Source organism: Amia ocellicauda, unplaced genomic scaffold, assembly GCF_036373705.1.
Source record: "Amia ocellicauda isolate fAmiCal2 unplaced genomic scaffold, fAmiCal2.hap1 HAP1_SCAFFOLD_84, whole genome shotgun sequence".
NCBI classification, from domain to species: domain Eukaryota; kingdom Metazoa; phylum Chordata; class Actinopteri; order Amiiformes; family Amiidae; genus Amia; species Amia ocellicauda.
Window position 1 is genome coordinate 94,050 of NW_027103010.1, and position 72,089 is coordinate 166,138.

At 42.3% G+C, this 72,089-nt stretch overlaps 7 non-coding genes across 7 annotated transcripts; all 7 read right to left on the reverse strand.

The window, feature by feature from the left end:
• Window positions 1–1,201: 1,201 nt before the first annotated feature.
• On the reverse strand, window positions 1,202–1,273 carry trnag-ucc (transfer RNA glycine (anticodon UCC)). Its single transcript has one exon. It is a non-coding gene; the product is annotated as a tRNA-Gly (tRNA).
• A 23,416-nt stretch (window positions 1,274–24,689) lies between these two features.
• trnag-ucc (transfer RNA glycine (anticodon UCC)) lies at window positions 24,690–24,761 on the reverse strand. The gene has a single exon. It is a non-coding gene; the product is annotated as a tRNA-Gly (tRNA).
• Window positions 24,762–27,142: 2,381 nt separating this feature from the next.
• trnaw-cca (transfer RNA tryptophan (anticodon CCA)) lies at window positions 27,143–27,214 on the reverse strand. Its single transcript has one exon. It is a non-coding gene; the product is annotated as a tRNA-Trp (tRNA).
• An 8,224-nt stretch (window positions 27,215–35,438) lies between these two features.
• trnag-ucc (transfer RNA glycine (anticodon UCC)) lies at window positions 35,439–35,510 on the reverse strand. The gene has a single exon. It is a non-coding gene; the product is annotated as a tRNA-Gly (tRNA).
• Window positions 35,511–37,878: 2,368 nt separating this feature from the next.
• trnaw-cca (transfer RNA tryptophan (anticodon CCA)) lies at window positions 37,879–37,950 on the reverse strand. The gene has a single exon. It is a non-coding gene; the product is annotated as a tRNA-Trp (tRNA).
• Window positions 37,951–46,832: 8,882 nt separating this feature from the next.
• trnag-ucc (transfer RNA glycine (anticodon UCC)) lies at window positions 46,833–46,904 on the reverse strand. The gene has a single exon. It is a non-coding gene; the product is annotated as a tRNA-Gly (tRNA).
• Window positions 46,905–70,122: 23,218 nt separating this feature from the next.
• trnag-ucc (transfer RNA glycine (anticodon UCC)) lies at window positions 70,123–70,194 on the reverse strand. The gene has a single exon. It is a non-coding gene; the product is annotated as a tRNA-Gly (tRNA).
• Between the last annotated feature and the right edge of the window lie 1,895 nt (window positions 70,195–72,089).

Here is a 72,089-nt window from a genome sequence, read left to right on the forward strand (position 1 = left end):
GCATTGTCTTCTCGCAGGGAGCGAATTGGGGAAATGTTGGATTTACGGCATCATGTAGAAAGACTGAATGGTTTAGTTACAGAAAAAGATAAAAAAAAGATAGTGACCTTTCTTACTAGCTGAACTAACCTGCATAAAATTAAGAAGATACAGACATTTTCATGCAATTATTTCAAGTTACAGTCTGCTGCTCAGACACAGTTTGGCGCACAGATGCAACTATCATCAACTCAATTATAAACATATATCTAGAGAGACAGAGAGACAGACATGGACTACATATCGTGCACATTGTATGAAATCATGCTGGTATATGTAGGCTTGTAGATGATTGTTAAGAGGCCTATTTGGAAACATACGAAATGAGATATTACCATAATGAAGTCATGATACATGAAGGAAATGTTTTTCATGTTGGCAAAAGTACCCTGTCAAAATGAAAATGAATGAGAGAAGACTAAAACAAAGGGCTCGTCCGGGATTTGAACCCTTTGAATCATACCCCTAGACCAACGAGCCACATAGCACAGGTTTCTGTGAAAACTAGTTAACATCGGTGCCACGTAGAGAGTTGTGCGCTCCTCTATTTGAACACTTTCTCCTTCAAACATTGCATGAGTGTCTGACTGCCGCCATGACTGATGGCTCGGGTATCTTGGATGTTGTTAAATGACATAACTGTCCGCCCAAGACACTGATGACCAAGGGTCATAGTTTTCCCTTGTAATAATAACAACAATAGTAATTGGAGTGAATGGAAGTGGCATTTCTATTTCTCCTTACTTTAGCCGTCATCGTCGCCAACATTGTTGTTGGTGAGCATGGAGAGGAGTGTATTAGCTTTTAAAGTATATTCAAGCAATGAACACGTCAAATAAATGTAATACCGAATACTTTTGCACGCAAGTGCACATGTATGTTACAGCGCTTCTGGGAGCACGGCCCACGTCAAGCAAGAGGGCGCAGTAAAGGTCTGCGAGTCAAGTGTGATGTGGGTATCCTGCAGCAGGCAGAGGAACCTTTGTTTTTCTACAGACGAAGCTGGTGCTGTGGGATACTAGTGTAAGGCCATTTATTCGTCATCTGTTCATGCGCAACGGTTCACCAGAAGTGTGTTAGTGAAAACAGCAATAAGTGCAGGCTTAGTAGGGTCGCAATAGCTTGAATGATGGCTATTGGCGGAAGCCTAGAAAGAAAACGTTGCGTTGGCCGGGAATCGAACCCGGGTCAACTGCTTGGAAGGCAGCTATGCTCACCACTATACCACCAACGCCCAGAAAGTCTCTCATTCCATGACTTTTGATGCATTTCAGATCATTCATCTGACTAGATACATGCGAATAATCACAGCCTACAGTGTAAAGCTTCTGATTACAGACAGGGCGTGTTGAGTGTGCTAAGTAACTTGCTAAATTCACTAACAAACAGTCGCTGCTCTTACTACAAAACAGGTGCAAGATATATCATTCTTAGCTAAACAAACCACGTAAACAATCAATGTGACTCTTAACTAAACTAGGAAACGCGAGAGAAAAAGGCGATACTTAGCTGCGGCGACTTGAGCGACTTCTCAGCTGGCTTGCCCGAGTGTCCAGATGCATATGTGGAAATACTTCTATACAAACCATGAACATAGATTCTCGATAGATGAATACTGTTTATTTAAAGGTCAGTTTTTATTTAGCGCATAGTTTATTGAATTTACCCCCCGAGGTGGAACACGGACAAACAAAAATCAAACCTGCTCAGTGTCAGGTTAACTTGAAGTTAGATGGCTAAATAAATTATACAGATTATTTATTTGAGCGTTACAGGTTCGGTCGGAAAGGAATGATTTACGTAGCCGATTAATTAGGACCGCACATCAGTAGATAGTAGGGTTTTTTGGGCGCGGCCTATTTTGTTATGACGTATGCCCTAAGCTTATTAATATTCCTACGTCATAATTGGGGGGCGTGATTTTAGAGTTATTTCCTTAATTATTCCTACGTCATATCCGTCAGAAAGTGTACACCCCTAAAACCCTGAACAACAAGGCCACCCATAAAGACCCCCCCCCCCCTCTGAAGGCAACGCCCCGAAACTCTCCTCTCTATTTAAGACCCCGCGCTGCTTTTAGGCAATACCTCTTTAATTCTCAGCATCTGAAACATCCCGCTTCTTCAACATGTCCAGCGACATCAACATGAAACCCCGCAAGAAACAATCCCGGGCAAGGGTTCCTGTACTCACCAATTTGAAGATTGAACGCTCCTGGGTGTTGTTCTGGGGGGGTCGACGGGGTTACCGCTTTAAAAGGGATCCCAGCTATGTTGGAGTGGAGCTTTTTGCTTTGGGAGAGAAGGAGGGTACGTTGGAACCTTTTGAGACGGTGATTGAATACTCTTTTGAGGACTGGTTGAAGGTGATGGCATGGAGAGACCTGGGGCTTGTGGATAAGACTCTAGAAGGCTTGCAAGAGGGTCCAAGAGAAGGCGAAACGGAGTCTCCGACTCAGAGTTTTGAAAGGTGTGAATGGGAAAGCTTGCAGAACTACGGTACAGTGGTGAAGAGTCTATCTCTAACTACTGATCGTAAGGTTTTGTTTAGCAGTACCCTGATTACAAACCCTATTGAAGGGGTTGTGGAGGATCCAGAAAAACAGGTTACTGAAATTATGTTTGACGCCGTGGACTGGCCGTTCTTGAAAGAGGTCATAAACTGTATAAATGATGGTTTTGACATCTTGACCAAATGTTCACAACTGGATTCTGTTAGAAGGAGAATATGCTGGATTATGGATTATATATCCCCCTTGAATGACGACGACGATGATAAAACAGACGACCTGTGGGGGGTTGGAGGGGGGTCTGACGGCTCAGGGTCTACTCTCTTCTAAGAGGGCGGTGTGTCGTGACGTAGTGAAGAGATAGGATAAAAGGCGCAACAATTCATTCATGGTTTAAAATTAAAGAGAATGTCTTACCCGAAAGCTGCGGACGTCGACAGGCTCTACAGGCCTCTTCAAACCCGGGATCACCCCTGGTTCTATTCCCCAGATTTTGTATACACTCCGGAACCCTCTGACTGCGGTTACCCTCCAAGACCTCAGACCCCGGTCCCTCAGGACGAAACAACATGCGGAGCGATGGATGTCCAAATGAGTCTCGGGGATCCCCAGCCTCTGGAGCTCATGGAGGGCCTCGATTTTGCCGAACTGTCTACCGTCTGTGCGTCTCAGGAGGGGGTCAGTCCAATGGATGTAGAAACACCCCACAAACCACCAGGCGACCCAATGAGCATCGGACTGTCTCGGGGGCGTGATGAAGACGCAGGATTTATGCCCGGGGTAGGTGTCCAAGTAAGCAGAGTGGTTAAAAGCACCCTGGTGTATATTCTGAGTGCTCTCATCGACCGAGCTCTGAAAGAAGTCTGTCGGGGGTGTGAAGTGAATCACCCCAGTCAGTTGAGACACAGTTGTTTGTTTGAACCAGACCGTTACTATTTCCTGTTCTATTTCAACGTGTTTTACAGAAGACTGAACAAACCGTGGCTGAAACCGGCACTAATCAAGGCTCTGTCTTACTCCCACATACATGTCACTGCTGGACAAGTCCAGAAAATCATAGATGAGATTTTGCTGGAGCTGAAAAAGGAGCCGTTTATAATAGAGAAACTTGGGCAGCTGCTCAATGACCTGGATGAGCCAAGTAGAAAAACCGCTGGCAAGCTAAAAGCTTATTTCTTCCGTAAAGAAGTTAAAGCTGGGGGCAGCGACGAAGAATTCGACATCTACGCCACTGATTCAGACTCTGACCTGAACTAAGGGACTTTGAACATGGGGAATGTTCTGGACTGCTGCTGCAACTGGTTCTGTCATCAACACTCTGCAGCTAACCTGAGAGCGCTATTACACCATGTGCTTGACAGAAAAGTAGCCAACGCGAGCCTTTTCTCTACAGATTTAACCATCGATGAGGATCAACTTTCAAACCTGGAAAAGTTCATGGCTGCTGTAACAAAGACCGGGGGGTACGAACACTGGGATGAAGCGCTCAAGGGGGCCAAGAATGATATTAGGCCATTTCATCAACATCTGTATGACCTTTTACTGAGCATGTTTAATACCCCTCTGTTTACTTTTAAAATAGGTCATATTGTTGTTTTATTTACATATGTAACTGAGGTGTGTGCCTACAAGATAAAGAAACAGGTATTTGTTGATATAGATCAAGTAACCAATCATCTGATTTCTTTTTGTCTGGACCGTAGAAAAAATTGTTGTGTATGTTATACTTTTCTCAAATGTCTAAAAAGGGGTATCTGCTCTCCTGAAGTTGAATAAAAAACCTTGTATAAAAACTTTGCGCATAGTGTGGGTCTGTGTGTTTATTTGGCAGAATGACTCGGCAAGCTCCCCAAATGCATGAACTATACTACAACCCAGCCAAGATTGGGGGTTTGGCGGGTAAGAAGGGTTTTCAAAGGGGACTCGCTGAGGCCGGTGTGAAGGTTAATGATGTGGTTGTTTCAGAATGGTTACGGGAACAAGACGCCTATACCTTACATAAACCTCTCAGGATTAACTTTAAAAGAAACCGTGTATATGCAACTGACATAGACTCACAATGGCAAATGGATCTAGTCGATATGTCAAATTTATCAAAACATAACAATGGTCACAAATTTATGTTGATGTGTATCGATGTGTTATCAAAATATGCCTGGGCTCGCATTCTACATAATAAAACAGGTCGGGCGGTGACAAGGGCCTTTGAGGATATATTGTCCCAGGGACGATGTCCTAAAAAACTGCAGACTGATAAAGGAAAAGAGTTTCTCAACAGAGAATTTCAGAATCTACTGAAGAGACACAAAATACATCATTTCACCACCGGTAATGAGCTTAAGGCATCGGTGGTGGAGAGGTTTAACCGCACCATAAAGACCAAAATGTGGAGATATTTTACAGCGGTCAACACGTTCAAGTATTTTGATAAAGTTCAGGATTTTATCGATGCTTACAACCAAGGGTATCACGCCAGTATTAAAATGAAGCCTATAGATGTTGATCAAAGTAATTCTTTTAAGGTCTATAAAAAATTATACGGCCCATTTATTAAGAAGGGGAAAACTACTTATAAGTTCAACATCGGCGATGTGGTTCGCGTTTCAAAGCTAAGGAGTACTTTTGCCAAAGATTATGAACAAACATTTTCTGACGAATATTTTACAGTTACCGAACAGGTGGCTAGAGACCCCCCCGTGTACCGGTTAAAAGACTATGACGGGGAGGATATAGAAGGAACGTTTTACGAAGCCGAGTTACAAAAAATTATTGTGGGTAAAGACATTGTATACAGAGTTGAAAAGATATTAGCTGAGAAAACCCAGAACCGGAAAAAATATGTGTTGGTGAAATGGCTTGGATGGCCTGAAAAGTTCAATAGTTGGGTCCCTGAACAACAGGTTTGTGATATTCAAGCCTTATAACAACATGCCCGCCGGTGTGAGGGGGTCATTACATTCGATACTCAAGATGGAATCAGGAGGCTTCTACGTGACTCTACCCAGTAACGCCTCTCTCGATATATACCCTAAAAATGAAATATCCAGTTACACGGTACAATTTGGAAAATCTATAGATCTAAGGGGGTCGTGGGAAGTGGGGTTGGCGGAAATACAGTATCCTTACACTTGGGCTGTTTTACAAGATAAGGATGCCACCTTCGCCATTTTTGACGATGTTAAAAAGAGTCAATGGACATTCACGATGCAAGGAGGTTATTATGACAATGTGGATACAATATTAGATGAGATGCATAAACAGTTCTCAGAAGGCACCCCCAACATCAAGCTATATTACAACCCTATTAAAAACAGAGTGTACAAGGTGTCAAAACCTGGTATTAGCATTCAAACCAAAGGACAACTGGGGCGTATATTAGGGTTCTATTCTGACACAGAGAGCAGGTTCTCAGAAGTGGTGGCCCCCTTCCCGGCTGACATCAGGGGCGGCTTTTACACTCTTTATGTGTATACGGATATCATAACACACCAGAGGGTCGGGGATAGCTATGTCCCCCTTTTGAGAAATGTACTTATTAAAGGTAAAAGCAATGACATGGTCACAATTACTTATGACAAGCCACACTACGTACCAGTCTCAAAGACCCACTTTGACAACATCACGATCGAAGTAAAATCGGATCAGAATATCAACGTACCCTTCCGCTTCGGTAAAGTTATTGTCAAACTACATTTTCGACCCCTGAAACAGTGTGTACATTATTAAAATGGCTACCTCGAGGGGTTATGTAGATCCTAGCGCCTATGTGGATTATTACAAGATGCAAGCCGGGAACGGCTTGCCCGGTTTTGTAGGAGCCCCCACAATGTATGGAGCCGGTCTAGGAGGACTCTTTCGTGGTCTCTTTAGAATGGCCGTACCCCTGCTTAAGAGAGGCTTTGCTATAGCCAGACCCCACTTGAAATCAGCGGCTAAAAATATTGTTAGTGACGTGTTCACCAATGTTATGAACCGGGCAGCTAGCCATGAGCAGCAGGAGGGTTCGGGTCTCATGGTAATGGCGAGGAGGGGGGGTAAAAGAAGAAACAGTATGTGTCCACCAGGGCGACGAAGATCCGTGGCTAACAAAAAACGAAGAAGCTCTCATTCTCCAACATATCGTGGAAACACTCGGAGAAGGAAGCAGCACAAGAAAAAACCTGCAAAAAGAAAATCTCAAAGAAAGACAAATAGAGCCTCAGGATACATCTTTTAAAAATGTCTTTTGTCCACAGTCTATCGGAAGAATGCGTCAAATCAGAACTGGATCTGTTTACAGTTCCATACACTCAAACGAGTATAGATAAGAGCATATATGTAGAGATACCCCCTCTTTCCGCAATTTCAGATACGGCCCCTCTGGAGTTTTTTATAGCTGGCAATGGCGAGGATTATATTGATTTGAATAACACATTTATTTTAATGAACTGTAAAGTGACTGATGAGGATGGCGATGCAATCGAGAAGACGGCCAACGCTGGGGTCATCAATTACCCGGTGGCCACCATGTTTTCACAGGTGGATGTGACCCTGGGAGATCGGCTCATTAGTCAAAGCAGCAATACTTACCCCTATAGGGCCATGATGGAGTGTATCCTTAATTATAGTGAGGAGACCCTAAGCAAACAGTTCAGCCCCGGCCTTTTCTTCAAAGACACCCCGGAAGCTATGGACGACCAGGATCCAGAGGGACTCAATAAGGGTTTGCAAAAAAGAACGGCCTTTTCAACAGAAGGGAGGACCTTTGAGCTAATGGGACATATTCATGCAGACATATTTTTCCAAGAAAAACTCATGCTCAACGGGGTAGACATTAAAATTAAAATGATCCGTAGCTTTTTGTCTGATGACCCCTGATACTGAAAAATATAAACTGACCATATTATCGGCCTCGCTGTTTGTGAAAAAAGTATCCGTCTCCCCGGCGGTTAAACTAGGACATGCGCAGGCTTTAATGACGGCAAACGCCAAGTACCCGATCGAAAGAGTCTATATGAAAGTCCACAGTATCCCCGCAGGGACACGGGTGATGAACCAGGAAAATCTGTTTCTAGGCCAGCTCCCAAAACAGGTTATTATAGGTCTCGTGGATAATGATGCATTTACCGGGGTTTACAACAAGAACCCCTTTAACTTTAAACATTATAACGCGGAATTTATAGCACTGTACGTCGATGGTGTGCAGGTTCCATCCAGACCTTTTCAACCTGACTTTGAAAACGGCAACGCGGTTCGTGAATATTACAGTCTAGTACTGGCTACGGGTCGCCATCTCAAGGATCAACCTCTGCTGATCGATCGCCGGGAATACTGCAGCGGTTACACCCTGTACGGTTTCAACCTGACCCCTGACGAAGAGTGTGGACAACATTTTTCACTGATGAAGACGGGCAATATGCGTTTGGAGATGCGTTTCAAGCAGCCTCTACCACGCACTGTAAATATGGTCGTGTATGCTGTGTTTGACAACATTATTGAGGTGAATCAGAGGAGAAACGTTCTGTATGATTATTATTAAAATGAACACCAGAGAGCTCAACCACATCATGAATGCCCTGGACGGCTCACGGAAAGTGTTTCAAGGAGTCTACGCCTGCGACCAGCAGCCTAAATTTAAGATCAAGAATTTACCTGCAATGTACATAATCAACACACACCCTAAAAATATGCCCGGAGAACATTGGCTGGCTATTTATCTAAGGGAGGACCGCCGTGGGGAATTTTTTGATTCCTATGGAAACCCCCCGGATTTCAGACCTTTCCCTCGGAAGATCAATAACTTTCTGCTCAACAACTGTCAAGAAACCATTTACAGCGGTCGTCAAGTACAAAGTCTTCAGACCTTCACTTGTGGTCAACACTGTGTGTTTTTCTTATATCATAGATCTAAAGGAAGGTCATACCCCGATATTATGTCCTTGTACAGTGAGGATTTAGGCCAAAATGATAAAAAAGTGGCAGAGTTTGTCAGGACACTGTGGACCCCCCCTTATAACACAATTACTTACGACCCTAGCCAGCCATGTATACAGATGGGGTGTTCTTGTGAGGATTTTAAAAGATGTCATGCGTGTTAAAGTGAAAAAATAATGAAAACAGCCTTTGAATCATTAGTTTTGTTTTTATTCAGCACAAATCTTATACAAAGCAGGGTTATGTTATAAATAAATGTACAACATTTGAAAATAAAAAAAAAAAAAAAAAAAATGGTTTGTCGGTTCCTTATTTACAGGGGAGACAAATAAAAACATGAGATTAATAAGCTTCCCAACGATGGATAGATCCTGAGGAGGGTTGCTCAACACGGTCAGAGTAATGAGATATCGGCGTCAGATCAGTCACCACCTCTTTACACAGACGGATTTTTTGTCGCGTTTCCTGGTTAGGGACTGTTGATTGGGGTATGTTCAGACAGGCCATCGCCTGTAGGAAAGCATTCCAGCCTACAGGTCGGCGACTATCGGGTACCTTATTAGTGCTAGTGACACTCTTCAACAAATCAAACATGTGTGAACCTTTGAGCAGTTGTCCTTTAAAAACAAATTCACCCTGTTCATTCCAAGTCGTTACCCGCGGTTTCTGAACCATTTTGTGCAGAATATATTCTGCATGTCTTTTGCTTCTGGCCGGCATGTTTCTCAAAACATCCGTTACAACATCTCCCTCTGAACTCTCAACAGGTTCGGGCACCGCAACATCTTTATCAACCGTACCCCCCGCATCAGTCCCAGAACCATTTTCTTGAGAGGCCATGGTTAAAGTTAAAATGTTTTGATCTTTTTCACCCTGTCTAACCAGACGGAGGTAGAGCTGTAACGTGTTGCTATACATCTGGGCTTTGGAATACTGATTTAAATCGGCCCTGGCCAGTATAGCTTTCATTTCAGAGTCCAGGTTGTTTTCGGCCGTTTGTCTAATGGGCTCTGGCCCGACAACATTTTTTCTCAGTTTCTCAAGCTGCTCCTGAGGGATCAAAAACATTTTCTGAGCATATTCCATTATTAACCCACTCTGGAAGCTAGAAGACTGGTTAGGAAAGGCACGGCTATGCTCAACAGCGGTCCTATAAAACCTCCGGTTTGATTAATCTTCTTTCTTTTTCTTTTAATAGAATACTTCTTATTAGCGATGATCTTGATAACCGCTTTTTGTTTTTTGAGTTTAGAATGTTGAGAAGGGGTTAGGGGTATATTACCGCGTAAGATGTTAAAAGCTATTTCACACAGGGTCTCGATCAAATCCGAGGGGGCCCCTGCCAGCACAGCTTTCCTATGGCACGGGCTCCCCTCAAATAACATTTGCAAAAGCGGCAGATTTCTTTTAATCCGAACAGACATTCTTATTTATTTCCTTTTCTTTAGCACATACACTGCCGGCCAATCGGGCGGGCACAAACCTGTTCTGAGGCGAAAGTCTTCTGGGGTTTGTGCTTTTAAGTCCACAATCAAGTACCCGTAGGGTTTTTTGGTGGCATCCTCAAATGCCTCCAAAAAGAATTTGGTCTGGTTAGGGTACATTTGACGAGCCAAGACGGTGACCTGTAGTTTATCTCTGGGGTTTTTAAAAAGAATTATATAATTGGCATTTAAATTAATAGTGCGGCTTTTTTTACCTTGAAAAAATAGATTTTGAACTAAATAAATAATACTTAAATTCCTATGATGAGTGTACTTTTGTAAAGCTTTTTCCACTTCACTGTTGTCACCGGCCTGCTCCATCAGGTCATCAAGGATCACTAGATTAGTTTGTCCGGGCGGGAACAGGTCATCGTCACACAACGAGGCGGGGAGACCTTGCACAAATTTCAGATTATTTTTTTTTGATGCCAAATCATCGTAGAGAGGTTGCCAGCAAGAGTAACACCACACTATGTTGTCAAGAGCTTGGGACACGGTTGCGTCCACATCTTCTATGATGTTCTTTATAAGATAGCTCTTACCCGAATTGGAGGGACCGGCTATAATACAGGAGAAAGGGTGTTGAAGTCTGTTATCAAAACCACCGCTAATATCCATAAGGCAGAGTGGTATAATCAGTCTTCAACACTCTTTTATTGTACACCACCCTGAACCGTTTGTTTAGTGATCTATTTTCCAATGTGTACCCCTTTTTATTGCGATAGATCTGATTTCCGGCTGTAATAATCTCGCGAGGAGGCGCGTCTTTCTCGGTTACAAAACTTTGTACCAGGGTCGTCAGAGACTTGATGTTAATGAGCTTGTTGTTACAATGGTTCAGAGTGAAACCCTTAACTTTCATACAGGTCTTACCCGCAGCCGTTCTGTATGCGTAAGTCTTAGGACCCCCTGAAACAAACTCAACTATGTGGTCCTGAGGATCTAGCTCACTCGTTAACTCCCCAAGGTAGTCCCCGAGGGGAGGGACCCAATCCCCTGGCCTGGTGACAAAGATTACAGAGTCAGTATCATGATAGAGCGTGCGTTCCTGCAGCTGATCCATTAAGTTGTACAGTTCAAGCCGGGCGTAAGCCGTGGTAAAAACCGCTATGAAAACATTAACGTTTCCCTGTTTGGTGGGGAAATCTTTAGGGGCCCTCCACTGGACCTGTGCCACGTGGTCATTTAAGAATTGAAAGTGTGATACTGCATGTTGTTTGGAAAACATAAATTCTATAAACTGTTCAGGGGTTTTAATCAAGGTTGTGTTTAGACGGTTATTTCTTTCCCCAAACTTACCCCACAGACTGTTTAAAATCAGTTTGGACATTTGTCTCTTGGCGGGGTTTACAGTTATGTTCCCCGGCTCTAGACGGATCCCTTCCTTTTCAAAATATTGCTGAACGTACCGCTCTTTGGCAGCGGAGTCAACACACCATGAGGGATAGCCCGATGCCTCCTGTTTCCCTTTCAGATGGGTCATAATGTACTCAGCAAAAAGAGTATCAGATTTTTCAGAAAAATGCCAAACCTCATACACCTTACCGACTCTGTAACCTTTCTCCACCGCCTTGTCAAGCTCAATGCTACACCAGACACCCGTCAGCGCTCTCTCGTCATCACTGTGCAGACAAGAGGTATTTTGATTTTCAGTTTCCACACACGTTCTACACAGAGGGAACATCAATTTTCCCGAACACCTGTAAGGCAACACGGGTAAGAACAGCTCGCGAGGAGGGTACATGCTGACTTTGATCAAACCAAAGTACTGTCCGATTTCGAGAAAGTCACGATAAACAATGGTTGGATGCCCCACCGGGTACATTTTGGTCTTGTTGACATAAGGGTACAGACTGGTGAAATCATAGTAATCTACTCTCTCACCCTCCTTTACCTCATAATGTAAACAGAGGGCGTTGGTACGACCCCCAAATAACGCATCCCTGGGCTCTAGACGTTCAGGAAAGTCCAAGGTTTCCATAAACCGTTGTACCCCCACATCCTGTTGCTTCAGGGTCGTCCACGCGTGTTCCCAAATCACCAGTACATTCAAACCATAGGTGTTTTTTAAAGTTTCAATTCGTTCCTGGAAATCATAGTACATATCACCGCAGAGTTTTTGTGTTACGGGGTTAAAGGTGTTTGGGTCGAAGCACTGAGGACAGCCCTGGTAAATACAACCAGCAAACTCATAAGCGGTACGCCGCCCGGACACGTCGCTAAAACCGTCTAAGTAGTAAGGACCCATTTTGACTTCCCCTTGATTTAAAGCATGTCTGATGAAGATGTTATCCCGGGCACTCCGATATTCCAGCCACTGTATGGAGACAGTCGAAAAGTTCTTTTGTCTAGCACGATAGTTGTCAGAAGTGGTGACCGCTATAGTGTTTTTCTGCAAGAAATTGGATCGATACATTTTCATGCAGAGAGACGCTATGGTCACACTTTGCAAAGGGTCGAGACCCGACGTGTTGATAACCTCGGCGCGGAAACGCAAACAGGCTTCTTTAAGGATCACCACATCATTTTTACAATAAGCGGCCATCTCTTCTCGGAAATCAAAAACACCTCCCTTAACCGTATTGTACCATTTAAAGAATTCCTCCCTCTCATGAGACATCATAGTATCAACCCCATAATAAGAGGCGGGCGGGTAGGACCCTCGATAATTTTGAGTGTCCTTAGTATTAAAAAAATGGCAGAACCAACCTTTCTTCTGAGCCTCAAAACCCAGAGCTTTAGGCAAAGCGCTCAATTTCATGGGGAGGAAATTTAACGAGTCTATGTAACGTTGGTTGAAAGCCTCGTCGGTGAAACACATGATCTTGCTACCCTGAGCTATTATTTTTGGGGTCACCCCATTTTCCACCAGATACTTCATCAATATGTAAGAATCATAACCCTTAGCATTGTGGGCAATAAATGTGTAATTGAGGTATTTTGGACTAGCTAGCTGACCACTCACAATCCAACATGTCAATACAGTGTATATAATTAGCAACATGGACCCCGTTTTCTTGCCGGCATTCAAAATCAAAAAAGACATACCGGTTGTGCGGCGGCTCCTTTTTAACCGGCTGAATAAAGCACTGGTGTTCAGACCCCGGGGTTAAATCCGCATTACAGATCCTACATCTCGGTTCCAGACATTTGTGTGGTTTAACCTCATGAAAACGGTACTGGAGGCAACACTGCGGGCAATATTTAGTTTGATCACAATAACTCCGTTTTTTAACCCCCTCAGCAGCGGCCCTCTGCACCTTATGTTCGGAAAAACAGAACGCGGAGAGACAAATCCTTAAGCAATCTTTACATCGAATGGTAGGGGCCAAACCCTTACGACATTGCGGATTGAAACAGACGTTACAGTAACCGTCACAGCGGTGCTTAAGCTTATCATTGAAGGCCTTATAACACCAATGACAAACATACGAACAACCCAAAAAAGCCGTCAAACTCTTTATTCCAAAGTAATGACTATCACTTAGGAAGAGAAACAGTGTCTGTGTATGGGTTTCAGGATGTGTCTGAAATTTCACAAATACTTCCTTTACCTCACAACGGTACCACACAACAATTTTTAAAGACAACAACTCCTCAAACATGGCAATGTCTGAAAAGGCAACCATCTGTTGAGAGTTTAAGCCGGCCCTCTGATGAAGCATTAAAGCCTCTTGCATAGCTTGGGGTTCAGGCATGTCGGGGGTGAGTAGTTTTATTATACTGTAAGCAAAACAGAGCTTATTGTCACCATTGGAACTCACCACTAATTGCCTGAGCTTGTTCCTAATTATGTCGTTCTTCAAGCATTTCGACAGTCTTCTAAGCGCCCCACCCTCAGGGTTACGAACCACATTCATTACCAGAGACAGACTTTCATCAGCTAAGATGGATGCGTTACTTTGCAATAACGCTTCGATTTTAGCCAGAAATTCATCAACATCTAAATTATCTCCACTCAGCATTACAGATAGGTTGCTAAACAAATCATCCCCTCTGAGTTCTAACTGTACAACATCTCGAGGTCTGACCCTTTCAGCAACCTGTTCAAGCATGTTTTGCAAGGCCTCGTGTATGTTGACAAATATTTCTGCATAATTGTCACAATTTAAAAGTTCTGCAAAATTAAAACGCTGAATCATTTCAAAATTGTTATAGGCCGGTCTATCTATAATCACGGGATCACTGGTACTCTTGGACACATCATCATTTTGAACAAAGCCTTCAACCCCTACATTCTCACAGAGCATGTCATCCACAGCCTTATCAGTCTCAGAACCCTCCACATTCCGAACACCCCCACCGCTGACATCTACAAAACCCCCTTTTTGAGGAGGCTCATTTAAAGCCTGTAAAAGTCCTTCAAAGATATCCACCCGGTTAATGTCAAGACCCTCCTCTATAGTGACGGCTGCTTCTGCCACCGTACTGTGTTCTAATGGTCTCAAATCATTTATAATAGGGGCAGAATTTGGTCGGGGTAGCGTCTCCAAAGCCTCCACCATTTCAAACAAATCGGGGTGAACTAGGGGTTGAACCTCTATAAGCGCTAACGTTGGGAGGTGGTTATTTAGATCATTGACCATCTGTAACAGGTCGGGGTTCACCGGTAAGTCTGGTAATTCACATTCTATCGGTGGTGATTGGGGGTTATTTAAATCATTTATCATTTGTAATAGTTCCTGGTTCATTGGGACATCAGAGGAGTTCACAACAGGGCCGGGGGTGTTCTCTCGGGAAGGTCTTTTTGGGGCCCTAACTTGTTCATAATCCTTTAGTTTGTGAGTTCTTTTACCAAGTCCGGACATTTTTTTTTATTTTTTATTTTTCCAACAACCCACAATAGTAAGGCGTTTTGTATCTATTAAAACATTAAATACGGTACAATTCGTTAGTAAGGGTATTAATAAGGGTGTTTTGACTCTCTATCACAAGGTTTTGCCCCACTAACACAAGTCTTTGATTTAGTAACAAGGTATGTAGCAACTCATGCCGACCTTCAGGAAGTAGCTCCGGGGGATGGTGTCCTGGCTCAGCTGCAAAGGATGGTCGCTCCGGTAAATCTCGGTCGAAGGAGGCAGGGAGCGAGCGTATACTCACGGACGGAGACCAAGAAGGCCTTTGCGGTGACACCCTGGCCAATCGCGGTGTACTGTTCAGCGTTTCTGTAGCCAAGAAACGGGGCTGGGGGGACGATGTTGAAACCAGTCCGTCGTTGGGTGGTGTGTCAACCCTGACTGACGGCGACCCCTGAGGTTGTTGGTTGCCTGTATTTGTTCCGCCCGACAATGCGGCGGGCTGAATCTGGATTGTTGAATTACCCCCAGAAGGCTGTGGCCTGAGTAGATGTTGGGGGGTCTCCAAGACCACCGTGGGGGATCCTCTCGGTGATCTCTCCGGGGAAGATGTTTGATCCCACTTAGACGGGGTAATTGTCCTCAATAGCTCATCCACAGAATGACTATCCCAAGAGTCTTGGGAAGAATAAAAATATACATTACATTTACATCTTTAAACGGCGACAGAAATCAAACTTAAAACAACATGTCCAGGACCTTCAAAACCTTTAGCTTTTTTAGACCTTTGAAAATAGGCTTAGACATTCACTACAACGCCTTATTATTTACAGACAATATATTTATTAGGACTTGATAATAAATGTAAAACAGAGAAGCCTCTGTAAATAAACTGTTTCTTAAATGTAATATTGTTAATAAAACACTTTTTATACACACACACACCACATTTCATTTTTAAACGAACCTTCCAAGTGTAAACGCTTCCTGATCCCGGGACTTCCTGTTTCACAAACTTTTTCACGATCTGTTTAAATATTAAATACAATGAACACCTTCAAGCCTTTTCCTACAGCCACTTTAAAACAGAAGTATAATTGCGGGAGATAAGCCAAACAACTTACTAAAACCTTTCGGACAGCTTTACTTCCTAACCAGACGGTCGGGCAATCGGTCATTTCTAAACACATGCCCCAGAAACAAGCCTAGACCTGTCCGGACTTCTAAAGATCTTTCCCAGAACCCCCAAGACCTACAGGAAATGGACACCCCTCGCTTAAATATTAGCCCTCAACGGGCAAACAAAACCCTTTTAAAAACATTAAAGTTTGAAAGATCTTACTTACCTCCAAAGAATAATCGTTTCTTATGTTTTTCAGCTGATTTAGCTTTTTGCACTTCTGTGAAGGTAAGAGACATGTTTAACCTTTAACCACCCCTCTTTATAAAAAGCTTTAACCTCTTACAAGCGGCAGATATATACTCACCGCTATCAGATACAGGGGCTGACGGCCTTTCAGATTCTTGAAAGGTTACGGTTCTCGAAGGTAAAACGAAACAATCCCTCGATGTGGAAGGCCTTTCGTTGTCTCGAACCACGTTTCTTAATACTGTTAGAAAGGATATTTTTTTAAATTAACAAAACGGGCCTCAAACATCTTACCGAAACGTTATACAAACAAACAGGGGTTTAGTTCTTACCCGGTCGGCAGACAGCCTGTCTAGGGACAACCACTTCTCTTGGTTGATCCTCGGAGACATTAATCACAGGCCTTTCGATAGTTTCTGTGTAATTAAAGAGACCGCCATTAATATATATTAAAACGTTTTCATAACTCTAATGAGCCGCTTCAAAACACAACCACACACCCATACATAAGAACCCTTGAGCGCAAACACAAAAATCTTACCGTCGTTGTTCCAGATGATCTCCTCAGCGTTGGGAATTAACTCCTGTTGACTGGCTGAAAAATAATTTTACAGAACTTAAAACAGATGTTATAACCTTATTTACAATACATGCCCACGCTCTGAGTCAATGAAAATAATCTGAAGACTTACCTAAAAACTCGTTTAAATCGAAGTCGTTGATGTTGTTTCCGGACATTGTTGATCTTTAGGCTTAAATCGAAAGGTCAGTATGAGTCTGTCGAGCTGAAGACCAGACCTTCATACTTATACTGATGGCCGGATGCCGGATCTGCTTGTAAGGCATTGTTCTGGGCTGGCCTTTGTGCCGTCCTGTTATCAATTAACATATCAAAACCAACCAATAAAATGACCCTGCATCAATTTCAAATAGAAACCAAGATGGCGACGATCTCTCTCCTCTCTACTCTAAACTTTTATTAGAACCTTTTGGTCTCTCAAAAAAACATTTTTAAGCATCAAGACCTATAGTCAATAAACACTAAGAATATTTCAGGCCTTTATACGCGCTAAAAAACAACCTGAGCCAAGAAAATAACTATAAAGATCTAAAATAAGTAGCGCTTTTACAGTGATTTTTTTTTTTTTTTTTTTTTTTTTTAATAGCGATGCTTTGTTTGGTATTAAACAAGTCACAAACTACTCAGAACAGCGTTTATCCCCACAAAAGAGATATTTGGGTTTATTTTACAAAGCTTATAAATTATATAGTTTAAAAGTATTCTGAATGTTTTGAGACCACACGCCATGCCTACGTTTGTCTGAGCCCACCCCCGTCCCCCGTGGTGTGAGTGATTTAGCCTTGAGTGTTGTGATCTATTTAGCATTGAGTGATCAGTTGTTTTTATTTTTTAAATGATTCCTTATCATCAGGGATTGAGCCTGCTAAAATACCTTAAAAACATATCCTTATCTTAAGTCTAACTCTTATGAGCTTTAAGACCCTAGAATGTATTTAAGTAAAACGAATGAACACATTATGTGTGAGATAAAATATAACCACAGCTTTTTTTTTTTTTTTTTTTTTTTTTACAAATACAATTAACCTATACCCACAAACACCCACACACACACACACCCTCTTTTTTTTAATTTTATTTTTAATTAAATTTGAGGGGAGAGACAGAGCCATATACATTGGGGTTAACATAAGTACCCTATGCATAACAGGAATTGTTAGGACCTGTGACCATTACAGACAACAGAACTTGTTGATCTTATAAAATGATTGGGCGAGAGAGAGAGATATAGAGACAGACAGAGACAGAGCCAGTGTGAATATGATAAACGCACTATTCAAAATGGCATTGTTAAGACCTGGGACCATTACAGACAACAGAACTTGTTGATCTTATAAAATGCTTGGGCGAGAGAGACAGAGAGAGAGAGACAGACAGAGACAGAGACAGAGACAGTGTGAATATGATAAACGCACTATTCAAAATGGCATTGTTAAGACCTGGGCCCCTTACATGTATATTTAAAAAAGACCCCCAACCGCTACAGGAAGAGCCGACCCATTCACACTCTACAGTTGACCAACAAGAACAACAAGAACAACCGGTTATGGGGGGCCTTGTTGTTCAGGGTTTTAGGGGTGTACACTTTCTGACGGATATGACGTAGGAATAATTAAGGAAATAACTCTAAAATCACGCCCCCCGATTATGACGTAGGAATATTAATAAGCTTAGGGCATACGTCATAACAAAATAGGCCGCGCCCAAAAAAACCTACTATCTACTCACATCAGTCATTCCGCCCTGGGCCGGCCCTGACCAATTTGATGCCCTAGGCAAGATTTTAGCTGGTCCCCTTGCATCGCAGCCAATTCCACCACCGATCATTGTGTTCATACACTTACACAGAAACTGCATAGCTTCATGTCTTAGATTTTCTTTATGTTTGAAACAAGAAAAAAACACACAAAATAAAAACAGTATGCAAGAAACAAGTGACAAAACGAATTATGAATACAATATAAATAAGTATTGCACGAAAAAACTATATTACCGACACCATAGTGCAAGATGCATAATGTAGCAGTGTTCTACAGCCTTACCGCCTTGCCTTTCTTGCAGCAAACAAGTGACATAAAACGAATTATAAATAAGTGGATGTTTCCTGCAGCACACTTGAAAGAAAAGGTATATTTCTCAGAATTATGTTATAGGTAATGGAGGTTGATGAAAGAGTTAAATAGCTGATCGATCAAAAGGTGTGATCGTTGTGGGGCATCGGTAAGAATGCACAATTCTCATTCATTCCAAACAGTGTCCCTTTACTGCATCACTAGCAATGGGCGTTAGCCTATTTTGGTATTTGTTTTGTGTGTTTTTGATTGCTTTTTGTTTTGTTTTATTAATTCACTTTAAACCTCTTATATTATCACATTATTCCCATTAAAATCACGTTTGTTTACTTTGAATGTCCCGCCCCACTTCACGGAAATGCACGAGTTTTATTTACGATTGATTGATTTAAATATACACATGGCTAATCACGCATTCATGAGAGTACCCGCTTATTCGCCAGGTTCTACGAAATTCAATAATTGACCATGAGGAGCACCTGTTAGGCTGGAGATAAAATGCTCCCGGGGTGGAGCTGGGGGGGACGGGATTGCAGAGCAACGGGAACGAAACGTGGAGCCAAAGGCGAACGAAGGACTTGATGGACAAGTAACGGAAAGGGCTAAGAGACCCAGAGGAGAGCTGAGGCGACCTCTGCAACGCTAGCGAGAGTATCCAGAGAAGGGATAGCGTACAGGCTTTTTGAACTACAGTAGTGTTTCAAAGGATAACAACAAACAACCTGTTTTTTTTTTTTTTTACTCGGCCATTGTTTTCTTGGACTGTACATGGACATTGTAATTTCTTTGTATTGCCAAACCCGGACCAGAGCAGAAGCTGAATTTTTGTCGGAGCCCCTCATTACTTTGTACTAGGACACGTGGACTATTGCCTGCCCCATTCCAGCTCCTGGTGCTGCCGGAGGAGACCAACAGAACCCTCCACGAATGCATTTTTTAGTTTGAACTTTTTTGTCTTTTTAACATAAAGAGGAAGTCTGATGGATTTTATATTAGAGATTTGTAATCCAGTTAATTGTATACCTGTCTTGTGTGGTCTGTGGTGTGCTCCTGGCTTGAGATTCCCCAATTTAAATAACCTAAATCGAAGGGAGAATTGAGGTAGTAAATGCAAAATGGGCATATTTGGGCAATCGACAACCTCCCAATGGGTCCTAGCGGCTGTAGACAACCGCTAGGTGGTGTAGTCGTGCTTCCATAAGTTTTACCCCCCAGTGGTACTGTATAACTTCCACTCTGTGACACATCCTAGATTTTAATAGCGACAAGATGTGAAGTCATAGTGAAGAGCTTGGGAAGGTGCGGTCACGCCTGCTTCATCAATGACGGGAGCTTTGGGGAGACGGGAGGCAGTCACATTACCTTCCTGTGAGCAGTAACTGCCGAACCAACACACATTACTTGTGTGTGCCAAATACTTCTGTTTTATTAGTACCTAATTTTTCAGCACCAGTATTTAACTTTTCAGATTGTTGGAAAAAAACTGTACAGGTATTCCCTGCTAACACACAACATTGCCAATAACATTGTAGCAATATAATTTATATTGCTACAGCATTGAGGCAATGTGCTAGCAGGGTTGTTGTACTTTGGAATCGATTCATGCTTCACGATTGGTTAATTGCCTATTTTTTTTTTGCCTTCATAAACAATTCGTGGATCGACCTTGCTCCCTTTTTCTTGGGATTGTGCGTCTTGTAGGCAGTCCATAGGTTGTCCCTATATTAATTTATTCATGAAATTCCAACCGAAATAGCGACAGTTCTACAGCTATTTCAAACCGGAAGTTTGAATCGCTCCTGATTTCAGGAAAAAGTTCTTCATTTACACCGTCTCGTTCTGTCCGTCCCTCCCCTCCTCAGCCTTGGATCTCTTCTGTTCTCCGCTCAACCTGATCCAGTCTGCGCACCACTGAGCACAAGTGGAAGAGATCCAAACTCCCAGCGACCCTCGCACTCTACCACTCTCTACTGCCCACATTCCCCTCCTCGCTCACCTCAGTCTTACTTCCAGTCATTCTTTGAATCCACTGTCCACAACCCCTGCAAGCTTTACTCCACCTTCTCTCTCATCTCCCCCCTCCTCCCTCATCTCATCTCACCTCATCATTTTGCCTCATTCTTCTACAAGATCACAGACATCCACAAGCTCTTCAACAGTCTCCTCTCCACTCCCACCCTGCCCAAGTCTCCCACCGATCAAGCTTCCATTTCTTCATTCTCTCCTCTCTCAGACTCTGAACTTTCCTCTCTCCTCCTAGGTCACAAACCCATAATATGTCCCCTGGACCCTCTCTCTACTCGCCTCCTGCAAGCGTCTGCTCCATTTCAACTCCCCTTCTTCTCCTCCCTCCTCAACTCCTCACTCCTCTCTGGCTGTTTCCCCTCTTGCATTTAAACAAGCTGCGGTCATCCCACTCCTCAAGAAACCTACCCTTGACCCCACCTCTCCTCAGAGGCACCTGTCTCTGCCCTGTCGCCCTACTCCCCTTCCTCTCAAAGACCCTCGAGCGTGCGGTCCACTGTCAGCTCTCTGCATTCCTTTCCCATCTCTCACTTCTTGATCCTCTGCAATCCGCCTTCCAAACACTGCTCACACCACTGAGACTGCTGTCCTGGCAGTCACTGACTCCCTCAACTGTGCTCGGGCAGCCTCCCTCTCCTCAATCCTCATCCTCCTTGGTCTCTCCGCAACATTTGACACCGTCGATCACTCCATCCTACTCTCCTGCCTCGCTGACCTTGGAATCTCTGGGACTGCTCTCACTTGTTTCTCCTCCTACCTCAACGACCGGACCTATCAAGTGGCGAGCTTCCTCATCCACCCCTCAACCTCTCCTCACAGGCATAACCCCCGGGTTTAGCTATCCTCCCGATGGGTCACATTTCGGTAACTACCTTTTTTACTTTCATGGGGCCCTGAAATCCTCGCTGCGCCCCTGGTCATGAAAGCTGTAATGTCTGGTATCAAAATACATTACTGGCTTTCGGCTTACACACGTCATTTCAACCCACTTGCTCAAGCAGACCGAGTAAACGTTTACTCGAGGTATACGGTCACACAGAAGGAGCATCCCAAGAACACCAGTAAATGGCGTAGAAATTTTGAAAACATGCACAATTTTCCACGATCTAAGCCCACAGTTTACGTGCAAAATCTAATGTCTGAGATGATGGTATCCATGTAACATTCCCGAAATGGACGCATTTTAAAAGTGCAAGGTAACGGTCTGGTCCATTTATTGTGGGTTTCAAGGTAAAGTACATTGCTGATGGACGTTTCATGGTTAATGCGGATCAGTGGTTTCCTTTATCATTATGCTCTCTAAATTGTTGTGGGTCTGTTGTACACTGTTCAGTACTGTACATCGTGTTTTAATCCTAACTTGATAAAACACTTCGATTCATGGCTTTGTAGCCCCACCAGTGACGTAAAAAACCACTCGGTAAGATCATTAAAACAAAGTATTAAACAAGGCGCAATGCACAAGACAGTCCTTTGCCCTGTGCAGTGCTGCGGGTAAACAACTCGTCTCTAGTGCAATAAACTATAAACATGTAAGCCCGAGAGGGAGAGGGGCATTTAATCTGTGACTCGAGCATATTGTCTCCAGTGAGGTCAATACACGCCTCAGGGATATGTATGCTAAATGTAATGTAAATATGATGGATATAATGTATATTGTGGTGGAGTTTATAAAGATAATGTCAGGGGAACTTTAGTGATGTTCTGTGTTTTCTAAATTCCAAGCAGTGGGACTTTAAGTCATAACTTTGTGAGGAATTTACATGTCTTTATAAATTATATATCATTATAAAGTAATAATCCAGCTCACTTTGCTAGCTAGCCTACTGCCAGTTGCCATCCAAATGATGATAATGATCAGCTAGTAGTTAAGTACTGCAGTAGTTTGCCAGTTGTCAGCTAATGATTTTTGATAGTATTGTATTATTTAAATTCAGTTTTTTGTGCACTATAGTATTTTCAGTATTGAGTATTTTTGGTGTGGATGTTATTTTACCTAAACAGTTTATTAGTTATTGCTCTGATTTCAATATGCATAGTGCACTATTTACATTTGTATTGATTATTACATCAATTTCTTCAACAAGTACAGTGTATGTTAAAGTGCAATACATGTTCTGTGATGTGCATTATTTAAATGTTTGTGTTTATTTTAGTTTTAACTAAACATTCTCTATACGCCATAAACATGGGCACCACTAAAATGTTTTTCATCGAGAGGGGGGATGGTTTTGGGGCTACTATCAAATCTCGCATATGGCCCCCAAATGGCTAGGGCCGGCTCTGGACATCACACATTACATAGGATGGGACTGACGTTGGATGGTACTTTTCGTGACTTAAATCAAGTAACAAGTTACTAGTACACACATAGCCTCTAAGTGTACTGAGTAATGATACTCTCTCTTTCGTTCATTCGTTCCTTAGTATAATTACCTTTAGTAGTAGTAGTACTGGCCACTACTCGGAAGGTAGCGATGCGCACCAATAGATCACGAAAGCTTTCTCATAGTTTTGTGTTTTAGATAATGGTTCAATACGGACTCAATCCCCTTTCATGGACATGGCACGGAACTTGCAGTTAGAACTAAGGAGTCTAATAAGACTTGGTGGTACGCAGAACTGAAGTGCCAAGAGACAGGCTATCACTTTCATTGCACACCGCATTGTCTTCTCGCAGGGAGCGAATTGGGGAAATGTTGGATTTACGGCATCATGTAGAAAGACTGAATGGTTTAGTTACAGAAAAAGATAAAAAAGATAGTGACCTTTCTTACTAGCTGAACTAACCTGCATAAAATTAAGAAGATACGGACATTTTCATGCAATTATTTCAAGTTACAGTCTGCTGCTCAGACACAGTTTGGCGCACAGATGCAACTATCATCAACTCAATTATAAACATATATCTAGACAGACAGAGAGACAGACATGGACTACATATCGTGCACATTGTATGAAATCATGCTGGTATATGTAGGCTTGTAGATGATTGTTAAGAGGCCTATTTGGAAACATACGAAATGAGATATTACCATAATGAAGTCATGATACATGAAGGAAATGTTTTTCATGTTGGCAAATGTACCCTGTCAAAATGAAAATGAATGAGAGAAGACTAAAACAAAGGGCTCGTCCGGGATTTGAACCCTTTGAATCATACCCCTAGACCAACGAGCCACATAGCACAGGTTTCTGTGAAAACTAGTTAACATCGGTGCCACGTAGAGAGTTGTGCGCTCCTCTATTTGAACACTTTCTCCTTCAAACATTGCATGAGTGTCTGACTGCCGCCATCTTGCGGTGCTGACTGACCGATGGCTCGGGTATCTTGGATGTTGTTAAATGACATAACTGTCCGCCCAAGACACTGATGACCAAGGGTCATAGTTTTCCCTTGTAATAATAACAACAATAGTAATTGGAGTGAATGGAAGTGGCATTTCTATTTCTCCTTACTTTAGCCGTCATCGTCGCCAACATTGTTGTTGGTGAGCATGGAGAGGAGTGTATTTGCTTTTAAAGTATATTCAAGCAATGAACACGTCAAATAAATGTAATACCGAATACTTTTGCACGCAAGTGCACATGTATGTTACAGCGCTTCTGGGAGCACGGCCCACGTCAAGCAAGAGGGCGCAGTAAAGGTCTGCGAGTCAAGTGTGATGTGGGTATCCTGCAGCAGGGAGAGGAACCTTTGTTTTTCTACAGACGAAGCTGGTGCTGTGGGATACTAGTGTAAGGCCATTTATTCGTCATCTGTTCATGCGCAACGGTTCACCAGAAGTGTGTTAGTGAAAACAGCGGTAAGTGCAGGCTTAGTAGGGTCGCAATAGCTTGAATGGTGTCGAACTCCCCCGAAGCATCACAAGTGTGATGGCGGAAGCCTAGAAAGAAAACGTTGCGTTGGCCGGGAATCGAACCCGGGTCAACTGCTTGGAAGGCAGCTATGCTCACCACTATACCACCAACGCCCAGAAAGTCTCTCATTCCATGACTTTTGATGCATTTCAGATCATTCATCTGACTAGATACATGCGAATAATCACAGCCTACAGTGTAAAGCTTCTGATTTTCAGACAGGGCGTGTTGAGTGTGCTAAGTAACTTGCTAAATTCACTAACAAACAGTCGCTGCTCTTACTACAAAACAGGTGCAAGATATATCATTCTTAGCTAAACAAACCACGTAAACAATCAATGTAACTCTTAACTAAACTAGGAAACGCGAGAGAAAAAGGCGATACTTAGCTGCGGCGACTTGAGCGACTTCTCAGCTGGCTTGCCCGAGTGTCCAGATGCATATGTGGAAATACTTCTATACAAACCATGAACATAGATTCTCGATAGATGAATACTGTTTATTTAAAGGTCAGTTTTTATTTAGCGCATAGTTTATTGAATTTACCCACCAAGGTGGAACACGGACAATGATGTATTTGATTGACAGTGTAACTTGGACTGTTGGAGTAACTTGGACACCCATTGGAATGGAAAAACAAACTCGAGAGAAAAGTGTGTGTGTGTGTGTGTGTGTGTGTGTCACCTGCTGGTAGTGATGCATTTACATAACCTACAGACTATTTGGGCTGATTGTTCCTGGTGTATTAATGAAACTTTTCAAAGCGGTGGCTTACGTAGATGACATCACAGTCATTGTTAAGAATGGCAAGGATGTACCTTACCTTAAATGACTGTCAGAAATGAATTGAGTTTCTTCAGTGGTTAATGGCTTTTACTGGGGGAACTAGGTAGAAAGCAAGCCACTGTCTCTAGCCACATTTTGGACAAATGGACAAAACTAGATGGATTTAAAAATAGACGGATAGACAGTCGGATGGCGTCTGTCTACAATATTTTAAATGATAATAGTATATGTAGTATATGCATGTGTATTATAAACTAATCTTTACAGAAAAGGGGTAATACCATAATAAAATGCTGATGAGAGGAGAAGAGATCTTATTCACTGGCCAAATACATGATTTCGACAATTGTCGTACATCTTGACGGCACTTAGCTTTACTTTTCACAATGTATGACTGCACTTACTGTACTTAACTGTATACATTGGAAGTTGTAAAATGTATTATCTTGAATTGCTTTGTTTAATGTAAATTTGAATTTGTAATGTTTGATGCCTTGTACTTAACTGTATTCTTGCACTTATGTTGCAAGTCGCCCTGCATAAGGGCGTCTGCCAAGAAATAAAAATAATAATAATGTTTAATAATAGTATATGTAGTATATGCATGTGTATTATAAACTAATCTTTACAGAAAAGGGGTAATACCATAATAAAATGCTGATGAGAAATTAAGAAAACCGTAAAAGAAAGGCATTTTAAACCAGGACCTCTCGCACTCTAAGAGAGAATCATATCTCGAACAAACTTACATTAGTGACATCTTTACACTAGTGCCACGTAGAAAGCGGTGCGCTCCAACAGCTGGAAACTTTCTCAGTCTCAAGTTCAAGCACCTTGTGTGTGACTGCCATCTAATGTTGCTGACTAATAGCACTATTGGACTAGAGGAGCTGGGGCTGGCAGAAATTCAGCCAGGCTTTTCTACAGGCGCAAACTCAGCTGATGCTGTGTAGGCTACTCCGTGTACGTCAATGAAAGTCTAGTGACTTCAATATACACACCCCGATGCACCCAAAGAGTGATTGTCAAAGTATGAGTGACTCGCTCCATTAGCAGCACCGACCTGCATCTCTCTGTGACACCCGGCGCCTCCGTCTGGATAAGCTGCTGGTAATGCCGAGCACGGCAGCAGATCTTGTACAGTGGAACCCTAATAATATTCCTAATAATATGGCAACATCCTGGGGGGTCGGTGTGCCGCGCCACAGTGCAGCGACCTTAGCGCATCACTAAAAGGCACCTTAGCGAGGCCTCGGAATCGCTCAAACATGAACCGAGAAATGAACATTGAATCCCATCTACTATTATTACCTAGTAGTGTTGATGTTATCTAAAGTATTTCTATACGTTTTTATTAGTGTATGAATTGTGTCGACCAGGGATCAGAAAGTGAGACAGTATAGGGTAGGCGGTAATCGAAAGCACAAGAAATACATAAAAGGGAGCTATACAGCAGTGAATAAAACACGGATTGTGACAGTCCACTGTTAATAGCCTATAACAAGGCAGATTAAAATATAACAAACGATACGGATTCTTAAAATCAAATATAATTTCAACGTGCAGGAGACCAGACTGACTTTTATGCATCCCCTCGGGTGTAGATGCATGTTACTTAGACTAACAACGTTTGCATTCTAGGATATTAATAACACTCTCCACAGCAGGAATTATTGAGTGATATTACAGGGAATGTTGAGTAAAAGACTGACCCCGACGTGATTTGAACACACAACCTTCTGATCTGGAGTCAGACGCGCTACCGTTGCGCCACGAGGTCCTTAAACTTCAGTTAACACAGGACGTCAAGGAAAAATATTGGGAACTATGGTGATGTTTTGCTAGTGACCATTAGGTTAATGAATGGGCAACTGAAGCATTGACGTGATGAAGAAGTTAAACAGAATGCTAAAGAGATAGTGACAGTGAGCATGACACAGAACACATGGCATGACGAGAATACCAAGTTAAACTTAAAGCAGAAATTACAGAAAGAAAGAAAACAAAGAAAACCGGACACTGCACATATGTTTGGTCTTTCCTATATCTTTAATATGATATCTCAGTAGTTTAAATTTGATACAGAAATTATTCTGGAATCCCATGAAATGGAAAATACAGTGAATATAAAACTATATTTGCTGTATTTATAACAAATATATTCCGCTTATACACTCACCTAAAGGATTATTAGGAACACCATACTAATACTGTGTTTTACCCCCTTTCGCCTTCAGAACTGCCTTAATTCTACGTGGCATTGATTCAACAAGGTGCTGAAAGCATTCTTTAGAAATGTTGGCCCATATTGATAGGATAGCATCTTGCAGTTGATCGAGATTTGTGGGATGCACATCCAGGGCACGAAGCTCCCGTTCCACCACATCCCAAAGATGCTCAATTGGGGTCGAGATCTGGTGACTGTGGGGGCCAGTTTAGTACAGTGAACTCATTGTCATGTTCAAGAAACCAATTTGAAATGATTCGACCTTTGTGACATGGTGCATTATCCTGCTGGAAGTAGCCATCAGAGGATGGGTACATGGTGGTCATAAAGGGATGGACATGCTCAGAAACAATGCTCAGGTAGGCCGTGGCATTTAAACGATGCCCAATTGGCACTAAGGGGCCTAAAGTGTGCCAAGAAGACATCCCCCACACCATTACACCACCACCACCAGCCTGCACAGTGGTAACAAGGCATGATGGATCCATGTTCTCATTCTGTTTACGCCAAATTCTGACTCTACCATCTGAATGTCTCAACAGAAATCGAGACTCATCAGACCAGGCAACATTTTTCCAGTCTTCAACTGTCCAATTTTGGTGAGCTTGTGCAAATTGTAGCCTCTTTTTCCTATTTGTAGTGGACATGAGTGGTACCCGGTGGGGTCTTCTGCTGTTGTAGCCCATCCGCCTCAAGGTTGTACGTGTTGTGGCTTCACAAATGCCTTGCTGCATACCTCGATTGTAACGAGTGTTTATTTCAGTCAAAGTTGCTCTTCTATCAGCTTGAAACAGTCGGCCCATTCTCCTCTGACCTCTAGCATCAACAAGGCATTTTCGCCCACAGGACTGCCGCATACTGGATGTTTTTCCCTTTTCACACCATTTTTTGTAAACCCTAGAAATGGTTGTGCGTGAAAATCCCAGTAACTGAGCAGATTGTGAAATACTCAGACCGGCCCGTCTGGCACCAACAACCATGCCACGCTCAAAATTGCTTAAATCACCTTTCTTTCCCATTCAGACATTCAGTTTGGAGTTCAGGAGATTGTCTTGACCAGGACCACACCCCTAAATGCATTGAAGCAACTGCCATGTGATTGGTTGGTTAGATATTTGCATTAATGAGAAATTGAACAGGTGTATCTAATAATCCTTTAGGTGAGTGTATTTGCCTTTACTAATATTGTATTTTATTTTACAATAGGTTTAATATAATAAGGTCCAAATAATAAATGTACATATTTGCACATGCTTGCTTTTGGTGAACAGGTAGAATTGGCCATTATCTGAAAAAAACATGCACTCACCTAGTTATTCACAGTTTAAACAGAAATTACAGAAAGAAAGAAAAAAAAGAAAACCGGACACTGCACGGTCTTTCCTATATCTTTAATATGATATCTCAGTAGTTTTAATTTGATACAGAAATTATTCTGGAATCCCATGAAATGGAAAATACAGTGAAAATAAAACTATATCTGTTATATTTATAACAAATATATTCCGCTTATACACTCACCTAAAGGATTATTAGGAACACCATACTAATACTGTGTTTTACCCCCTTTCGCCTTCAGAACTGCCTTAATTCTACGTGGCATTGATTCAACAAGGTGCTGAAAGCATTCTTTAGAAATGTTGGCCCATATTGATAGGATAGCATCTTGCAGTTGATCGAGATTTGTGGGATGCACATCCAGGGCACGAAGCTCCCGTTCCACCACATCCCAAAGATGCTCTATTGGGTCGAGATGTGGTGACTGTGGGGGCCAGTTTAGTACAGTGAACTCATTGTCATGTTCAAGAAACCAATTTGAAATGATTCGACCTTTGTGACATGGTGCATTATCCTGCTGGAAGTAGCCATCAGAGGATGGGTACATGGTGGTCATAAAGGGATGGACATGCTCAGAAACAATGCTCAGGTAGGCCGTGGCATTTAAACGATGCCCAATTGGCACTAAGGGGCCTAAAGTGTGCCAAGAAAACATCCCCCACACCATTACACCACCACCACCAGCCTGCACAGTGGTAACAAGGCATGATGGATCCATGTTCTCATTCTGTTTACGCCAAATTCTGACTCTACCATCTGAATGTCTCAACAGAAATCGAGACTCATCAGACCAGGCAACATTTTTCCAGTCTTCAACTGTCCAATTTTGGTGAGCTTGTGCAAATTGTAGCCTCTTTTTCCTATCTGTAGTGGAGATGAGTGGTACCCGGTGGGGTCTTCTGCTGTTGTAGCCCATCCGCCTCAAGGTTGTACGTGTTGTGGCTTCACAAATGCCTTGCTGCATACCTCGGTTGTAACGAGTGGTTATTTCAGTCAAAGTTGCTCTTCTATCAGCTTGAATCAGTCGGCCCATTCTCCTCTGACCTCTAGCATCAACAAGGCATTTTCGCCCACAGGACTGCCGCATACTGGATGTTTTTCCCTTTTCACACCATTTTTTGTAAACCCTAGAAATGGTTGTGTGTGAAAATCCCAGTAACTGAGCAGATTGTGAAATACTCAGACCGGCCCGTCTGGCACCAACAACCATGCCACGCTCAAAATTGCTTAAATCACCTTTCTTTCCCATTCAGACATCCAGTTTGGAGTTCAGGAGATTGTCTTGACCAGGACCACACCCCTAAATGCATTGAAGCAACTGCCATGTGATTGGTTGGTTAGATAATTGCATTAATGAGAAATTGAACAGGTGTATCTAATAATCCTTTAGGTGAGTGTATTTGCCTTTACTAATATTGTATTTTATTTTACAATAGGTTTAATATAATAAGGTCCAAATAATAAATGTACATATTTGCACATGCTTGCTTTTGGTGAACAGGTAGAATTGGCCATTATCTGAAAAAAACATGCACTCACCTAGTTATTCACAGTTTAAACAGCGCCAGTGAATATTGGGTTTTAATGTTACAGGAGTGACGATGAAGTTATTGCGTTTAGTTGCTTTAAATAACTACAGTGGTTTGTGGATAACAGGAATATGTGCACATACAGAAAAGTTAAAAGTAACGCTGGGTAAGTACATAATCAAATCAAGTTTCACGAAAGATGATATGCTTCAGATACAACTTAATAGTAAAAATGCATTATGGTAAAGAGTTAATAGCTTTGTTGATAACCTCAACGTATGCTAATCAGTCTCTGTTTCGTGTTTATTATCATAATAATTGTAATTATTATTAGTAGTAGTAGTATTCTACAATAAAACTTGCATAAGTTCGAATTGTGCCGATATGTTTTCTGCACAAGGAAAAGTATATATATTATTAAGTTACACAAGCATTGTAAAGAAACCAACAACATATAGGCACCTGGGTGTGTTCTTCCTACTTGGATAAGTAGGTTAGCCGGCTAAGTTTCAGGATAACTTGGCATTAACTCGGGATTTTCCATTCTCCGTAGCGAGTTTAAAGTTCAGCCAGCTATGTTTCCAGAGCAGCATGTCCAGCATCTCAAACCTGCTCCCTGTCAGGTTAACTTGAAGTTAGATGGCTAACAATCTGACTGTATTTCATCTGCCCAGTTAAATGACAGCTGACTGTGTCCCCCAACAATGACGGCGCCGTTCCTAACAGATCCAGTAGTGATCCAGACCCAGTAGCTTTTCTGCGAGGAATAATTCATAGAGATTATAGATTTAAATTATACAGATTAATTATTTGAGCGTTACAGGTTCGGTCGGAAAGGAATGATTTACGTAGCCGATTAATTAGGACCGCACATCAGTCATTCCGCCCTGGGCCGGCCCTGACCAATTTGATGCCCTAGGCAAGATTTTAGCTGGTACCCCTGGCATCGCAGCCAATTCCACCACCGATCATTGTGTTCATACACTCACACAGAAACTGCATAGCTTCATGTCTTAGATTTTCTTTATTTTTGAAACAATAAAAAACCACACAAAATAAAAACAGTATGCAAGAAACAAGTGACAAAACGAATTATGAATACAATATAAATTAGTATTGCACGAAAAAACTATATTACCGACACCATAGTGCAAGATGCATAATGTAGCAGTGTTCTACAGCCTTACTCGCCTTGCCTTTCTTGCAGCAAACAAGTGACATAAAACGAATTATAAATAAGTGGATGTTTCCTGCAGCACACTTGAAAGAAAAAGTACATTTCTCAAAATTATGTTATAGGTAATGGAGGTTGATGAAAGAGTTAAATAGCTGATCGATCAAAAGGTGTGATCGTTGTGGGGCATCGGTAAGAATGCACAATTCTCATTCATTCCAAACAGTGTCCCTTTATTGCATCACTAGCAATGGGCGTTAGCCTATTTTGGTATTTGTTTTGTGTGTTTTTTATTGCTTCTTGTTTTGTTTTATTTATTCACTTTCCACTGTCAGCTCTCTGCATTCCTTTCCCATCTCTCACTTCTTGATCCTCTGCAATCCGCCTTCCAAACACCGCTCACACCACTGAGACTGCTCTCCTGGCAGTCACTGACTCCCTCAACTGTGCTCGGGCAGCCTCCCTCTCCTCAATCCTCATCCTCCTTGGTCTCTCCGCAACATTTGACACCGTCGATCACTCCATCCTCCTCTCCTGCCTCGCTGACCTTGGAATCTCTGGGACTGCTCTCACTTGTTTCTCCTCCTACCTCAACGACCGGACCTATCAAGTGGCGAGGTTCCTCATCCACCCCTCAACCTCTCCTCACAGGCATAACCCCCGGGTTTAGCTATCCTCCCGATGGGTCACACTTCGGTAGCTACCTTTTTTACTTTCATGGGGCCCTGAAATCCTCGCTGCGCCCCTGGTCATGAAAGCTGTAATGTCTGGTATCAAAATACATTACTGGCTTTCGGCTTACACACGTCATTTCAACCCACTTGCTCAAGCAGACCGAGTAAACGTTTACTCGAGGTATACGGTCACACAGAAGGAGCATCCCAAGAACACCAGTAAATGGCGTAGAAATTCTGAAAACATGCACAATTTTCCACGATCTAAGCCCACAGTTTACGTGCAAAATCTAACGTCTGAGATGATGGTATCCATGTAACATTCCCGAAATGGACGCATTTTAAAAGTGCAAGGTAACGGTCTGGTCCATTTATTGTGGGTTTCAAGGTAAAGTACATTGCTGATAGACGTTTCATGGTTAATGCGGATCAGTGGTTTCCTTTATCATTATGCTCTCTAAATTGTTGTGGGTCTGTTGTACACTGTTCAGTACTGTACATCGTGTTTTAATCCTAACTTGATAAAACACTTCGATTCATGGCTTTGTAGCCCCACCAGTGACGTAAAAAACCACTCGGTAAGATCATTAAAACAAAGTATTAAACAAGGCGTAATGCACAAGACAGTCCTTTGCCCTGTGCAGTGCTGCGGGTAAACAACTCGTCTCTAGTGCAATAAACTAAGACCATGTAAACCCGAGAGGGAGAGGGGCATTTAATCTGTGACTCGAGCATATTGTCTCCAGTGAGGTCAATACACGCGTCAGGGATATGTATGCTAAATGTAATGTAAATATGATGGATATAATGTATATTGTGGTGGAGTTTATAAAGATAATGTCAGGGGAACTTTAGTGATGTTCTGTGTTTTCTAAATTCCAAGCAGTGGGACTTTAAGTCATAACTTTGTGAGGAATTTACATGTCTTTATAAATTATATATCATTATAAAGTAATAATCCAGCTCACTTTGCTAGCTAGCCTACTGCCAGATGCCATCCAAATGATGATAATGATCAGCTAGTAGTTAAGTACTGCAGTAGTTTGCCAGTTGTCAGCTAATGATTTTTCATAGTATTGTATTATTTAAATTCAGTTTTTTGTGCACTATAGTATTTTCAGTATTGAGTATTTTTGGTGTGGATGTTATTTTACCTATACAGTTTATTAGTTATTGCTCTGATTTCAATATGCATAGTGCACTATTTACATTTGTATTGATTATTACATCAATTTCTTCAACAAGTACAGTGTATGTTAAAGTGCAATACATGTTCTGTGATGTGCATTATTTAAATGTTTGTGTTTATTTTAGTTTTAACTAAACATTCTCTATACGCCATAAACATGGGCACCACTAAAATGTTTTTCATCGAGAGGGGGGATGGTTCTGGGGCTACTATCAAATCTCGCATATGGCCCCCAAATGGCTAGGGCCGGCTCTGGACATCACACATTACATAGGATGGGACTGACGTTGGATGCGACTTTTCGTGACTTAAATCAAGTAACAAGTTACTAGTACACACATAGCCTCTAAGTGTACTGAGTAATGATACTCTCTCTTTCGTTCATTCGTTCCTTAGTATAATTACCTTTAGTAGTAGTAGTACTGGCCACTACTCGGAAGGTAGCTATGCGCACCAATAGATCACGAAAGCTTTCTCATAGTTTTGTGTTTTAGATAATGGTTCAATACGGACTCAATCCCCTTTCATGGACATGGCAGGGAACTTGCAGTTAGAACTAAGGAGTCTAATAAGACTTGGTGGTACGCAGAACTGAAGTGCCAAGTGACAGGCTATCACTTTCATTGCACACCGCATTGTCTTCTCGCAGGGAGCGAATTGGGGAAATGTTGGATTTACGGCATCATGTAGAAAGACTGAATGGTTTAGTTACAGAAAAAGATAAAAAAAAGATAGTGACCTTTCTTACTAGCTGAACTAACCTGCATAAAATTAAGAAGATACAGACATTTTCATGCAATTATTTCAAGTTACAGTCTGCTGCTCAGACACAGTTTGGCGCACAGATGCAACTATCATCAACTCAATTATAAACATATATCTAGACAGACAGAGAGACAGACATGGACTACATATCGTGCACATTGTATGAAATCATGCTGGTATATGTAGGCTTGTAGATGATTGTTAAGAGGCCTATTTGGAAACATACGAAATGAGATATTACCATAATGAAGTCATGATACATGAAGGAAATGTTTTTCATGTTGGCAAAAGTACCCTGTCAAAATGAAAATGAATGAGAGAAGACTAAAACAAAGGGCTCGTCCGGGATTTGAACCCTTTGAATCATACCCCTAGACCAACGAGCCACATAGCACAGGTTTCTGTGAAAACTAGTTAACATCGGTGCCACGTAGAGAGTTGTGCGCTCCTGTATTTGAACACTTTCTCCTTCAAACATTGCATGAGTGTCTGACTGCCGCCATCTAGCGGTGCTGACTGACCGATGGCTCGGGTATCTTGGATGTTGTTAAATGACATAACTGTCCGCCCAAGACACTGATGACCAAGGGTCATAGTTTTCCCTTGTAATAATAACAACAATAGTAATTGGAGTGAATGGAAGTGGCATTTCTATTTCACTTTACTTTAGCCGTCATCGTCGCCAACATTGTTGTTGGTGAGCATGGAGAGGAGTGTATTAGCTTTTAAAGTATATTCAAGCAATGAACACGTCAAATAAATGTAATACCGAATACTTTTGCACGCAAGTGCACATGTATGTTACAGCGCTTCTGGGAGCACGGCCCACGTGAAGCAAGAGGGCGCAGTAAAGGTCTGCGAGTCAAGTGTGATGTGGGTATCCTGCAGCAGGCAGAGGAACCTTTGTTTTTCTACAGACGAAGCTGGTGCTGTGGGATACTAGTGTAAGGCCATTTATTCGTCATCTGTTCATGCGCAACGGTTCACCAGAAGTGTGTTAGTGAAAACAGCGGTAAGTGCAGGCTTAGTAGGGTCGCAATAGCTTGAATGGTGTCGAACTCCCCCGAAGCATCACAAGTGTGATGGCGGAAGCCTAGAAAGAAAACGTTGCGTTGGCCGGGAATCGAACCCGGGTCAACTGCTTGGAAGGCAGCTATGCTCACCACTATACCACCAACGCCCAGAAAGTCTCTCATTCCATGACTTTTGATGCATTTCAGATCATTCATCTGACTAGATACATGCGAATAATCACAGCCTACAGTGTAAAGCTTCTGATTACAGACAGGGCGTGTTGAGTGTGCTAAGTAACTTGCTAAATTCACTAACAAACAGTCGCTGCTCTTACTACAAAACAGGTGCAAGATATATCATTCTTAGCTAAACAAACCACGTAAACAATCAATGTAACTCTTAACTAAACTAGGAAACGCGAGAGAAAAAGGCGATACTTAGCTGCGGCGACTTGAGCGACTTCTCAGCTGGCTTGCCCGAGTGTCCAGATGCATATGTGGAAATACTTCTATACAAACCATGAACATAGATTCTCGATAGATGAATACTGTTTATTTAAAGGTCAGTTTTTATTTAGCGCATAGTTTATTGAATTTACCCACCAAGGTGGAACACGGACAATGATGTATTTGATTGACAGTGTAACTTAGACTGTTGGAGTAACTTGGACAATGGAAAAACAAACTCGAGAGAAAAGTGTGTGTGTGTGTGTGTGTGTGTCACCTGCTGGTAGTGATGCATTTACATAACCTACAGACTATTTGGGCTGATTGTTCCTGGTGTATTAATGAAACTTTTCAAAGCGGTGGCTTACGTAGATGACATCACAGTCATTGTTAAGAATGGCAAGGATGTACCTTACCTTAAATGACTGTCAGAAATGAATTGAGTTTCTTCAGTGGTTAATGGCTTTTACTGGGGGAACTAGGTAGAAAGCAAGCCACTGTCTCTAGCCACATTTTGGACAAATGGACAAAACTAGATGGATTTAAAAATAGACGGATAGACAGTCGGATGGCGTCTGTCTACAATATTTTAAATGATAATAGTATATGTAGTATATGCATGTGCATTATAAACTAATCTTTACAGAAAAGGGGTAATACCATAATAAAATGCCGATGAGAGGAGAAGAGATCTTATTCACTGGCCAAATACATGATTTCGACAATTGTCGTACATCTTGACGGCACTTAGCTTTACTTTTCACAATGTATGACTGCACTTACTGTACTTAACTGTATACATTGGAAGTTGTAAAATGTATTATCTTGAATTGCTTTGTTTAATGTAAATTTGAATTTGTAATGTTTGATGCCTTGTACTTAACTGTATTCTTGCACTTATGTTGCAAGTCGCCCTGCATAAGGGCGTCTGCCAAGAAATAAAAATAATAATAATGTTTAATAATAGTATATGTAGTATATGCATGTGTATTATAAACTAATCTTTATAGAAAAGGGGTTATACCATAATAAAATGCTGATGAGAAATTAAGAAATCCGTAAAAGAAAGGCATTTTAAACCAGGACCTCTCGCACTCTAAGAGAGAATCATATCTCGAACAAACTTACATTAGTGACATCTTTACACTAGTGCCACGTAGAAAGCGGTGCGCTCCAACAGCTGGAAACTTTCTCAGTCTCAAGTTCAAGCACCTTGTGTGTGACTGCCATCTAGTGTTGCTGACTAATAGCACTATTGGACTAGAGGAGCTGGGGCTGGCAGAAATTCAGCCAGGCTTTTCTACAGGCGCAAACTCAGCTGATGCTGTGTAGGCTACTCCGTGTACGTCAATGAAAGTCTAGTGACTTCAATATACACACCCCGATGCACCCAAAGAGTGATTGTCAAAGTATGAGTGACTCGCTCCACTAGCAGCACCGACCTGCATCTCTCTGTGACACCCGGCGCCTCCGTCTGGATAAGCTGCTGGTAATGCCGAGCACGGCAGCAGATCTTGTACAGTGGAACCCTAATAATATTCCTAATAATATGGCAACATCCTGGGGGGTCGGTGTGCCGCGCCACAGTGCAGCGACCTTAGCGCATCACTAAAAGGCACCTTAGCGAGGCCTCGGAATCGCTCAAACATGAACCGAGAAATGAACATTGAATCCCATCTACTATTATTACCTAGTAGTGTTGATGTTATCTAAAGTATTTCTATACGTTTTTATTAGTGTATGAATTGTGTCGACCAGGGATCAGAAAGTGAGACAGTATTGGGTAGGCGGTAATCGAAAGCACAAGAAATACATAAAAGGGAGCTATACAGCAGGTGAATAAAACACGGATTGTGACAGTCTACTGTTAATAGCCTATAACAAGGCAGATTAAAATATAACAAACGATACGGAATCTTAAAATCAAATATAATTTCAACGTGCAGGAGACCAGACTGACTTTTATGCATCCTCTCGGGTGTAGATGCATGTTACTTAGACTAACAACGTTTGCATTCTAGGATATTAATAACACTCTCCACAGCAGGAATTATTGAGTGATATTACAGGGAATGTAGAGTAAAAGACTGACCCCGACGTGATTTTAACACACAACCTTCTGATCTGGAGTCAGACGCGCTACCGTTGCGCCACGAGGTCCTTAAACTTCAGTTAACACAGGACGTCAAGGAAAAATATTGGGAACTATGGTGATGTTTTGCTAGTGACCATTTAGGTTAATGAATGGGCAACTGAAGCATTGACGTGATGAAGAAGTTAAACAGAATGCTAAAGAGATAGTGACAGTGAGCATGACACAGAACACATGGCATGACGTGAATACCAAGTTAAACTTAAAGCAGAAATTACAGAAAGAAAGAAAAAAAAACGGATACTGCACATGTGTTTGGTCTTTCCTATATCTTTAATATGATATCTCAGTAGTTTAAATTTGATACAGAAATTATTCTGGAATCCCATGAAATGGAAAATACAGTGAATATAAAACTATATTTGCTGTATTTATAACAAATATATTCCGCTTATACACTCACCTAAAGGATTATTAGGAACACCATACTAATACTGTGTTTTACCCCCTTTCGCCTTCAGAACTGCCTTAATTCTACGTGGCATTGATTCAACAAGGTGCTGAAAGCATTCTTTAGAAATGTTGGCCCATATTGATAGGATAGCATCTTGCAGTTGATCGAGATTTGTGGGATGCACATCCAGGGCACGAAGCTCCCGTTCCACCACATCCCAAAGATGCTCAATTGGGTCGAGATCTGGTGACTGTGGGGGCCAGTTTAGTACAGTGAACTCATTGTCATGTTCAAGAAACCAATTTGAAATGATTCGACCTTTGTGACATGGTGCATTATCCTGCTGGAAGTAGCCATCAGAGGATGGGTACATGGTGGTCATAAAGGGATGGACATGCTCAGAAACAATGCTCAGGTAGGCCGTGGCATTTAAACGATGCCCAATTGGCACTAAGGGGCCTAAAGTGTGCCAAGAAAACATCCCCCACACCATTACACCACCACCACCAGCCTGCACAGTGGTAACAAGGCATGATGGATCCATGTTCTCATTCTGTTTACGCCAAATTCTGACTCTACCATCTGAATGTCTCAACAGAAATCGAGACTCATCAGACCAGGCAACATATTTCCAGTCTTCAACTGTCCAATTTTGGTGAGCTTGTGCAAATTGTAGCCTCTTTTTCCTATCTGTAGTGGAGATGAGTGGTACCCGGTGGGGTCTTCTGCTGTTGTAGCCCATCCGCCTCAAGGTTGTACGTGTTGTGGCTTCACAAATGCCTTGCTGCATACCTCGGTTGTAACGAGTGGTTATTTCAGTCAAAGTTGCTCTTCTATCAGCTTGAATCAGTCAGCCCATTCTCCTCTGACCTCTAGCATCAACAAGGCATTTTCGCCCACAGGACTGCTGCATACTGGATGTTTTTCCCTTTTCACACCATTTTTTGTAAACCCTAGAAATGGTTGTGCGTGAAAATCCCAGTAACTGAGCAGATTGTGAAATACTCAGACCGGCCCGTCTGGCACCAACAACCATGCCACGCTCAAAATTGCTTAAATCACCTTTCTTTCCCATTCAGACATCCAGTTTGGAGTTCAGGAGATTGTCTTGACCAGGACCACACCCCTAAATGCATTGAAGCAACTGCCATGTGATTGGTTGGTTATATAATTGCATTAATGAGAAATTGAACAGGTGTATCTAATAATCCTTTAGGTGAGTGTATTTGCCTTTACTAATATTGTATTTTATTTTACAATAGGTTTAATATAATAAGGTCCAAATAATAAATGTACATATTTGCACATGCTTGCTTTTGGTGAACAGGTAGAATTGGCCATTGTCTGAAAAAACATGCACTCACCTAGTTATTCACAGTTTAAACAGCGCCAGTGAATATTGGGTTTTAATGTTACAAGAGTGACGATGAAGTTATTGCGTTTAGTTGCTTTAAATAACTACAGTGGTTTGTGGATAACAGGAATATGTGCACATACAGAAAAGTTAAAAGTAACGCTGGGTAAGTACATAATCAAATCAAGTTTCACGAAAGATGATATGCTTCAGATACAACTTAATAGTAAAAATGCATTATGGTAAAGAGTTAATAACTTTGTTGATAACCTCAACGTATGCTAATCAGTCTCTGTTTCGTGTTTATTATCATAATAATTGTAATTATTATTATTAGTAGTAGTATTCTACAATAAAACTTGCATAAGTTCGAATTGTGCCGATATGTTTTCTGCACAAGGAAAAGTATATATATTATTAAGTTACACAAGCATTGTAAAGAAACCAACAACATATAGGCACCTGGGTGTGTTCTTCCTACTTGGATAAGTAGGTTAGCCGGCTAAGTTTCAGGATAACTTGGCATTAACTCGGGATTTTCCATTCTCCGTAGCGAGTTTAAAGTTCAGCCAGCTATGTTTCCAGAGCAGCATGTCCAGCATCTCAAACCTGCTCCCTGTCAGGTTAACTTGAAGTTAGATGGCTAACAATCTGACTGTATTTCATCTGCCCAGTTAAATGACAGCTGACTGTGTCCCCCAACAATGACGGCGCCGTTCCTAACAGATCCAGTAGTGATCCAGACCCAGTAGCTTTTCTGCGAGGAATAATTCATAGAGATTATAGATTTAAATTATACAGATTATTTATTTGAGCGTTACAGGTTCGGTCGGAAAGGAATGATTTACGTAGCCGATTAATTAGGACCGCACATCAGTCATTCCGCCCTGGGCCGGCCCTGACCAATTTGATGCCCTAGGCAAGATTTTAGCTGGTCCCCTTGCATCGCAGCCAATTCCACCACCGATCATTGTGTTCATACACTCACACAGAAACTGCATAGCTTCATGTCTTAGATTTTCTTTATTTTTGAAACAAGAAAAAAACACACAAAATAAAAACAGTATGCAAGAAACAAGTGACAAAACGAATTATGAATACAATATAAATAAGTATTGCACGAAAAAACTATATTACCGACACCATAGTGCAAGATGCATAATGTAGCAGTGTTCTACAGCCTTACCGCCTTGCCTTTCTTGCAGCAAACAAGTGACATAAAACGAATTATAAATAAGTGGATGTTTCCTGCAGCACACTTGAAAGAAAAGGTATATTTCTCAGAATTATGTTATAGGTAATGGAGGTTGATGAAAGAGTTAAATAGCTGATCGATCAAAAGGTGTGATCGTTGTGGGGCATCGGTAAGAATGCACAATTCTCATTCATTCCAAACAGTGTCCCTTTATTGCATCACTAGCAATGGGCGTTAGCCTATTTTGGTATTTGTTTTGTGTGTTTTTTATTGCTTTTTGTTTTGTTTTATTAATTCACTTTAAACCTCTTATATTATCACATTATTCCCATTAAAATCACGTTTGTTTACTTTGAATGTCCCGCCCCACTTCACGGAAATGCACGAGTTTTATTTACGATTGATTGATTTAAATATACACATGGCTAATCACGCATTCATGAGAGTACCCGCTTATTCGCCAGGTTCTACGAAATTCAATAATTGACCATGAGGAGCACCTGTTAGGCTGGAGATAAAATGCTCCCGGGGTGGAGCTGGGGGGGACGGGATTGCAGAGCAACGGGAACGAAACGTGGAGCCAAAGGCGAACGAAGGACTTGATGGACAAGTAACGGAAAGGGCTAAGAGACCCAGAGGAGAGCTGAGGCGACCTCTGCAACGCTAGCGAGAGTATCCAGAGAAGGGATAGCGTACAGGCTTTTTGAACTACAGTAGTGTTTCAAAGGATAACAACGAGCAACCTGTTTTTTTTTTTTTCAACTCGGCCATTGTTTTCTTGGACTGTACATGGACATTGTAATTTCTTTGTATTGCCAAACCCGGACCAGAGCAGAAGCTGAATTTTTGTCGGAGCCCTTCATTACTTTGTACTAGGACACGTGGACTATTGCCTGCCCCATTCCAGCTCCTGGTGCTGCCGGAGGAGACCAACAGAACCCTCCACGAATGCATTTTTTAGTTTGAACTTTTTTGTCTTTTTAACATAAAGAGGAAGTCTGATGGATTTTATATTAGAGATTTGTAATCCAGTTAATTGTATACCTGTCTTGTGTGGTCTGTGGTGTGCTCCTGGCTTGAGATTCCCCAATTTAAATAACCTAAATCGAAGGGAGAATTGAGGTAGTAAATGCAAAATGGGCATATTTGGGCAATCGACAACCTCCCAATGGGTCCTAGCGGCTGTAGACAACCGCTAGGTGGTGTAGTCGTGCTTCCATAAGTTTTACCCCCCAGTGGTACTGTATAACTTCCACTCTGTGACACATCCTAGATTTTAATAGCGACAAGATGTGAAGTCATAGTGAAGAGCTTGGGAAGGTGCGGTCACGCCTGCTTCATCAATGACGGGAGCTTTGGGGAGACGGGAGGCAGTCACATTACCTTCCTGAGAGCAGTAACTGCCGAACCAACACACATTACTTGTGTGTGCCAAATACTTCTGTTTTATTAGTACCTAATTTTTCAGCACCAGTATTTAACTTTGCAGATTGTTGGAAAAAAACTGTACAGGTATTCCCTGCTAACACACAACATTGCCAATAACATTGTAGCAATATAATTTATATTGCTACAGCATTGAGGCAATGTGCTAGCAGGGTTGTTGTACTTTGGAATCGGTTCATGCTTCACGATTGGTTAATTGCCTATTTTTATTTTGCCTTCATAAACAATTCGTGGATCGACTTTGCTCCCTTTTTCTTGGGATTGTGCGTCTTGTAGGCAGTCCATAGGTTGTCCCTATATTAATTTATTCATGAAATTCCAACCGAAATAGCGACAGTTCTACAGCTATTTCAAACCGGAAGTTTGAATCGCTCCTGATTTCAGGAAAAGGTGTAAATAAAGAACTGTCTCGTTCTGTCCGTCCCTCCCCTCCTCAGCCTTGGATCTCTTCTGTTCTCTGCTCAACCAGTCTGCGCACCACTGAGCACAAGTGGAAGAGATCCAAACTCCCAGCTACCCTCGCACTCTACCACTCTCTACTGCCCACATTCCCCTCCTCGCTCACCTCAGTCTTACTTCCAGTCATTCTTTGAATCCACTGTCCACAACCCCCGCAAGCTTTACTCCACCTTCTCTCTCTTCTCCCCCCTCCTCCCTCATCTCATCTCACCTTATCATTTTGCCTCATTCTTCTACAAGATCACAGACATCCACAAGCTCTTCAACAGTCTCCTCTCCACTCCCACCCTGCCCAAGTCTCCCACCGATCAAGCTTCCATTTCTTCATTCTCTCCTCTCTCAGACTCTGAACTTTCCTCTCTCCTCCTAGGTCACAAACCCATAATATGTCCCCTGGACCCTCTCTCTACTCGCCTCCTGCAAGCGTCTGCTCCATTTCAACTCCCCTTCTTCTCCTCCCTCCTCAACTCCTCACTCCTCTCTGGCTGTTTCCCCTCTTGCATTTAAACAAGCTGCGGTCATCCCACTCCTCAAGAAACCTACCCTTGACCCCACCTCTCCTCAGAGGCACCTGTCTCTGCCCTGTCGCCCTACTCCCCTTCCTCTCAAAGACCCTCGAGCGTGCGGTCCACTGTCAGCTCTCTGCATTCCTTTCCCATCTCTCACTTCTTGATCCTCTGCAATCCGCCTTCCAAACACCGCTCACACCACTGAGACTGCTGTCCTGGCAGTCACTGACTCCCTCAACTGTGCTCGGGCAGCCTCCCTCTCCTCAATCCTCATCCTCCTTGGTCTCTCCGCAACATTTGACACCGTCGATCACTCCATCCTCCTCTCCTGCCTCGCTGACCTTGGAATCTCTGGGACTGCTCTCACTTGTTTCTCCTCCTACCTCAACGACCGGACCTATCAAGTGGCGAGGTTCCTCATCCACCCCTCAACCTCTCCTCACAGGCATAACCCCCGGGTTTAGCTATCCTCCCGATGGGTCACACTTCGGTAACTACCTTTTTTACTTTCATGGGGCCCTGAAATCCTGGCTGCGCCCCTGGTCATGAAAGCTGTAATGTCTGGTATCAAAATACATTACTGGCTTTCGGCTTACACACGTCATTTCAACCCACTTGCTCAAGCAGACCGAGTAAACGTTTACTCGAGGTATACGGTCACACAGAAGGAGCATCCCAAGAACACCAGTAAATGGCGTAGAAATTTTGAAAACACGCACAATTTTCCACGATCTAAGCCCACAGTTTACGTGCAAATTCTAATGTCTGAGATGATGGTATCCATGTAACATTCCGGAAATGGACGCATTTTAAAAGTGCAAGGTAACGGTCTGGTCCATTTATTGTGGGTTTCAAGGTAAAGTACATTGCTGATGGACGTTTCATGGTTAATGCAGATCAGTGGTTTCCTTTATCATTATGCTCTCTAAATTGTTGTGGGTCTGTTGTACACTGTTCAGTACTGTACATCGTGTTTTAATCCTAACTTGATAAAACACTTCGATTCATGGCTTTGTAGCCCCACCAGTGACGTAAAAAACCACTCGGTAAGATCATTAAAACAAAGTATTAAACAAGGCGCAATGCACAAGACAGTCCTTTGCCCTGTGCAGGGCTGCGGGTAAACAACTCGTCTCTAGTGCAATAAACTAAGACCATGTAAACCCGAGAGGGAGAGGGGCATTTAATCTGTGACTCGAGCATATTGTCTCCAGTGAGGTCAATACACGCGTCAGGGATATGTATGCTAAATGTAATGTAAATATGATGGATATAATGTATATTGTGGTGGAGTTCATAAAGATAATGTCAGGGGAACTTTAGTGATGTTCTGTGTTTTCTAAATTCCAAGCAGTGGGACTTTAAGTCATATCTTTGTGAGGAATTTACATGTCTTTATAAATTATATATCATTATAAAGTAATAATCCAGCTCACTTTGCTAGCTAGCCTACTGCCAGTTGCCATCCAAATGATGATAATGATCAGCTAGTAGTTAAGTACTGCAGTAGTTTGCCAGTTGTCAGCTAATGATTTTTGATAGTATTGTATTATTTAAATTCAGTTTTTTGTGCACTACAGTATTTTCAATATTGAGTATTTTTGGTGTGGATGTTATTTTACCTAAACAGTTTATTAGTTATTGCTCTGATTTCAATATGCATAGTGCACTATTTACATTTGTATTGATTATTACATCAATTTCTTCAACAAGTACAGTGTATGTTAAAGTGCAATACATGTTCTGTGATGTGCATTATTTAAATGTTTGTGTTTATTTTAGTTTTAACTAAACATTCTCTATACGCCATAAACATGGGCACCACTAAAATGTTTTTCATCGAGAGGGGGGATGGTTCTGGGGCTACTATCAAATCTCGCATATGGCCCCCAAATGGCTAGGGCCGGCTCTGGACATCACACATTACATAGGATGGGACTGACGTTGGATGCGACTTTTCGTGACTTAAATCAAGTAACAAGTTACTAGTACACACATAGCCTCTAAGTGTACTGAGTAATGATACTCTCTCTTTCGTTCATTCGTTCCTTAGTATAATTACCTTTAGTAGTAGTAGTACTGGCCACTACTCGGAAGGTAGCGATGCGCACCAGCTTTCTCATAGTTTTGTGTTTTAGATAATGGTTCAATACGGACTCAATCCCCTTTCATGGACATGGCAGGGAACTTGCAGTTAGAACTAAGGAGTCTAATAAGACTTGGTGGTACGCAGAACTGAAGTGCCAAGTGACAGGCTATCACTTTCATTGCACACCGCATTGTCTTCTCGCAGGGAGCGAATTTGGGGAAATGTTGGATTTACGGCATCATGTAGAAAGACTGAATGGTTTAGTTACAGAAAAAGATAAAAAAGATAGTGACCTTTCTTACTAGCTGAACTAACCTGCATAAAATTAAGAAGATACAGACATTTTCATGCAATTATTTCAAGTTACAGTCTGCTGCTCAGACACAGTTTGGCGCACAGATGCAACTATCATCAACTCAATTATAAACATATATCTAGAGAGACAGAGAGACAGACATGGACTACATATCGTGCACATTGTATGAAATCATGCTGGTATATGTAGGCTTGTAGATGATTGTTAAGAGGCCTATTTGGAAACATACGAAATGAGATATTACCATAATGAAGTCATGATACATGAAGGAAATGTTTTTCATGTTGGCAAAAGTACCCTGTCAAGGGTGCTTTGCTGAGAAAATGAAAATGAATGAGAGAAGACTAAAACAAAGGGCTCGTCCGGGATATGAACCCTTTGAATCATACCCCTAGACCAACGAGCCACATAGCACAGGTTTCTGTGAAAACTAGTTAACATCGGTGCCACGTAGAGAGTTGTGCGCTCCTCTATTTGAACACTTTCTTCTTCAAACATTGCATGAGTGTCTGACTGCCGCCATCTAGCGGTGCTGACTGACCGATGGCTTGGGTATCTTGGATGTTGTTAAATGACATAACTGTCCGCCCAAGACACTGATGACCAAGGGTCATAGTTTTCCCTTGTAATAATAACAACAATAGTAATTGGAGTGAATGGAAGTGGCATTTCTATTTCTCCTTACTTTAGCCGTCATCATCGCCAACATTGTTGTTGGTGAGCATAGAGAGGAGTGTATTAGCTTTTAAAGTATATTCAAGCAATGAACACGTGAAATAAATGTAATACCAAATACTTTTGCACGCAAGTGCACATGTATGTTACAGCGCTTCTGGGAGCACGGCCCACATGAAGCAAGAGGGCGCAGTAAAGGTCTGCGAGTCAAGTGTGATGTGGGTATCCTGCAGCAGGGAGAGGAACCTTTGTTTTTCTACAGACGAAGCTGGTGCTGTGGGATACTAGTGTAAGGCCATTTATTCGTCATCTGTTCATGCGCAACGGTTCACCAGAAGTGTGTTAGTGAAAACAGCGGTAAGTGCAGGCTTAGTAGGGTCGCAATAGCTTGAATGGTGTCGAACTCCCCCGAAGCATCACAAGTGTGATGGCGGAAGCCTAGAAAGAAAACGTTGCGTTGGCCGGGAATCGAACCCGGGTCAACTGCTTGGAAGGCAGCTATGCTCACCACTATACCACCAACGCCCAGAAAGTCTCTCATTCCATGACTTTTGATGCATTTCAGATCATTCATCTGACTAGATACATGCGAATAATCACAGCCTACAGTGTAAAGCTTCTGATTGAGTGTGCTAAGTAACTTGCTAAATTCACTAACAAACAGTCGCTGCTCTTACTACAAAACAGGTGCAAGATATATCATTCTTAGCTAAACAAACCACGTAAACAATCAATGTAACTCTTAACTAAACTAGGAAACGCGAGAGAAAAAGGCGATACTTAGCTGCGGCGACTTGAGCGACTTCTCAGCTGGCTTGCCCGAGTGTCCAGATGCATATGTGGAAATACTTCTATACAAACCATGAACATAGATTCTCGATAGATGAATACTGTTTATTTAAAGGTCAGTTTTTATTTAGCGCATAGTTTATTGAATTTACCCCCCGAGGTGGAACACGGACAAACAAAAATCAAACCTGCTCAGTGTCAGGTTAACTTGAAGTTAGATGGCTAAATAAATTATACAGATTATTTATTTGAGCGTTACAGGTTCGGTCGGAAAGGAATGATTTACGTAGCCGATTAATTAGGACCGCACATCAGTAGATAGTAGGGTTTTTTGGGCGCGGCCTATTTTGTTATGACGTATGCCCTAAGCTTATTAATATTCCTACGTCATAATTGGGGGGCGTGATTTTAGAGTTATTTCCTTAATTATTCCTACGTCATATCCGTCAGAAAGTGTACACCCCTAAAACCCTGAACAACAAGGCCACCCATAAAGACCCCCCCCCCCCTCTGAAGGCAACGCCCCGAAACTCTCCTCTCTATTTAAGACCCCGCACTGCTTTTAGGCAATACCTCTTTAATTCTCAGCATCTGAAACATCCCGCTTCTTCAACATGTCCAGCGACATCAACATGAAACCCCGCAAGAAACAATCCCGGGCAAGGGTTCCTGTACTCACCAATTTGAAGATTGAACGCTCCTGGGTGTTGTTCTGGGGGGGTCGACGGGGTTACCGCTTTAAAAGGGATCCCAGCTATGTTGGAGTGGAGCTTTTTGCTTTGGGAGAGAAGGAGGGTACGTTGGAACCTTTTGAGACGGTGATTGAATACTCTTTTGAGGACTGGTTGAAGGTGATGGCATGGAGAGACCTGGGGCTTGTGGATAAGACTATAGAAGGCTTGCAAGAGGGTCCAAGAGAAGGCGAAACGGAGTCTCCGACTCAGAGTTTTGAAAGGTGTGAATGGGAAAGCTTGCAGAACTACGGTACAGTGGTGAAGAGTCTATCTCTAACTACTGATCGTAAGGTTTTGTTTAGCAGTACCCTGATTACAAACCCTATTGAAGGGGTTGTGGAGGATCCAGAAAAACAGGTTACTGAAATTATGTTTGACGCCGTGGACTGGCCGTTCTTGAAAGAGGTCATAAACTGTATAAATGATGGTTTTGACATCTTGACCAAATGTTCACAACTGGATTCTGTTAGAAGTTGAATATGCTGGATTATGGATTATATATCCCCCTTGAATGACGACGACGATGATAAAACAGACGACCTGTGGGGGGTTGGAGGGGGGTCTGACGGCTCAGGGTCTACTCTCTTCTAAGAGGGCGGTGTGTCGTGACGTAGTGAAGAGATAGGATAAAAGGCGCAACAATTCATTCATGGTTTAAAAATAAAGAGAATGTCTTACCCGAAAGCTGCGGACGTCGACAGGCTCTACAGGCCTCTTCAAACCCGGGATCACCCCTGGTTCTATTCCCCAGATTTTGTATACACTCCGGAACCCTCTGACTGCGGTTACCCTCCAAGACCTCAGACCCCGGTCCCTCAGGACGAAACAACATGCGGAGCGATGGATGTCCAAATGAGTCTCGGGGATCCCCAGCCTCTGGAGCTCATGGAGGGCCTCGATTTTGCCGAACTGTCTACCGTCTGTGCGTCTCAGGAGGGGGTCAGTCCAATGGATGTAGAAACACCCCACAAACCACCAGGCGACCCAATGAGCATCGGACTGTCTCGGGGGCGTGATGAAGACGCAGGATTTATGCCCGGGGTAGGTGTCCAAGTAAGCAGAGTGGTTAAAAGCACCCTGGTGTATATTCTGAGTGCTCTCATCGACCGAGCTCTGAAAGAAGTCTGTCGGGGGTGTGAAGTGAATCACCCCAGTCAGTTGAGACACAGTTGTTTGTTTGAACCAGACCGTTACTATTTCCTGTTCTATTTCAACGTGTTTTACAGAAGACTGAACAAACCGTGGCTGAAACCGGCACTAATCAAGGCTCTGTCTTACTCCCACATACATGTCACTGCTGGACAAGTCCAGAAAATCATAGATGAGATTTTGCTGGAGCTGAAAAAGGAGCCGTTTATAATAGAGAAACTTGGGCAGCTGCTCAATGACCTGGATGAGCCAAGTAGAAAAACCGCTGGCAAGCTAAAAGCTTATTTCTTCCGTAAAGAAGTTAAAGCTGGGGGCAGCGACGAAGAATTCGACATCTACGCCACTGATTCAGACTCTGACCTGAACTAAGGGACTTTGAACATGGGGAATGTTCTGGACTGCTGCTGCAACTGGTTCTGTCATCAACACTCTGCAGCTAACCTGAGAGCGCTATTACACCATGTGCTTGACAGAAAAGTAGCCAACGCGAGCCTTTTCTCTACAGATTTAACCATCGATGAGGATCAACTTTCAAACCTGGAAAAGTTCATGGCTGCTGTAACAAAGACCGGGGGGTACGAACACTGGGATGAAGCGCTCAAGGGGGCCAAGAATGATATTAGGCCATTTCATCAACATCTGTATGACCTTTTACTGAGCATGTTTAATACCCCTCTGTTTACTTTTAAAATAGGTCATATTGTTGTTTTATTTACATATGTAACTGAGGTGTGTGCCTACAAGATAAAGAAACAGGTATTTGTTGATATAGATCAAGTAACCAATCATCTGATTTCTTTTTGTCTGGACCGTAGAAAAAATTGTTGTGTATGTTATACTTTTCTCAAATGTCTAAAAAGGGGTATCTGCTCTCCTGAAGTTGAATAAAAAACCTTGTATAAAAACTTTGCGCATAGTGTGGGTCTGTGTGTTTATTTGGCAGAATGACTCGGCAAGCTCCCCAAATGCATGAACTATACTACAACCCAGCCAAGATTGGGGGTTTGGCGGGTAAGAAGGGTTTTCAAAGGGGACTCGCTGAGGCCGGTGTGAAGGTTAATGATGTGGTTGTTTCAGAATGGTTACGGGAACAAGACGCCTATACCTTACATAAACCTCTCAGGATTAACTTTAAAAGAAACCGTGTATATGCAACTGACATAGACTCACAATGGCAAATGGATCTAGTCGATATGTCAAATTTATCAAAACATAACAATGGTCACGAATTTATGTTGATGTGTATCGATGTGTTATCAAAATATGCCTGGGCTCGCATTCTACATAATAAAACAGGTCGGGTGGTGACAAGGGCCTTTGAGGATATATTGTCCCAGGGACGATGTCCTAAAAAACTGCAGACTGATAAAGGAAAAGAGTTTCTCAACAGAGAATTTCAGAATCTACTGAAGAGACACAAAATACATCATTTCACCACCGGTAATGAGCTTAAGGCATCGGTGGTGGAGAGGTTTATTAAGAAGGGGAAAACTACTTATAAGTTCAACATCGGCGATGTGGTTCGCGTTTCAAAGCTAAGGAGTACTTTTGCCAAAGATTATGAACAAACATTTTCTGACGAATATTTTACAGTTACCGAACAGGTGGCTAGAGACCCCCCCGTGTACCGGTTAAAAGACTATGACGGGGAGGATATAGAAGGAACGTTTTACGAAGCCGAGTTACAAAAAATTATTGTGGGTAAAGACATTGTATACAGAGTTGAAAAGATATTAGCTGAGAAAACCCAGAACCGGAAAAAATATGTGTTGGTGAAATGGCTTGGATGGCCTGAAAAGTTCAATAGTTGGGTCCCTGAACAACAGGTTTGTGATATTCAAGCCTTATAACAACATGCCCGCCGGTGTGAGGGGGTCATTACATTCGATACTCAAGATGGAATCAGGAGGCTTCTACGTGACTCTACCCAGTAACGCCTCTCTCGATATATACCCTAAAAATGAAATATCCAGTTACACGGTACAATTTGGAAAATCTATAGATCTAAGGGGGTCGTGGGAAGTGGGGTTGGCGGAAATACAGTATCCTTACACTTGGGCTGTTTTACAAGATAAGGATGCCACCTTCGCCATTTTTGACGATGTTAAAAAGAGTCAATGGACATTCACGATGCAAGGAGGTTATTATGACAATGTGGATACAATATTAGATGAGATGCATAAACAGTTCTCAGAAGGCACCCCCAACATCAAGCTATATTACAACCCTATTAAAAACAGAGTGTACAAGGTGTCAAAACCTGGTATTAGCATTCAAACCAAAGGACAACTGGGGCGTATATTAGGGTTCTATTCTGACACAGAGAGCAGGTTCTCAGAAGTGGTGGCCCCCTTCCCGGCTGACATCAGGGGCGGCTTTTACACTCTTTATGTGTATACGGATATCATAACACACCAGAGGGTCGGGGATAGCTATGTCCCCCTTTTGAGAAATGTACTTCTTAAAGGTAAAAGCAATGACATGGTCACAATTACTTATGACAAGCCACACTACGTACCAGTCTCAAAGACCCACTTTGACAACATCACGATCGAAGTAAAATCGGATCAGAATATCAACGTACCCTTCCGCTTCGGTAAAGTTATTGTCAAACTACATTTTCGACCCCTGAAACAGTGTGTACATTATTAAAATGGCTACCTCGAGGGGTTATGTAGATCCTAGCGCCTATGTGGATTATTACAAGATGCAAGCCGGGAACGGCTTGCCCGGTTTTGTAGGAGCCCCCACAATGTATGGAGCCGGTCTAGGAGGACTCTTTCGTGGTCTCTTTAGAATGGCCGTACCCCTGCTTAAGAGAGGCTTTGCTATAGCCAGACCCCACTTGAAATCAGCGGCTAAAAATATTGTTAGTGACGTGTTCACCAATGTTATGAACCGGGCAGCTAGCCATGAGCAGCAGGAGGGTTCGGGTCTCATGGTAATGGCGAGGAGGGGGGGTAAAAGAAGAAACAGTATGTGTCCACCAGGGCGACGAAGATCCGTGGCTAACAAAAAACGAAGAAGCTCTCATTCTCCAACATATCGTGGAAACACTCGGAGAAGGAAGCAGCACAAGAAAAAACCTGCAAAAAGAAAGTCTCAAAGAAAGACAAATAGAGCCTCAGGATACATCTTTTAAAAATGTCTTTTGTCCACAGTCTATCGGAAGAATGCGTCAAATCAGAACTGGATCTGTTTACAGTTCCATACACTCAAACGAGTATAGATAAGAGCATATATGTAGAGATACCCCCTCTTTCCGCAATTTCAGATACGGCCCCTCTGGAGTTTTTTATAGCTGGCAATGGCGAGGATTATATTGATTTGAATAACACATTTATTTTAATGAACTGTAAAGTGACTGATGAGGATGGCGATGCAATCGAGAAGACGGCCAACGCTGGGGTCATCAATTACCCGGTGGCCACCATGTTTTCACAGGTGGATGTGACCCTGGGAGATCGGCTCATTAGTCAAAGCAGCAATACTTACCCCTATAGGGCCATGATGGAGTGTATCCTTAATTATAGTGAGGAGACCCTAAGCAAACAGTTCAGCCCCGGCCTTTTCTTCAAAGACACCCCGGAAGCTATGGACGACCAGGATCCAGAGGGACTCAATAAGGGTTTGCAAAAAAGAACGGCCTTTTCAACAGAAGGGAGGACCTTTGAGCTAATGGGACATATTCATGCAGACATATTTTTCCAAGAAAAACTCATGCTCAACGGGGTAGACATTAAAATTAAAATGATCCGTAGTAAAAGTGCTTTTTGTCTGATGACCCCTGATACTGAAAAATATAAACTGACCATATTATCGGCCTCGCTGTTTGTGAAAAAAGTATCCGTCTCCCCGGCGGTTAAACTAGGACATGCGCAGGCTTTAATGACGGCAAACGCCAAGTACCCGATCGAAAGAGTCTATATGAAAGTCCACAGTATCCCCGCAGGGACACGGGTGATGAACCAGGAAAATCTGTTTCTAGGCCAGCTCCCAAAACAGGTTATTATAGGTCTCGTGGATAATGATGCATTTACCGGGGTTTACAACAAGAACCCCTTTAACTTTAAACATTATAACGCGGAATTTATAGCACTGTACGTCGATGGTGTGCAGGTTCCATCCAGACCTTTTCAACCTGACTTTGAAAACGGCAACGCGGTTCGTGAATATTACAGTCTAGTACTGGCTACGGGTCGCCATCTCAAGGATCAACCTCTGCTGATCGATCGCCGGGAATACTGCAGCGGTTACACCCTGTACGGTTTCAACCTGACCCCTGACGAAGAGTGTGGACAACATTTTTCACTGATGAAGACGGGCAATATGCGTTTGGAGATGCGTTTCAAGCAGCCTCTACCACGCACTGTAAATATGGTCGTGTATGCTGTGTTTGACAACATTATTGAGGTGAATCAGAGGAGAAAGGTTCTGTATGATTATTATTAAAATGAACACCAGAGAGCTCAACCACATCATGAATGCCCTGGACGGCTCACGGAAAGTGTTTCAAGGAGTCTACGCCTGCGACCAGCTGCCTAAATTTAAGATCAAGAATTTACCTGCAATGTACATAATCAACACACACCCTAAAAATATGCCCGGAGAACATTGGCTGGCTATTTATCTAAGGGAGGACCGCCGTGGGGAATTTTTTGATTCCTATGGAAACCCCCCGGATTTCAGACCTTTCCCTCGGAAGATCAATAACTTTCTGCTCAACAACTGTCAAGAAACCATTTACAGCGGTCGTCAAGTACAAAGTCTTCAGACCTTCACTTGTGGTCAACACTGTGTGTTTTTCTTATATCATAGATCTAAAGGAAGGTCATACCCCAATATTATGTCCTTGTACAGTGAGGATTTAGGCCAAAATGATAAAAAAGTGGCAGAGTTTGTCAGGACACTGTGGACCCCCCCTTATAACACAATTACTTACGACCCTAGCCAGCCATGTATACAGATGGGGTGTTCTTGTGAGGATTTTAAAAGATGTCATGCGTGTTAAAGTGAAAAAATAATGAAAACAGCCTTTGAATCATTAGTTTTGTTTTTATTCAGCACAAATCTTATACAAAGCAGGGTTATGTTATAAATAAATGTACAACATTTGAAAATAAAAAATAAAAATAAAAAAATGGTTTGTCGGTTCCTTATTTACAGGGGAGACAAATAAAAACATGAGATTAATAAGCTTCCCAACGATGGATAGATCCTGAGGAGGGTTGCTCAACACGGTCAGAGTAATGAGATATCGGCGTCAGATCAGTCACCACCTCTTTACACAGACGGATTTTTTGTCGCGTTTCCTGGTTAGGGACTGTTGATTGGGGTATGTTCAGACAGGCCATCGCCTGTAGGAAAGCATTCCAGCCTACAGGTCGGCGACTATCGGGTACCTTATTAGTGCTAGTGACACTCTTCAACAAATCAAACATGTGTGAACCTTTGAGCAGTTGTCCTTTAAAAACAAATTCACCCTGTTCATTCCAAGTCGTTACCCGCGGTTTCTGAACCATTTTGTGCAGAATATATTCTGCATGTCTTTTGCTTCTGGCCGGCATGTTTCTCAAAACATCCGTTACAACATCTCCCTCTGAACTCTCAACAGGTTCGGGCACCGCAACATCTTTATCAACCGTACCCCCCGCATCAGTCCCAGAACCATTTTCTTGAGAGGCCATGGTTAAAGTTAAAATGTTTTGATCTTTTTCACCCTGTCTAACCAGACGGAGGTAGAGCTGTAACGTGTTGCTATACATCTGGGCTTTGGAATACTGATTTAAATCGGCCCTGGCCAGTATAGCTTTCATTTCAGAGTCCAGGTTGTTTTCGGCCGTTTGTCTAATGGGCTCTGGCCCGACAACATTTTTTCTCAGTTTCTCAAGCTGCTCCTGAGGGATCAAAAACATTTTCTGAGCATATTCCATTATTAACCCACTCTGGAAGCTAGAAGACTGGTTAGGAAAGGCACGGCTATGCTCAACAGCGGTCCTATAAAACCTCCGGTTTGATTAATCTTCTTTCTTTTTCTTTTAATAGAATACTTCTTATTAGCGATGATCTTGATAACCGCTTTTTGTTTTTTGAGTTTAGAATGTTGAGAAGGGGTTAGGGGTATATTACCGCGTAAGATGTTAAAAGCTATTTCACACAGGGTCTCGATCAAATCCGAGGGGGCCCCTGCCAGCACAGCTTTCCTATGGCACGGGCTCCCCTCAAATAACATTTGCAAAAGCGGCAGATTTCTTTTAATCCGAACAGACATTCTTATTTATTTCCTTTTCTTTAGCACATACACTGCCGGCCAATCGGGCGGGCACAAACCTGTTCTGAGGCGAAAGTCTTCTGGGGTTTGTGCTTTTAAGTCCACAATCAAGTACCCGTAGGGTTTTTTGGTGGCATCCTCAAATGCCTCCAAAAAGAATTTGGTCTGGTTAGGGTACATTTGACGAGCCAAGACGGTGACCTGTAGTTTATCTCTGGGGTTTTTAAAAAGAATTATATAATTGGCATTTAAATTAATAGTGCGGCTTTTTTTACCTTGAAAAAATAGATTTTGAACTAAATAAATAATACTTAAATTCCTATGATGAGTGTACTTTTGTAAAGCTTTTTCCACTTCACTGTTGTCACCGGCCTGCTCCATCAGGTCATCAAGGATCACTAGATTAGTTTGTCCGGGCGGGAACAGGTCATCGTCACACAACGAGGCGGGGAGACCTTGCACAAATTTCAGATTATTTTTTTTTGATGCCAAATCATCGTAGAGAGGTTGCCAGCAAGAGTAACACCACACTATGTTGTCAAGAGCTTGGGACACGGTTGCGTCCACATCTTCTATGATGTTCTTTATAAGATAGCTCTTACCCGAATTGGAGGGACCGGCTATAATACAGGAGAAAGGGTGTTGAAGTCTGTTATCAAAACCACCGCTAATATCCATAAGGCAGAGTGGTATAATCAGTCTTCAACACTCTTTTATTGTACACCACCCTGAACCGTTTGTTTAGTGATCTATTTTCCAATGTGTACCCCTTTTTATTGCGATAGATCTGATTTCCGGCTGTAATAATCTCGCGAGGAGGCGCGTCTTTCTCGGTTACAAAACTTTGTACCAGGGTCGTCAGAGACTTGATGTTAATGAGCTTGTTGTTACAATGGTTCAGAGTGAAACCCTTAACTTTCATACAGGTCTTACCCGCAGCCGTTCTGTATGCGTAAGTCTTAGGACCCCCTGAAACAAACTCAACTATGTGGTCCTGAGGATCTAGCTCACTCGTTAACTCCCCAAGGTAGTCCCCGAGGGGAGGGACCCAATCCCCTGGCCTGGTGACAAAGATTACAGAGTCAGTATCATGATAGAGCGTGCGTTCCTGCAGCTGATCCATTAAGTTGTACAGTTCAAGCCGGGCGTAAGCCGTGGTAAAAACCGCTATGAAAACATTAACGTTTCCCTGTTTGGTGGGGAAATCTTTAGGGGCCCTCCACTGGACCTGTGCCACGTGGTCATTTAAGAATTGAAAGTGTGATACTGCATGTTGTTTGGAAAACATAAATTCTATAAACTGTTCAGGGGTTTTAATCAAGGTTGTGTTTAGACGGTTATTTCTTTCCCCAAACTTACCCCACAGACTGTTTAAAATCAGTTTGGACATTTGTCTCTTGGCGGGGTTTACAGTTATGTTCCCCGGCTCTAGACGGATCCCTTCCTTTTCAAAATATTGCTGAACGTACCGCTCTTTGGCAGCGGAGTCAACACACCATGAGGGATAGCCCGATGCCTCCTGTTTCCCTTTCAGATGGGTCATAATGTACTCAGCAAAAAGAGTATCAGATTTTTCAGAAAAATGCCAAACCTCATACACCTTACCGACTCTGTAACCTTTCTCCACCGCCTTGTCAAGCTCAATGCTACACCAGACACCCGTCAGCGCTCTCTCGTCATCACTGTGCAGACAAGAGGTATTTTGATTTTCAGTTTCCACACACGTTCTACACAGAGGGAACATCAATTTTCCCGAACACCTGTAAGGCAACACGGGTAAGAACAGCTCGCGAGGAGGGTACATGCTGACTTTGATCAAACCAAAGTACTGTCCGATTTCGAGAAAGTCACGATAAACAATGGTTGGATGCCCCACCGGGTACATTTTGGTCTTGTTGACATAAGGGTACAGACTGGTGAAATCATAGTAATCTACTCTCTCACCCTCCTTTACCTCATAATGTAAACAGAGGGCGTTGGTACGACCCCCAAATAACGCATCCCTGGGCTCTAGACGTTCAGGAAAGTCCAAGGTTTCCATAAACCGTTGTACCCCCACATCCTGTTGCTTCAGGGTCGTCCACGCGTGTTCCCAAATCACCAGTACATTCAAACCATAGGTGTTTTTTAAAGTTTCAATTCGTTCCTGGAAATCATAGTACATATCACCGCAGAGTTTTTGTGTTACGGGGTTAAAGGTGTTTGGGTCGAAGCACTGAGGACAGCCCTGGTAAATACAACCAGCAAACTCATAAGCGGTACGCCGCCCGGACACGTCGCTAAAACCGTCTAAGTAGTAAGGACCCATTTTGACTTCCCCTTGATTTAAAGCATGTCTGATGAAGATGTTATCCCGGGCACTCCGATATTCCAGCCACTGTATGGAGACAGTCGAAAAGTTCTTTTGTCTAGCACGATAGTTGTCAGAAGTGGTGACCGCTATAGTGTTTTTCTGCAAGAAATTGGATCGATACATTTTCATGCAGAGAGACGCTATGGTCACACTTTGCAAAGGGTCGAGACCCGACGTGTTGATAACCTCGGCGCGGAAACGCAAACAGGCTTCTTTAAGGATCACCACATCATTTTTACAATAAGCGGCCATCTCTTCTCGGAAAACCAAAAACACCACCCTTAACCGTATTGTACCATTTAAAGAATTCCTCCCTCTCATGAGACATCATAGTATCAACCCCATAATAAGAGGCGGGCGGGTAGGACCCTCGATAATTTTGAGTGTCCTTAGTATTAAAAAAATGGCAGAACCAACCTTTCTTCTGAGCCTCAAAACCCAGAGCTTTAGGCAAAGCGCTCAATTTCATGGGGAGGAAATTTAACGAGTCTATGTAACGTTGGTTGAAAACCTCGTCGGTGAAACACATGATCTTGCTACCCTGAGCTATTATTTTTGGGGTCACCCCATTTTCCACCAGATACTTCATCAATATGTAAGAATCATAACCCTTAGCATTGTGGGCAATAAATGTGTAATTGAGGTATTTTGGACTAGCTAGCTGACCACTCACAATCCAACATGTCAATACAGTGTATATAATTAGCAACATGGACCCCGTTTTCTTGCCGGCATTCAAAATCAAAAAAGACATACCGGTTGTGCGGCGGCTCCTTTTTAACCGGCTGAATAAAGCACTGGTGTTCAGACCCCGGGGTTAAATCCGCATTACAGATCCTACATCTCGGTTCCAGACATTTGTGTGGTTTAACCTCATGAAAACGGTACTGGAGGCAACACTGCGGGCAATATTTAGTTTGATCACAATAACTCCGTTTTTTAACCCCCTCAGCAGCGGCCCTCTGCACCTTATGTTCGGAAAAACAGAACGCGGAGAGACAAATCCTTAAGCAATCTTTACATCGAATGGTAGGGGCCAAACCCTTACGACATTGCGGATTGAAACAGACGTTACAGTAACCGTCACAGCGGTGCTTAAGCTTATCATTGAAGGCCTTATAACACCAATGACAAACATACGAACAACCCAAAAAAGCCGTCAAACTCTTTATTCCAAAGTAATGACTATCACTTAGGAAGAGAAACAGTGTCTGTGTATGGGTTTCAGGATGTGTCTGACATTTCACAAATACTTCCTTTACCTCACAACGGTACCACACAACAATTTTTAAAGACAACAACTCCTCAAACATGGCAATGTCTGAAAAGGCAACCATCTGTTGAGAGTTTAAGCCGGCCCTCTGATGAAGCATTAAAGCCTCTTGCATAGCTTGGGGTTCAGGCATGTCGGGGGTGAGTAGTTTTATTAAACTGTAAGCAAAACAGAGCTTATTGTCACCATTGGAACTCACCACTAATTGCCTGAGCTTGTTCCTAATTATGTCGTTCTTCAAGCATTTCGACAGTCTTCTAAGCGCCACACCCTCAGGGTTACGAAACACATTCATTACCAGAGACAGACTTTCATCAGCTAAGATGGATGCGTTACTTTGCAATAACGCTTCGATTTTAGCCAGAAATTCATCAACATCTAAATTATCTCCACTCAGCATTACAGATAGGTTGCTAAACAAATCATCCCCTCTGAGTTCTAACTGTACAACATCTCGAGGTCTGACCCTTTCAGCAACCTGTTCAAGCATGTTTTGCAAGGCCTCGTGTATGTTGACAAATATTTCTGCATAATTGTCACAATTTAAAAGTTCTGCAAAATTAAAACGCTGAATCATTTCAAAATTGTTATAGGCCGGTCTATCTATAATCACGGGATCACTGGTACTCTTGGACACATCATCATTTTGAACAAAGCCTTCAACCCCTACATTCTCACAGAGCATGTCATCCACAGCCTTATCAGTCTCAGAACCCTCCACATTCCGAACACCCCCACCGCTGACATCTACAAAACCCCCTTTTTGAGGAGGCTCATTTAAAGCCTGTAAAAGTCCTTCAAAGATATCCACCCGGTTAATGTCAAGACCCTCCTCTATAGTGACGGCTGCTTCTGCCGCCGTACTGTGTTCTAATGGTCTCAAATCATTTATAATAGGGGCAGAATTTGGTCGGGGTAGCGTCTCCAAAGCCTCCACCATTTCAAACAAATCGGGGTGAACTAGGGGTTGAACCTCTATAAGCGCTACCGTTGGGAGGTGGTTATTTAGATCATTGACCATCTGTAACAGGTCGGGGTTCACCGGTAAGTCTGGTAATTCACATTCTATCGGTGGTGATTGGGGGTTATTTAAATCATTTATCATTTGTAATAGTTCCTGGTTCATTGGGACATCAGAGGAGTTCACAACAGGGCCGGGGGTGTTCTCTCGGGAAGGTCTTTTTGGGGCCCTAACTTGTTCATAATCCTTTAGTTTGTGAGTTCTTTTACCAAGTCCGGACATTTTTTTTTATTTTTTATTTTTCCAACAACCCACAATAGTAAGGCGTTTTGTATCTATTAAAACATTAAATACGGTACAATTCGTTAGTAAGGGTATTAATAAGGGTGTTTTGACTCTCTATCACAAGGTTTTGCCCCACTAACACAAGTCTTTGATTTAGTAACAAGGTATGTAGCAACTCATGCCGACCTTCAGGAAGTAGCTCCGGGGGATGGTGTCCTGGCTCAGCTGCAAAGGATGGTCGCTCCGGTAAATCTCGGTCGAAGGAGGCAGGGAGCGAGCGTATACTCACGGACGGAGACCAAGAAGGCCTTTGCGGTGACACCCTGGCCAATCGCGGTGTACTGTTCAGCGTTTCTGTAGCCAAGAAACGGGGCTGGGGGGACGATGTTGAAACCAGTCCGTCGTTGGGTGGTGTGTCAACCCTGACTGACGGCGACCCCTGAGGTTGTTGGTTGCCTGTATTTGTTCCGCCCGACAATGCGGCGGGCTGAATCTGGATTGTTGAATTACCCCCAGAAGGCTGTGGCCTGAGTAGATGTTGGGGGGTCTCCAAGACCACCGTGGGGGATCCTCTCGGTGATCTCTCCGGGGAAGATGTTTGATCCCACTTAGACGGGGTAATTGTCCTCAATAGCTCATCCACAGAATGACTATCCCAAGAGTCTTGGGAAGAATAAAAATATACATTACATTTACATCTTTAAACGGCGACAGAAATCAAACTTAAAACAACATGTCCAGGACCTTCAAAACCTTTAGCTTTTTTAGACCTTTGAAAATAGGCTTAGACATTCACTACAACGCCTTATTATTTACAGACAATATATTTATTAGGACTTGATAATAAATGTAAAACAGAGAAGCCTCTGTAAATAAACTGTTTCTTAAATGTAATATTGTTAATAAAACACTTTTTATACACACACACACCACATTTCATTTTTAAACGAACCTTCCAAGTGTAAACGCTTCCTGATCCCGGGACTTCCTGTTTCACAAACGTTTTCACGATCTGTTTAAATATTAAATACAATGAACACCTTCAAGCCTTTTCCTACAGCCACTTTAAAACAGAAGTATAATTGCGGGAGATAAGCCAAACAACTTACTAAAACCTTTCGGACAGCTTTACTTCCTAACCAGACGGTCGGGCAATCGGTCATTTCTAAACACATGCCCCAGAAACAAGCCTAGACCTGTCCGGACTTCTAAAGATCTTTCCCAGAACCCCCAAGACCTACAGGAAATGGACACCCCTCGCTTAAATATTAGCCCTCAACGGGCAAACAAAACCCTTTTAAAAACATTAAAGTTTGAAAGATCTTACTTACCTCCAAAGAATAATCGTTTCTTATGTTTTTCAGCTGATTTAGCTTTTTGCACTTCTGTGAAGGTAAGAGACATGTTTAACCTTTAACCACCCCTCTTTATAAAAAGCTTTAACCTCTTACAAGCGGCAGATATATACTCACCGCTATCAGATACAGGGGCTGACGGCCTTTCAGATTCTTGAAAGGTTACGGTTCTCGAAGGTAAAACGAAACAATCCCTCGATGTGGAAGGCCTTTCGTTGTCTCGAACCACGTTTCTTAATACTGTTAGAAAGGATATTTTTTTAAATTAACAAAACGGGCCTCAAACATCTTACCGAAACGTTATACAAACAAACAGGGGTTTAGTTCTTACCCGGTCGGCAGACAGCCTGTCTAGGGACAACCACTTCTCTTGGTTGATCCTCGGAGACATTAATCACAGGCCTTTCGATAGTTTCTGTGTAATTAAAGAGACCGCCATTAATATATATTAAAACGTTTTCATAACTCTATTGAGCCGCTTCAAAACACAACCACACACCCATACATAAGAACCCTTGAGCGCAAACACAAAAATCTTACCGTCGTTGTTCCAGATGATCTCCTCAGCGTTGGGAATTAACTCCTGTTGACTGGCTGAAAAATAATTTTACAGAACTTAAAACAGATGTTATAACCTTATTTACAATACATGCCCACGCTCTGAGTCAATGAAAATAATCTGAAGACTTACCTAAAAACTCGTTTAAATCGAAGTCGTTGATGTTGTTTCCGGACATTGTTGATCTTTAGGCTTAAATCGAAAGGTCAGTATGAGTCTGTCGAGCTGAAGACCAGACCTTCATACTTATACTGATGGCCGGATGCCGGATCTGCTTGTAAGGCATTGTTCTGGGCTGGCCTTTGTGCCGTCCTGTTATCAATTAACATATCAAAACCAACCAATAAAATGACCCTGCATCAATTTCAAATAGAAACCAAGATGGCGACGATCTCTCTCCTCTCTACTCTAAACTTTTATTAGAACCTTTTGGTCTCTCAAAAAAACATTTTTAAGCATCAAGACCTATAGTCAATAAACACTAAGAATATTTCAGGCCTTTATACGCGCTAAAAAACAACCTGAGCCAAGAAAATAACTATAAAGATCTAAAATAAGTAGCGCTTTTACAGTGATTTTTTTTTTTTTTTTTTTTTTTTTAATAGCGATGCTTTGTTTGGTATTAAACAAGTCACAAACTACTCAGAACAGCGTTTATCCCCACAAAAGAGATATTTGGGTTTATTTTACAAAGCTTATAAATTATATAGTTTAAAAGTATTCTTAATGTTTTGAGACCACACGCCATGCCTACGTTTGTCTGAGCCCACCCCCGTCCCCCGTGGTGTGAGTGATTTAGCCTTGAGTGTTGTGATCTATTTAGCATTGAGTGATCAGTTGTTTTTATTTTTTAAATGATTCCTTATCATCAGGGATTGAGCCTGCTAAAATACCTTAAAAACATATCCTTATCTTAAGTCTAACTCTTATGAGCTTTAAGACCCTAGAATGTATTTAAGTAAAACGAATGAACACATTATGTGTGAGATAAAATATAACCACAGCTTTTTTTTTTTTTTTTTGTTTTTTTTTTTTTTTTACAAATACAATTAACCTATACCCACAAACACCCACACACACACACACCCTCTTTTTTTTAATTTTATTTTTAATTAAATTTGAGGGGAGAGACAGAGCCATATACATTGGGGTTAACATAAGTACCCTATGCATAACAGGAATTGTTAGGACCTGTGACCATTACAGACAACAGAACTTGTTGATCTTATAAAATGATTGGGCGAGAGAGAGAGATATAGAGACAGACAGAGACAGAGCCAGTGTGAATATGATAAACGCACTATTCAAAATGGCATTGTTAAGACCTGGGACCATTACAGACAACAGAACTTGTTGATCTTATAAAATGCTTGGGCGAGAGAGACAGAGAGAGAGAGACAGACAGAGACAGAGACAGAGACAGTGTGAATATGATAAACGCACTATTCAAAATGGCATTGTTAAGACCTGGGCCCCTTACATGTATATTTAAAAAAGACCCCCAACCGCTACAGGAAGAGCCGACCCATTCACACTCTACAGTTGACCAACAAGAACAACAAGAACAACCGGTTATGGGGGGCCTTGTTGTTCAGGGTTTTAGGGGTGTACACTTTCTGACGGATATGACGTAGGAATAATTAAGGAAATAACTCTAAAATCACGCCCCCCGATTATGACGTAGGAATATTAATAAGCTTAGGGCATACGTCATAACAAAATAGGCCGCGCCCAAAAAAACCTACTATCTACTCACATCAGTCATTCCGCCCTGGGCCGGCCCTGACCAATTTGATGCCCTAGGCAAGATTTTAGCTGGTCCCCTTGCATCGCAGCCAATTCCACCACCGATCATTGTGTTCATACACTTACACAGAAACTGCATAGCTTCATGTCTTAGATTTTCTTTATGTTTGAAACAAGAAAAAAACACACAAAATAAAAACAGTATGCAAGAAACAAGTGACAAAACGAATTATGAATACAATATAAATAAGTATTGCACGAAAAAACTATATTACCGACACCATAGTGCAAGATGCATAATGTAGCAGTGTTCTACAGCCTTACCGCCTTGCCTTTCTTGCAGCAAACAAGTGACATAAAACGAATTATAAATAAGTGGATGTTTCCTGCAGCACACTTGAAAGAAAAGATATATTTCTCAGAATTATGTTATAGGTAATGGAGGTTGATGAAAGAGTTAAATAGCTGATCGATCAAAAGGTGTGATCGTTGTGGGGCATCGGTAAGAATGCACAATTCTCATTCATTCCAAACAGTGTCCCTTTACTGCATCACTAGCATTTGGTATTTGTTTTGTGTGTTTTTGATTGCTTTTTGTTTTGTTTTATTAATTCACTTTAAACCTCTTATATTATCACATTATTCCCATTAAAATCACGTTTGTTTACTTTGAATGTCCCGCCCCACTTCACGGAAATGCACGAGTTTTATTTACGATTGATTGATTTAAATATACACATGGCTAATCACGCATTCATGAGAGTACCCGCTTATTCGCCAGGTTCTACGAAATTCAATAATTGACCATGAGGAGCACCTGTTAGGCTGGAGATAAAATGCTCCCGGGGTGGAGCTGGGGGGGACGGGATTGCAGAGCAACGGGAACGAAACGTGGAGCCAAAGGCGAACGAAGGACTTGATGGACAAGTAACGGAAAGGGCTAAGAGACCCAGAGGAGAGCTGAGGCGACCTCTGCAACGCTAGCGAGAGTATCCAGAGAAGGGATAGCGTACAGGCTTTTTGAACTACAGTAGTGTTTCAAAGGATAACAACAAACAACCTGTTTTTTTTTTTTTTTACTCGGCCATTGTTTTCTTGGACTGTACATGGACATTGTAATTTCTTTGTATTGCCAAACCCGGACCAGAGCAGAAGCTGAATTTTTGTCGGAGCCCCTCATTACTTTGTACTAGGACACGTGGACTATTGCCTGCCCCATTCCAGCTCCTGGTGCTGCCGGAGGAGACCAACAGAACCCTCCACGAATGCATTTTTTAGTTTGAACTTTTGTCTTTTTAACATAAAGAGGAAGTCTGATGGATTTTATATTAGAGATTTGTAATCCAGTTAATTGTATACCTGTCTTGTGTGGTCTGTGGTGTGCTCCTGGCTTGAGATTCCCCAATTTAAATAACCTAAATCGAAGGGAGAATTGAGAGGTAGTAAATGCAAAATGGGCATATTTGGGCAATCGACAACCTCCCAATGGGTCCTAGCGGCTGTAGACAACCGCTAGGTGGTGTAGTCGTGCTTCCATAAGTTTTACCCCCCAGTGGTACTGTATAACTTCCACTCTGTGACACATCCTAGATTTTAATAGCGACAAGATGTGAAGTCATAGTGAAGAGCTTGGGAAGGTGCGGTCACGCCTGCTTCATCAATGACGGGAGCTTTTTTGGAGACGGGAGGCAGTCACATTACCTTCCTGAGAGCAGTAACTGCCGAACCAACACACATTACTTGTGTGTGCCAAATACTTCTGTTTTATTAGTACTTAATTTTTCAGCACCAGTATTTAACTTTTCAGATTGTTGGAAAAAAACTGTACAGGTATTCCCTGCTAACACACAACATTGCCAATAACATTGTAGCAATATAATTTATATTGCTACAGCATTGAGGCAATGTGCTAGCAGGGTTGTTGTACTTTGGAATCGATTCATGCTTCACGATTGGTTAATTGCCTATTTTTTTTTTGCCTTCATAAACAATTCGTGGATCGACTTTGCTCCCTTTTTCTTGGGATTGTGCGTCTTGTAGGCAGTCCATAGGTTGTCCCTATATTAATTTATTCATGAAATTCCAACCGAAATAGCGACAGTTCTACAGCTATTTCAAACCGGAAGTTTGAATCGCTCCTGATTTCAGGAAAAAGTTCTTCATTTACACCGTCTCGTTCTGTCCGTCCCTCCCCTCCTCAGCCTTGGATCTCTTCTGTTCTCCGCTCAACCTGATCCAGTCTGCGCACCACTGAGCACAAGTGGAAGAGATCCAAACTCCCAGCGACCCTCGCACTCTACCACTCTCTACTGCCCACATTCCCCTCCTCGCTCACCTCAGTCTTACTTCCAGTCATTCTTTGAATCCACTGTCCACAACCCCTGCAAGCTTTACTCCACCTTCTCTCTCATCTCCCCCCTCCTCCCTCATCTCATCTCACCTCATCATTTTGCCTCATTCTTCTACAAGATCACAGACATCCACAAGCTCTTCAACAGTCTCCTCTCCACTCCCACCCTGCCCAAGTCTCCCACCGATCAAGCTTCCATTTCTTCATTCTCTCCTCTCTCAGACTCTGAACTTTCCTCTCTCCTCCTAGGTCACAAACCCATAATATGTCCCCTGGACCCTCTCTCTACTCGCCTCCTGCAAGCGTCTGCTCCATTTCAACTCCCCTTCTTCTCCTCCCTCCTCAACTCCTCACTCCTCTCTGGCTGTTTCCCCTCTTGCATTTAAACAAGCTGCGGTCATCCCACTCCTCAAGAAACCTACCCTTGACCCCACCTCTCCTCAGAGGCACCTGTCTCTGCCCTGTCGCCCTACTCCCCTTCCTCTCAAAGACCCTCGAGCGTGCGGTCCACTGTCAGCTCTCTGCATTCCTTTCCCATCTCTCACTTCTTGATCCTCTGCAATCCGCCTTCCAAACACCGCTCACACCACTGAGACTGCTGTCCTGGCAGTCACTGACTCCCTCAACTGTGCTCGGGCAGCCTCCCTCTCCTCAATCCTCATCCTCCTTGGTCTCTCCGCAACATTTGACACCGTCGATCACTCCATCCTCCTCTCCTGCCTCGCTGACCTTGGAATCTCTGGGACTGCTCTCACTTGTTTCTCCTCCTACCTCAACGACCTGACCTATCAAGTGGCGAGCTTCCTCATCCACCCCTCAACCTCTCCTCACAGGCATAACCCCCGGGTTTAGCTATCCTCCCGATGGGTCACATTTCGGTAACTACCTTTTTTACTTTCATGGGGCCCTGAAATCCTCGCTGCGCCCCTGGTCATGAAAGCTGTAATGTCTGGTATCAAAATACATTACTGGCTTTCGGCTTACACACGTCATTTCAACCCACTTGCTCAAGCAGACCGAGTAAACGTTTACTCGAGGTATACGGTCACACAGAAGGAGCATCCCAAGAACACCAGTAAATGGCGTAGAAATTTTGAAAACATGCACAATTTTCCACGATCTAAGCCCACAGTTTACGTGCAAAATCTAATGTCTGAGATGATGGTATCCATGTAACATTCCCGAAATGGACGCATTTTAAAAGTGCAAGGTAACGGTCTGGTCCATTTATTGTGGGTTTCAAGGTAAAGTACATTGCTGATGGACGTTTCATGGTTAATGCGGATCAGTGGTTTCCTTTATCATTATGCTCTCTAAATTGTTGTGGGTCTGTTGTACACTGTTCAGTACTGTACATCGTGTTTTAATCCTAACTTGATAAAACACTTCGATTCATGGCTTTGTAGCCCCACCAGTGACGTAAAAAACCACTCGGTAAGATCATTAAAACAAAGTATTAAACAAGGCGCAATGCACAAGACAGTCCTTTGCCCTGTGCAGTGCTGCGGGTAAACAACTCGTCTCTAGTGCAATAAACTAAGACCATGTAAACCCGAGAGGGAGAGGGGCATTTAATCTGTGACTCGAGCATATTGTCTCCAGTGAGGTCAATACACGCGTCAGGGATATGTATGCTAAATGTAATGTAAATATGATGGATATAATGTATATTGTGGTGGAGTTTATAAAGATAATGTCAGGGGAACTTTAGTGATGTTCTGTGTTTTCTAAATTCCAAGCAGTGGGACTTTAAGTCATAACTTTGTGAGGAATTTACATGTCTTTATAAATTATATATCATTATAAAGTAATAATCCAGCTCACTTTGCTAGCTAGCCTACTGCCAGTTGCCATCCAAATGATGATAATGATCAGCTAGTAGTTAAGTACTGCAGTAGTTTGCCAGTTGTCAGCTAATGATTTTTGATAGAATTGTATTATTTAAATTCAGTTTTTTGTGCACTATAGTATTTTCAGTATTGAGTATTTTTGGTGTGGATGTTATTTTACCTAAACAGTTTATTAGTTATTGCTCTGATTTCAATATGCATAGTGCACTATTTACATTTGTATTGATTATTACATCAATTTCTTCAACAAGTACAGTGTATGTTAAAGTGCAATACATGTTCTGTGATGTGCATTATTTAAATGTTTGTGTTTATTTTAGTTTTAACTAAACATTCTCTATACGCCATAAACATGGGCACCACTAAAATTTTTTTCATCGAGAGGGGGGATGGTTCTGGGGCTACTATCAAATCTCGCATATGGCCCCCAAATGGCTAGGGCCGGCTCTGGACATCACACATTACATAGGATGGGACTGACGTTGGATGCGACTTTTCGTGACTTAAATCAAGTAACAAGTTACTAGTACACACATAGCCTCTAAGTGTACTGAGTAATGATACTCTCTCTTTCGTTCATTCGTTCCTTAGTATAATTACCTTTAGTAGTAGTAGTACTGGCCACTACTCGGAAGGTAGCGATGCGCACCAATAGATCACGAAAGCTTTCTCATAGTTTTGTGTTTTAGATAATGGTTCAATACGGACTCAATCCCCTTTCATGGACATGGCAGGGAACTTGCAGTTAGAACTAAGGAGTCTAATAAGACTTGGTGGTACGCAGAACTGAAGTGCCAAGTGACAGGCTATCACTTTCATTGCACACCGCATTGTCTTCTCGCAGGGAGCGAATTGGGGAAATGTTGGATTTACGGCATCATGTAGAAAGACAGAATGGTTTAGTTACAGAAAAAGATAAAAAAAAGATAGTGACCTTTCTTACTAGCTGAACTAACCTGCATAAAATTAAGAAGATACAGACATTTTCATGCAATTATTTCAAGTTACAGTCTGCTGCTCAGACACAGTTTGGCGCACAGATGCAACTATCATCAACTCAATTATAAACATATATCTAGACAGACAGAGAGACAGACATGGACTACATATCGTGCACATTGTATGAAATCATGCTGGTATATGTAGGCTTGTAGATGATTGTTAAGAGGCCTATTTGGAAACATACGAAATGAGATATTACCATAATGAAGTCATGATACATGAAGGAAATGTTTTTCATGTTGGCAAAAGTACCCTGTCAAAATGAAAATGAATGAGAGAAGACTAAAACAAAGGGCTCGTCCGGGATTTGAACCCTTTGAATCATACCCCTAGACCAACGAGCCACATAGCACAGGTTTCTGTGAAAACTAGTTAACATCGGTGCCACGTAGAGAGTTGTGCGCTCCTCTATTTGAACACTTTCTCCTTCAAACATTGCATGAGTGTCTGACTGCCGCCATCTAGCGGTGCTGACTGACCGATGGCTCGGGTATCTTGGATGTTGTTAAATGACATAACTGTCCGCCCAAGACACTGATGAACAAGGGTCATAGTTTTCCCTTGTAATAATAACAACAATAGTAATTGGAGTGAATGGAAGTGGCATTTCTATTTCACTTTACTTTAGCCGTCATCGTCGCCAACATTGTTGTTGGTGAGCATGGAGAGGAGTGTATTAGCTTTTAAAGTATATTCAAGCAAAGAACACGTCAAATAAATGTAATACCGAATACTTTTGCACGCAAGTGCACATGTATGTTACAGCGCTACTGGGAGCACGGCCCACGTCAAGCAAGAGGGCGCAGTAAAGGTCTGCGAGTCAAGTGTGATGTGGGTATCCTGCAGCAGGGAGAGGAACCTTTGTTTTTCTACAGACGAAGCTGGTGCTGTGGGATACTAGTGTAAGGCCATTTATTCGTCATCTGTTCATGCGCAACGGTTCACCAGAAGTGTGTTAGTGAAAACAGCGGTAAGTGCAGGCTTAGTAGGGTCGCAATAGCTTGAATGGTGTCGAACTCCCCCGAAGCATCACAAGTGTGATGGCGGAAGCCTAGAAAGAAAACGTTGCGTTGGCCGGGAATCGAACCCGGGTCAACTGCTTGGAAGGCAGCTATGCTCACCACTATACCACCAACGCCCAGAAAGTCTCTCATTCCATGACTTTTGATGCATTTCAGATCATTCATCTGACTAGATACATGCGAATAATTACAGCCTACAGTGTAAAGCTTCTGATTACAGACAGGGCGTGTTGAGTGTGCTAAGTAACTTGCTAAATTCACTAACAAACAGTCGCTGCTCTTACTACAAAACAGGTGCAAGATATATCATTCTTAGCTAAACAAACCACGTAAACAATCAATGTAACTCTTAACTAAACTAGGAAACGCGAGAGAAAAAGGCGATACTTAGCTGCGGCGACTTGAGCGACTTCTCAGCTGGCTTGCCCGAGTGTCCAGATGCATATGTGGAAATACTTCTATACAATCCATGAACATAGATTCTCGATAGATGAATACTGTTTATTTAAAGGTCAGTTTTTATTTAGCGCATAGTTTATTGAATTTACCCACCAAGGTGGAACACGGACAATGATGTATTTGATTGACAGTGTAACTTGGACTGTTGGAGTAACTTGGACACCCATTGGAATGGAAAAACAAACTCGAGAGAAAAGTGTGTGTGTGTGTGTGTGTGTGTGTGTCACCTGCTGGTAGTGATGCATTTACATAACCTACAGACTATTTGGGCTGATTGTTCCTGGTGTATTAATGAAACTTTTCAAAGCGGTGGCTTACGTAGATGACATCACAGTCATTGTTAAGAATGGCAAGGATGTACCTTACCTTAAATGACTGTCAGAAATGAATTGAGTTTCTTCAGTGGTTAATGGCTTTTACTGGGGGAACTAGGTAGAAAGCAAGCCACTGTCTCTAGCCACATTTTGGACAAATGGACAAAACTAGATGGATTTAAAAATAGACGGATAGACAGTCGGATGGCGTCTGTCTACAATATTTTAAATGATAATAGTATATGTAGTATATGCATGTGCATTATAAACTAATCTTTACATAAAAGGGGTAATACCATAATAAAATGCTGATGAGAGGAGAAGAGATCTTATTCACTGGCCAAATACATGATTTCGACAATTGTCGTACATCTTGACGGCACTTAGCTTTACTTTTCACAATGTATGACTGCACTTACTGTACTTAACTGTATACATTGGAAGTTGTAAAATGTATTATCTTGAATTGCTTTGTTTAATGTAAATTTGAATTTGTAATGTTTGATGCCTTGTACTTAACTGTATTCTTGCACTTATGTTGCAAGTCGCCCTGCATAAGGGCGTCTGCCAAGAAATAAAAATAATAATAATGTGTTTTATACAATGAGAAATTAAGAAAACCGTAAAAGAAAGGCATTTTAAACCAGGACCTCTCGCACTCTAAGAGAGAATCATATCTCGAACAAACTTACATTAGTGACATCTTTACACTAGTGCCACGTAGAAAGCGGTGCGCTCCAACAGCTGGAAACTTTCTCAGTCTCAAGTTCAAGCACCTTGTGTGTGACTGCCATCTAATGTTGCTGACTAATAGCACTATTGGACTAGAGGAGCTGGGGCTGGCAGAAATTCAGCCAGGCTTTTCTACAGGCGCAAACTCAGCTGATGCTGTGTAGGCTACTCCGTGTACGTCAATGAAAGTCTAGTGACTTCAATATACACACCCCGATGCACCCAAAGAGTGATTGTCAAAGTATGAGTGACTCGCTCCACTAGCAGCACCGACCTGCATCTCTCTGTGACACCCGGCGCCTCCGTCTGGATAAGCTGCTGGTAATGCCGAGCACGGCAGCAGATCTTGTACAGTGGAACCCTAATAATATTCCTAATAATATGGCAACATCCTGGGGGGTCGGTGTGCCGCGCCACAGTGCAGCGACCTTGGCGCATCACTAAAAGGCACCTTAGCGAGGCCTCGGAATCGCTCAAACATGAACCGAGAAATGAACATTGAATCC